General features: G+C 49.2%; 1 protein-coding gene across 2 annotated transcripts; it reads left to right on the top strand.

Moving 5' to 3' along the window:
* The first annotated feature begins 15,905 nt into the window (after positions 1–15,905).
* Positions 15,906–48,865, top strand: SUPT5H (SPT5 homolog, DSIF elongation factor subunit). Of its 2 annotated transcripts, XM_073549014.1 has the most exons (30): positions 15,906–16,060; positions 32,273–32,369; positions 34,808–34,976; positions 35,060–35,125; positions 37,402–37,416; positions 38,576–38,645; positions 38,737–38,805; positions 38,888–38,953; positions 39,152–39,182; positions 40,306–40,374; positions 40,484–40,735; positions 41,342–41,431; positions 41,582–41,652; positions 41,739–41,844; positions 41,936–42,029; positions 42,625–42,761; positions 42,929–43,084; positions 43,181–43,327; positions 43,474–43,620; positions 44,248–44,373; positions 44,450–44,534; positions 44,625–44,732; positions 44,824–44,926; positions 45,474–45,601; positions 45,822–45,927; positions 46,129–46,287; positions 46,966–47,134; positions 47,217–47,420; positions 48,021–48,116; positions 48,348–48,865. In XM_073549014.1, the coding sequence occupies exons 2-30, from the start codon at positions 32,289–32,291 to the stop codon at positions 48,486–48,488; spliced, it is 3,261 nt and encodes a 1,086-aa protein (XP_073405115.1). In that variant the 5' UTR covers positions 15,906–16,060; positions 32,273–32,288; the 3' UTR covers positions 48,489–48,865. The 2 variants fall into 2 exon arrangements, with proteins under 2 accessions (XP_073405115.1, XP_073405117.1); XM_073549016.1 differs by lacking the exon at positions 37,402–37,416.
* The last annotated feature ends 7,338 nt before the right edge of the window (positions 48,866–56,203 follow it).

Here is a 56,203-nt window from a genome sequence, read left to right as displayed (position 1 = left end):
CTTTTCTTTCTTCTGGTAAATCTGTCAGTGTCCATGTATTTGAGTCATGCATGGATTTCATTTCTGTTTCTGTTGCTTCTATCCATTTATTAGCTTCTTCTGGGAGTTTAGATATGTCTTCCCAAGAGGTAGGTTAATAAATTTTACTTGTGCTTGTCTTGTATGAGAGACGTTTTGATGGTTTACCTTTGTTTTCTCTCATTGAACGTCTTGGCTCTGTGTCTGTTTGTAGTTGTATTTCTTCATTTTTAGTATTCTGTTCTTCATCAATTTCAACTACTTTCTCATCAGATACTTCCTCAGCTATGTCACTGCTGTTTTTCTCATTTTTTTGATTCAATTGAAATCATAGTGTCTTCATTTAGCTCCTCAATGAATGTCACACTGTTACTCACTGTGACTCTGTTTTGGGATCTAGGATTCTGTATCCCTTGCAATTTTCACTATATCCAACAAATATTCCCTCCATGGATCTGTTTTGAAGTTTGGAATGTTTCTCTGTTGGAATGAATACAAAAACTTTACATCCAAAAACTTTTAAATGATTGACACTTGGTTTCATACCTTGCCACAGTTCATATGGAGTTTTCTGCAGTTTTCTGAAAAAAAGTCTGTTCTGTAGATATGTAGCTGTCATTGCTGCCTCACCCCAATATTTCTCTGGTAGTTTGGAATCTGTCAGCATACATCTCATCATTTCTGTCAGAGTTCTGTTTTTCCTTTCTGCTACTCCGTTTTGTTCAGGTGTGTATGGAACAGTTTTCTGGTGTTCTATACCATTTTGTGACCTGTAAATTCACCTCCATTATCACTTCTGATGACAATTGGCTTTCCTTTGAAATTTAATGCAGAGAATCTGCCGAGAATATTTATAAACACGGAGAACTATGAAAACTACAAAAACCAATAAAGAACAAAGTCCTCCAAAAGATACATTAAAAAATTCCTTTATTAAACCATGTCAAAAGGTAAAAAGGGAAAAAACACATACAGGTAAAAACAATGCACACATTGAGCAGAAGAACAAGTTCAGCCCACAGCAGACATAAATGGAAACAATCCTTGTATAATACAAATAGATAAATTGAGGGCTAGAACAAATCTTAGAGGGCAATAACTGGGATATTAAAATACAAGCTCCTAAAAAAGTTTTAGCCTGATTATAGAAAAGAATAATTCATCATAAGTAATTTGACAGTAGATAGAATAAAAATTTCTTTGTATACCATGGCCAGTATTTAGATGCTCAATAGCAAGTATAAACACAATTGAAAAGAGCTAGAAATAGACATATTTACCCGGAGTTCACACTGCTGCAATATAGCCCTTGACGCGACTTTCGATGTCTTCCTCAGAATGGGTGCGCATTTATGTCTGCTGTGGGCTGAACTTGTTCTTCTGCTCAATGTGTGCATAGTTTTTTCCTGTATGTGTTTCTTCCCTTTTTACCTTTTGACATGGAATTTTTTAAATGTATCTTTTGGAGGACTTTGTTCTTTATTGGTTTTTGTTCCTTTGAAATTTGTTATTCGACCTTGTTACGTAGTCTACAAGTTTATCAAAAACTTCATTTTTGTTCTTAATTAAGTATGTGACTGTGTATCTTAAGCAGTCGTCTATGAAAGTCACCATGTATCTATTTACTCCTGATGTAGTCACTTTCATGGGTCCACATACGTCGGTATGCACCAAATCAAGTGGTCTTTTGCATCTCACTTTCTTTTGGAATAGATGTTCTTGTGGCTTTAGATTTTATACAACATTCACATCTTACGGTAATTGAGCAATCTGATATCTTTAGATCTTTTGTCAATTCTTTTCTTTGTAGTTCCCTGATACTGTCAGGGTGTCTGTGTCCTAGACGTCTATGCCACACGTGAATACAGTTCTTGTGATCATGTGTACATACCTTCAGCTGTTTCCTTGGTATGTCAAGATGATGTAATTGTTCATCTGCCTTGACTTTGGTTATCACCTTGTTTCCTGCTAGAATTGCACACTCATTGTCTTTGAATTTTACAGTAAGTCCATTGGCTGTTAAACGCTTCACAGATAACAATGCGCCTTCCAATTTTGGAACATACAGGAGTAAGGGTCAGAGGAGGGTGGTGGTTCCTTCTGAGCATTGTGGGGGTGCGAGTATGACGACACAGGGGGACGCCTCTGTTGTTAGTTCTGTAAAGAGTTCACGATCTTGTGGCAAACATGTGCGTGGCAATAAACGTTCAGGTCCGGACCTGTGTGTGAATGAGTACATATGGGTGTCCACCAAAATCATCCGGTGGAAGTCTGCTGCTGGGGCCTGGAGTTCTCGGGTGATTGGGCCTTATCAGGTGTCAGCCATTCTCGGCCCGGGGACTTACTAGCTGGAGTTACCCCCAGTAACGCCCGAACACAACTCATTCCCCAGGTCGGCGCTCAGGAGATTCGTGGTGCCTTTGGAGCCTTCGTTGTCTCTTCCATCCGTCCACGTTTGCCATAAACCTGAGGGTCAGGTGACTACTGCCGAGGTGAACTCTGGTAGATCGAGGCATCCTCATCGTAGGTTGTTTTCTGGTGAGGTCCGGTATTGAGGGTCCAGAGGCCCCTCATTGAAAGGGGGTACTGTCACGATCCATTTTTGGATCTGTGGCAGATTTGGCGTTTCATATTAAAACTTTTTTCCTTTCAGGCCATTGGAGGTTAATGTCAGTTTTTCCCCACGGTGGCCACTGGTGTAATTACATTGCTACTGAGTTTGCTGATGCAGGTGGAGACCACTCCCACCATCCTTTAAAAGGTCACCTGATGCATCAGCTGACGGTTGGTGATACAGGTCCTTTTGGATACCAACCGTGCTGAAGACAGGAGGTTGCTGGTGTAGTGGTGCTTCAGCTGAATGCTGTGATCTGGTGCCGTACTCTGCTGTGCAGTGAACTGCAACAGAGAAAGCTAAGTGTTGTTTTTGTGTTTCCTATTCCCTGTGGTGTTTGTCTTACCTTACCTTGGGCTGTCTTAGTGCAGCGGTGGGACCAGTGTCTTCACTTGCCAATTCCCTACTTAAGCATAGGAGCAAGGCAAGTGAGGGTTTAGGTATTCTGCTCGGTGATGGGTTGAAAAGACCCGTATAGGGAAGGTAGTAAGAGCAGGGCACATCCTCAGGTGAGTGCCGAGGTATCCATTTCCCCGTTCCCTATCGCAGGGCTCACCATTGTTAAAGCTTCCCTGGTGTGTTTTTTGTTTTGCCATTTAGTGACCGACCGATTGGTGGGTTGTGTCACACTGGGCCAGTCACTACGTAACACTCCCTCTTCAACCGCTTATAATCTGGCTTCCGGCCACATCACTCCACTGAAGCTACCCTAAGGTCACCAATGACCTATTAACCGCCAAGGCCAAGCGACGCGACACTACTGTGTCGTCCTCCTCCTCCTGGACCTGTCCTCTGCCTTTGGCATCACAGACTTGGCCCTATCTTGGATCTCGTCATACCTAACAGACCAGACATTCAGCGTCTCCCACTCGCACACCACCTCCTCACCTCGCCCCCTATCTGTCGGAGTCCCAGAAGGTTCAGTCCTAGGGCCCCTACTCTTCTCCATTTACACCTTAGGCCTTGGATAGCTCATAGAATCTCACAGCTTTCAGTATCACCTCTATGATGATGACTCACAGATCTACATCTCTGGTCAGATATCACATCCCTACTAACCAGAATCCCACAATGTCTGTCTGCTATTTCAACCTTCTTCTACGCTAGATTTCTAAAATTTAATATGGACAAAACAGAATTCATCATCTTTCCCCCATCTCATGTGACCCCACCCCAGCAGGCCTATCCATTAAAGTAAATGGCTGCCCACTCTCTCCAGTCCCACAAGCTTGCTGCCTCAGGGTAATCCTTGACCCTGATCTCTCTTTCAAACCACATATCCAGGCCCTTTCCACTTCCTGCTGACTTCAACTCAAAAATATTTCATGGATCTGTACATTCCTCAATCAAGAATCTGCAAAAACCCTAGTCCATGACCTCATCATCTCCCGCCTTGACTATTGCAACCTCTCCTCTAACACGCTCGCACCCCTCCAATCTATTCTAAACTCTGCTGCTCGACTAATCCTCCAGTCCCCCGGCTTTTCCCAGGCCTCTCCCCTCTGTCAATCCCTGCACTGGCTCCCCGTTACCCAAAAGACTCCCGTTCAAAACCCTAACCATGGCATACAAAACCATCCACAACCTGTCCCCTTCATACATCTCTGATCTCGTCTCCTGGTACTTACCTACACGCAACCTCCGATCCTCACAAGATCTCCTTCTCTACTCCCCTCTTATCTCCTCTTCCCACAATCGTATACAAGATTTCCCCCGCTAATCACCCCTACTCTGGAACTCTATACCACAACATATCAGAATCTCTCCTACAATGGAAACCTTCAAAAAGAACCTAAAGACCTACCTCTTCTGACAAGCCTACAACCTGCAGTAACCATCGATCGACCAAGCCACTGAACAACCAGCTCTACACTCGCCTACTGTATCCTCACCCATCGCTGGTAGACTGTGAGCCCTCGCATGCAGGATCCTCTCTCCTCCTGTACCAGTCGTGTCTTGTATTGTAATGAACAAGGAGAAAAAATACAAACACACAAAATACTAATATAAAGTGTAATAATCACATTAATATAAATAAAGATATAAATATATAAAAAAGTGTGATTGAACCAATCTCCCAAGAAAAGGATGGCAGACCATCCGGTGTGTATGAAAAGATTTACTCAAGGGTGGATAAGAAAGTACCACAAGATCAGAGCAGAATGTGCAGCATGAATGATGATACAATGATGATACAATGATAAAGTAATAAAAATGATAATAACAAATGGCAAAATTTTGTGAAAAAAATGCCTTTATTAAAATATATTGGCACAACAATTAAGTGCATTAAAATTATATATATATATAATCATAAAAAAGGAAAAAATAATAATAATGAAATATAAAACCACATATGCGGTATACTTATGTATATTGGAAAACCCGTTCCATAACAAGAGAGGCTGAATTAATGATACAGGTAGAAAAGTGCATAATTATAGTGACACAAAAAAATAAATATACATTAATAAATGTGCCAAAAGTGCAGCTGTGCAAATAAGTAAAAAACGCCCTAAGGCGTGTGCTATTAAACCAAAAAAATACCTGTAAGCCAATGACCGCAATGTGGATAATATAATGACGCGCCCCGACGCGCGTTTCGGAAATAAAATCTCCTTCGTCAGGGGGATAGATACATCATAGTGTGGACGGACGATTATTTATAGAGGAATCAATTAAACCCAAAATACCACACCAGCGCATGCGCCGCTACTAAAACCCGGAAGACAAGGACTAATCCAAGTCATGTGATCGAGTACTTCCGGGTATGATCAGATGCCGTTGCCATGTAAATCAACAGCGTCATCAATAACAAATACCTGTAGCTGAATGATCGTTAGAAAATAGCAATAGTAGCTCACATATGACTAAACAACGGCTTATTTAATAGCATCCGCGGGTGGTATAATAATATAATGAGGGAGAACACAGGCAGAGAACATGGTGGCGCATGCACAGACGCAGCAACACGGAAACCGAATGGAAATATATAATTTTAATGCACTTAATTGTTGTGCCAATATATTTTAATAAAGGCATTTTTTTCACAAAATTTTGCCATTTGTTATTATCATTTTTATTACTTTATCATTGTATCATCATTGTATCATCATTCATGCTGCACATTCTGCTCTGATCTTGTGGTACTTTCTTATCCACCCTTGAGTAAATCTTTTCGTGTCTTGTATTGTTTAAGATTACTTAACTCATTTTTATTATGTATACCCCTTTTCACATGTAAAACTCCATGGAATAAATAGCTCTATGATAATAAATAATAATAATACCATGATTCATGATGCACTGTTATGTCATAGAATTATAGGTAGAGTACAAAGCCAAAGATTTCACTTACTTCTTACATTACATGAGTGATATCTCTCAAAAATTCCACAATAGTTCAGAAACCAGATAGTATAGTCCTTCATACAGTATTATGGGCCCCACATAGTGCTCCATACAGAATGAATAGCCCCATATATAGCTCCATACAGTATTATGGGCATCACACAGAGCTACATACAGAATAATGAGCCCCATATATAGCTCCAAAGAGTATTATGGGCACCACATAATGCTCTATACAGAATAATGAGAACCATATATTGCTCCATACAGAATGGACCACATATAATGCTCTATACAGTATAATGGGCCACATATATTGCTCCATACAGAACAAGCCCAATATATTGTTTCACGCAGTATAATGAGTCACATAATGTATATTGCTCCATGAAGTACAATGAGTCACATATATTGCTCCATACAGAATAAGCTCCATATATTACTCCAAACAGTATTAAGGGCACCACATAATGCTCCATAAAGAAGCCCAATATATTGCTCCATACAGTATTATGAGCACCACATGATGCTCCATAAAGAATAACAAGCCCAATATATTGCTCCATACAGTATTATGGGCACCATATAATGCTCCATACTGTGACATCGGCGGCCGTGCCCGCCGATGCCCCTTCAGCGGCGGTGCCCGCCGCAGCTCCTCCTCACCTGCGTCCTCCTGTCCACTCGCACTTCCGCTCTGCTCCCCGCGCTGCTGCGGGTAACCGCGCCGGTCTTAGGCCGCGCACGCGCGTTCTCCCTCTCTCTTCTGCTAGTAGGGGGCGTCGCTGAGGGGAGGGTCTGTAGGGCGTACTTCCGGCCTCTGGTTATATCAGGCGTCCGCTCTATTCTGAGGGCGCCTGGTGATTGTGTGACCTCTTGCACCCATCGGCCCTTACCTTCTAGTGTACCCTGCCTATCCTTTGCTGTTCTCCCTGTGTGCTCTTTGGCCTGCTCCACTTCCGTCAGTCTGTCTCTGTCCCGTGGTTCCCCTCTGAACCCCTTCCTGTGGAATCCTGGCCAGTATTTTCCGTTATCCTTGCTCTGCCTGTCTATCCATCGAGTCGTCCCTCCTGGCACCGGCTGTCGCGGTTCTGCCCCCTGCGGCCCTGCCCCTAACGATCCCTGTACAGGGGTCGGTCTTCACCAGGTACGCTCGGCCCAGGGGCTCCGGATCCACGACCCAGAGGGTCCACTCTTGGACGTATTAGCCTAGAGTTGTCACAGTATCACCAGGCCATGGATCCCGCCGGTGCCGCAGCCGCCACACAAAAGGAATTACTTTTCCTTCGTGAAAACCAGACCCGGATAATGTCCTTTGTGAAGTCTATGGACACCCGGCTATCCGCCCTGCAGACCTCTGACCCCGGGCACGCTCCCCTCCTAGTCAGTCTCCAGCAGGAGCTCGCGCAGCAGCGCGACGCTCAATCCCACATCTTAGGTTACATGGCATCCGTGGATGATCGATTGCTTGCTCTGCAATCCTCTGCTGCCGCAGCAACTTCCCCCTCTGACGTGGTCTCCACCCCGGCTCCCCGTCTGGGTAAACCCCCCAGGTACAGCGGAGACCCTAAGTTATGCCGGGGTTTTCTAAATCAATGCAGGCTACATTTTGAGCTTGCCCCCCTTCAGTATCCTACTGACCGCGCCAAGGTGGCGTTCATTGTGTCCCATCTCGAGGGTGAGGCCCTGTCCTGGGTGAACCCCCTGTGGGAGAGGGATGACCCCGTAGTGTTAAATATTCTGACCTTCTTGGAAACCTTTCGCAAGGTATTCGATGAACCGGGTCGCTTAGCATCCTCCACGGAGGCCCTTTTTAACCTCCGCCAGGGTTCCCTCACAGTGGGGCAATACGCCATCCGCTTCCGGACCCTCTCTTCAGAGTTGGGGTGGAACAATGAGGCTCTTGTGGGAGCCTTTTGGAGAGGCCTCTCCAGTAAGATCAAGGATGAGCTTGCCGGGCGAGACACCCCCACCACTCTGGAGGACCTTATTTCTCTGGCCACTCGTATTGATCTACGCTTTCAGGAGCGCGCTCGAGAGGCGGTCGGAGAGAGAAGGTCCTTTAGGCTGTACCAGGCTCCTGTCCCTCGTTTCTCTGCATCTCCTGTTAGTACCGCTCCTGAGCCAATGCAGATTGATCGTGTCAGACTGTCCGAGCAACGGCGCAGGGAGAAGATGACCAAGGGACTCTGCCTGTACTGCGGAGGTGCCAACCATTTTGTGCGTTCTTGCCCGGAGAAGCCAGAGAGGTCGGGAAATGCCTCCACCTAGGTCAGATAAGAGAGGACCCCCTAGGTGATCAAAATTCCTCTCTCCCCCTTACCCTTTCAGCTTTGATAATTACAGGTCGGGAGCGTGGATCTGTGGAGGCGTATGTGGACTCGGGTGCTGCTGGTAACTTTATCCGCCAGGAGGAGGTTGATAAACTCCGGATCCCAGTGATTGTATTAAGGAACCCTCGTGCTATTTCCTCCGTTGATGGTAAACCTTTACCCGGACTCATCACCACAGTTACCGTCGAAGTGGACCTTCAAATCGGAGCACTCCACCTCGAGAGGATAGCCTTTTATGTCCTGCCACAACTAGCCCATGCTGTTCTTCTAGGTCTTCCCTGGCTCAGACGGCACGAGCCGGTGATTGACTGGCGCTCTGGGGAAGTTCTCCGTTGGGGGCACTCCTGCCAGGAGCACTGCCTACGGGCTCTCACTCGTCCCCGTCCATGCTCGAAGCCTGCCGACCTTCCGGGCCTACCCGCACCCTATCACATGTTTGCCGATGTGTTCAGCAAAAAGGAAGCGGACTCCTTACCACCTCATCGCTCCTTTGACTGCCCTATTGACCTGGTCCCCGGAGCCAACCCTCCCAGAGGGAGAACTTATCCTCTATCCCCAGCAGAGACCACGGCTATGACGGAATACATACAGGAGAATCTGGCCAAGGGGTTCATCCGGAAATCCTCGTCTCCTGCGGGCGCAGGTTTTTTCTTCGTCCGGAAGAAAGATGGGTCCCTGCGACCCTGTATTGATTACCGGGGCCTGAACAACATCACTGTTAAAAACCGGTACCCGCTCCCGCTGATTCCTGAACTCTTCGACCGGCTGAGGGGGGCCAGAATCTTCACGAAGTTGGATCTGCGGGGAGCTTACAACTTAATCCGAATCCGAGCGGGGGACGAGTGGAAGACGGCCTTCAATACTCGGGACGGCCATTATGAATACTTGGTCATGCCGTTCGGTCTCTGCAATGCTCCGGCGGTGTTTCAGGAATTCGTAAATGAGGTGTTCCGGGACCTACTCTATTCCTGCGTGGTGGTTTACTTGGATGATATCCTCGTTTTCTCGGCCGATCTCTCCTCCCATCGGAGAAGTGTACGCATGGTCCTGCAGCGCCTTCGAGAGAATCGTCTTTACGCCAAGATTGAGAAGTGCCTCTTCGAGCAAACAGCGTTACCTTTCTTGGGATATATCATCACGGATTCCGGCCTTAAGATGGATCCGGAGAAGCTGTCCGCGGTACTCCAGTGGCCTCGTCCAGTTGGCATAAAGGCCATCCAGCGTTTCCTCGGCTTCGCTAACTATTACCGACAGTTTGTACCCCACTTTTCTACAGTCACCAAGCCCATCACGGTCCTAACCCGTAAGGGGACGAAGTCTAACGTCTGGTCTTCCGAAGCCGAGGACGCCTTTCTGGCCCTGAAACGCTCGTTTGCCTCTGCTCCGATCCTACACCACCCAGTGGCTAGTAGACCCTTCATCCTGGAAGTTGATGCCTCCTCCACTGGAGCTGGGGCGGTTCTGTCCCAACAGGCTCCATCCGGACGTTTAGTCCCCTGCGGGTTCTTCTCCAAATCCTTTTCTCCTGCGGAGTGCAACTACTCCATTGGGGACCGGGAATTGTTGGCCATTAAGATGGCGCTGGAGGAATGGCGATATCTGCTCGAAGGGGCAGTGCATCCCTTTACTATCTTTACGGACCACAAGAACTTGGCCTACCTGCAATCTGCCCAGAGACTCAATTCCAGACAAGCCAGGTGGGCCTTGTACTTTTCCCGTTTTGAGTTTAAGCTCCACTTCCGGCCCGGCAGTAAGAACATTAAAGCTGATGCGCTTTCCAGGTCTTTGCAGCCACCTGAAAAGGAGGAGGATCCATCATATATCATCGAGCCGGCTAAAGTTACTTCCGTGGCCCCTGTGAGATTTTCTACCCTTCCGCCGGGCAAGACCTTCGTTCCTTCAAACAAACGTCTGGAAGTGCTGCGCTGGGGACATTCCTCCAAGGTTGCTGGGCACGTTGGGATTAAGAAGACTCTTTTGCTTCTCTCCCGGTATTACTGGTGGCCCTCTCTCCACCAGGATGCAAAGGACTTTGTAGCCTCTTGCAGGACCTGTGCTCAGAACAAGGTTCCTAGGACTCTGCCCTCCGGTCTCCTTCATCCGTTGCCTGTGCCAGAGGCCCCTTGGCAGCAAATCGCCATGGATTTCGTGACTGATCTGCCTCGCTCTGCTGGATGTAATACCATCTTAGTCGTCGCAGACCGCTTCTCAAAGATGGCCCACTTTATTCCCTTGTTCGGACTGCCATCTGCTCCAAAGTTGGCCGAGATCTTTATCCACCAGGTTTTCAGGCTGCATGGTCTTCCTCTACGAATCATAACAGATCGAGGGGTCCAGTTTACCTCCCGATTCTGGAGGGCCCTCTGTCGGCTCCTGGGCACGTCTCTCGACTTCTCTTCAGCGTATCATCCTCAAACCAACGGCCAAGTGGAACGGATTAACCAAATTTTGACCACCTACTTACGCCACTTTTCTAACGCTCATCAGGATAATTGGGTCTCACTCCTACCTTGGGCGGAATTCGCTCATAATAATCATCCCAGCGAATCAACGTCCAAGACGCCGTTCTTTGTGGTAACTGGGCTAAATCCTGGGGTTCCGTTGCCTTTTTCCGCATCATCTGGAGTCCCTGCAGCAGATACTCTCGCCAAGGAATTTTCGCAAATTTGGAAGGAGACCAGGGAGGCGCTCGAGGTAGCCAGCGTCCGAATTAAGAAACACGCAGACAAGAGACGAAGGGATCTACCCCCGTACCATCCCGGGGACAAAGTCTGGCTTTCTACCAAACATATCCGCCTGAAAGTCCCTGCTTACAAATTAAGTCCTCGATACATCGGTCCTTTTGAAGTACTTGGGCGCATTAACGAAGTAGCCTACAAATTGAGGTTGCCGGCATCGCTCCGGGTCCCTAACGCCTTCCATATCTCGCTCCTTAAACCTGTGGTTTTGAACCGGTTCCAACCAACCTCCATGTCCCCTCCCTCGCCAATTTCTTCTAACGATGTCTTTGAAGTAAAGGACATTTTGGCTATGAAAAGGGTCAAGGGTAAAACTCTTTTTCTTATCGACTGGAAGGGTTTTGGTCCAGAGGAGAGGTCCTGGGAGCCCCGAGAGAATGTCGATGCCCCCCTTATCATGAAAAGATTTCTGACCAACCTCAGAAGGGGAGGACATGGGGGGGGGGTACTGTGACATCGGCGGCCGTGCCCGCCGATGCCCCTTCAGCGGCGGTGCCCGCCGCAGCTCCTCCTCACCCGCGTCCTCCTGTCCACTCGCACTTCCGCTCTGCTCCCCGCGCTGCTGCGGGTAACCGCGCCGGTCTTAGGCCGCGCACGCGCGTTCTCCCTCTCTCTTCTGCTAGTAGGGGGCGTCGCTGAGGGGAGGGTCTGTAGGGCGTACTTCCGGCCTCTGGTTATATCAGGCGTCCGCTCTATTCTGAGGGCGCCTGGTGATTGTGTGACCTCTTGCACCCATCGGCCCTTACCTTCTAGTGTACCCTGCCTATCCTTTGCTGTTCTCCCTGTGTGCTCTTTGGCCTGCTCCACTTCCGTCAGTCTGTCTCTGTCCCGTGGTTCCCCTCTGAACCCCTTCCTGTGGAATCCTGGCCAGTATTTTCCGTTATCCTTGCTCTGCCTGTCTATCCATCGAGTCGTCCCTCCTGGCACCGGCTGTCGCGGTTCTGCCCCCTGCGGCCCTGCCCCTAACGATCCCTGTACAGGGGTCGGTCTTCACCAGGTACGCTCGGCCCAGGGGCTCCGGATCCACGACCCAGAGGGTCCACTCTTGGACGTATTAGCCTAGAGTTGTCACACATACAGAATAAGGAGCCCCATATATTGCTCCATACAGAATAATGAGCTTCATATATTGCTCCATACAGTATATAATAGGCCCCATATATTGCTCCATACAGTATAGGGTGGGCCCCAAACAGTATGAGCCCCATATATTGCATCATACAGTGTAATGAATCCCATATAATGCTCCATACAGTGTATGGTGGGCCCCATATATTGCTCCAAACAGAATGGGCCCCATATAATGCTCCAGTATAAGATGGATCCCATACATGATGCTTCAGTGCATGAGGGGCCTCATATAATGCTCCATATAATGGGCCCCATATATGATGCTCCAATGTATGATGGGCCCCATATAATTCTCCATATATAATGGTCCCCATATACCGTATGATGTTCCAGAGTATGATGGGCCCCATATAATATGGGTCCCATATATGATGCTCCAATGTATGATGAGCCCCATATAATTCTCCATATATAATGGGCCCCATATACAGTTTGATGTTCCAGTGTATGATGGGCCCCATATATAATGGGCCCCATATACAGTATGATGTTCCAGTGTATGATGGGCCCCATATAATATGGGTCCCATATATGATGCTCCAGTGTATGATGGACCCCATATAATGATCCATATACAATGGGCCCCATATGATGGACCCCATATATTGTCCCAAGCATTAAAAAAATAAAAAAATGAAATACCTCTGCTTGCTGGCCGCTGCTCTGTTCTGAATTCCTCAGCATCTAGGTCTTCCGGCTCTCTGCTCTGCGACTGTTCAGGCAGAGGGCGCACAAGTCATGTCATTCCACTTTCTGACCTGAACGTCACGGTCGGAAGATGCCGCAGCGGAGGAACAGGGAGAGGTTAGTATTGCAAGAGCCCTGAGTAAGAGAGGGAGGCCCATTTGCGGGCGCCGGTACTGGCAAAGGCACAGCAATAGCACACTGATGTCCCCGACGGCGAACTGGGCCCCCTGCCTGCTCAGATCCCCGGCACTTGGCTGGGTGTTGATGCTGGCCCTGCTCAGACTTTAAGGGTGGACTTTGGAAAGGCAGATTTTAATGGACTCTGAAAGCGGGTAGGAAAGGTCCAATGGCTGGCTGTTCTAATGGACAAAAATGTGCAAGAAGGATGGGAGATTTTGCTAAATTAAATTCTTGCTGCACAATTGGTAACAATCCCGAACAGAAGGAAGAATTGGAAGCATTTAAAAACACAAGGATGGATGAACACAGTACTTAATCACTTGTTAAAAAGGAAAACAGAATAGTATATTAAATGGAAAGAGGGGGGCATATCTAAAGAAGAATATAATGCTTTGAATGATCCTGGAGAACAGAAGTCCCAGAAGATTGGAGGACAAATGTTGTCCCTATTGTCAAAAAAATTGAAATCAGAGTCAGTAAATTACAGGCCAGTGAGCCTTACTTCTATACCAAGGAAGATCTTTGAACAAAATTATTAAACAGCATGTACCCAAGGACTTGGATAGTAATACAGTAATTAAGCAGAGCCAGCATGGGCTTGTAGCAAACAAGTCATTCCAGACTCATCTAATGTAATTTCCTTTTATGATGGGATCACTGACTGGGTGGATCAGGGAAAAGCAGTAGATATAGTATATCTCGACTTCAACAAAGCATTTGTTAAAGTATTTCATACTATCCTTATTGCAAAAATGACCAAGTATGGGATTGACAAGGCTACGGTTATGGAGACTCATTACTGGCTGAAAGAGTAGTAATAAATGGTTGAACTTCCAATTGGAAGAGTGTTTCAAGAGGGGCACCACGAGGCTCTGTCCTGTTGTTGAACATTTTTATAAATGATCTAGATAAGGGAACTGAAGGAATACTGATCAAATTTGCAAAAGATGCAAAGCTGGAGGGATATAGCTAACACTAGAGAAGACAGAAAGGATTCAGAAGGATCTAGATAAGCTTGAATAATAGGATCTAGATAAGCGTGACTAATAGAATGGTATTTAACAAGGAGAAATGCAAAATTCTATATCTGGGCAAGAAAAATGAAAATTACATCTACAGAATGGGAGAAATAGAACTAAGCAACAGCTTGTGTGAAAAAGACTTGGGTATACTAAAATAGATCTCAGACTACACGAGTCAACAGAGTGATGCAGTAGCAAAAAAAGCAAACAGTTCTAGGATGTATTAAGAGAAGCATAGAGGCTCTTGCATTGAATGCTATATGCGGCTCTGACTCCAACCTTATACTCACCTCCGGTGGAAATGTCATTCCCTGGGGCTCCTGTGGCATTATGTCACACGATCAGCGTGGCCAATCAGCGCTGCCTTCACTCCGCCCTCAGACAAATTAATGAAAAGAAAACAAGGCACTGCTGGAAAAATAGTGGTGTACAAGTAAGATAACCAAATCCGTCAACAGTAATGTAGAAACACTGGGCACTCGCTTAGGTGTGTTCAATAAGGAAATTTATTAAGAGCAGTAAGTCCAGAAAAAAAAAAGACATTTCGGTCAACACAAGACATTCATCAGTCATCTGGATAAAGGAAAAATGTGTATGGGCAGCACGATGGCTCAGTGGATAGCACTGCAGCCTTGCAGTGCTGGGTCCTGGGTTCAAATCCCACCAAGGACAACATCTGCAAGGAGTTTGTGTGTTCTCCCCGTGTTGGTGTGGGTTTTCTCCGGTTTCCTCCCACATTCCAAAAACATAGTGATAATAGTGTCTGTAAAGTGCTGTGGAATTAATGGCACTATATAAATGAGTAAAATAAATGAATATAGCAATGCCATGTGGAGGTCTGCGGTGTCTACCGCTAAGACTAGAAGCACAACTAAACAAGTGCCATGTGTTCCTACATTTCAAACAAATTCAGGCATCTGGAGAAAGAGAGCTGCGGCTGCTGTATCACATCCTCCAGATGTCAATCGGAAAGCAAAGCCACCGCTTATTTGCCTCTGATGGTGTAACAGAATGTCACGAGCCCCAGGAGAGCGAGTAATGGTGCTGCTGAATTGGCAATGAGGGTTATTATTTTACTGGGGAGTCAGAAGAGGATGACTGAGAAGGACAACCCCTTTAAGTAATAAAAGAAACACTACATGTTAGATATCACCGTAATAATAATAATAATCTTTATTTTTATATAGCGCTAACATATTCCGCAGCGCTTTACAATTTGCACACATTTTCATCACTGTCCCCGATGGGGCGCACAATCTAAATTCCCTATCAGTATGTCTTTGGTGCCGTAATGGCACTGATGCGAAGACTCGCGTTATCATGTCATTCTTTACCATACAATAAACTGTAAGAAAACAAAACAATGGCAGAAATTTTTTTTCACCACTGGAGTGTCTGTCCCGTTCTTCAGCACTTTATATAGTAAAATGAACGGTTTTATCACAAACCACAGCTGGTCCTGCAAAACAGGCCTCATTTACAGATGCCATCTCCGTAGCCCAGAGCAACCAATAAGAACACAGCATACATCTTTCCATAGCATATTAAAGGAAGAAAGCAACCCTCTGATTTGTTAATATTGGTAACAATCATCAGTTTACTGCTTATAAGTTTTCATCAATAAGTCCTGCCGTCACGGCATCGACAAATGGTGCAAATTTATCGCAAATATAAAAATGAAGCCTGATGACACTAAAATGTAACAATCCAGCCACTTTGCACTCTCTCGAGTTTTTCCCCAGTTTATGAAACCTGGGGTGGAAACTGCTTTGTGACAGGATCAATTTATTTCTCATCTGATTGGCAATTTCAGACCACGTGGTACAGAACGCTCGCCTAGCACTGCTACGTCACATCTTGAGTGCCTCATTCACATCTTCAGTCCACTTCCGGCGCTCAGCCTCACACGTCACATCCGCGCTAGTCCGGAAGTAGAAGCTGCTGGCGAGCTCTCTTGCCGAGCGGGTCGTCTGTTGGGGCTGGGCGGTGAGTTTTGTGTACGGCGCTGTTTACACAGTAGTGTTAGTGTCTGTGCTAGTGTACCGGCCCCAGAGCGGACTGTGCTGTGTGCCTGTATCCTCACTGCCGCGTACTGCAACCTGTCTGCCTCCGAGTATGGAGAGGTGACTAGTCCTCATACTGGAGAGAAGAAGAGCCATGGTGAACTGCACTGCTCCCCCGTTGTCACCGTGCTGCCGTATAATGTACTGCTCCCCCCGTGTCACCGTGCTGCCGTATACTGTACTGCTCCCCCCGTGTCACCGTGCTGCCGTATACTGTGCTGCTCCCCCCCTGTGTCACCGTGCTGCCGTATACTGTACTGCTCCCCCCCGTGTCACCGTGCTGCCGTATACTGTGCTGCTCCCCCCCCGTGTCACCGTGCTGCCGTATACTGTACTGCTCCCCCCCGTGTCACCGTGCTGCCGTATACTGTACTGCTCCCTCCCGTGTCACCGTGCTGCCGTATACTGTACTGCTCCCTCCCGTGTCACCGTGCTGCCGTATACTGTACTGCTCGCCCCGTTGTCACCGTGCTGCCGTATACTGTACTGCTCGCCCCGTTGTCACCGTGCTGCCGTATACTGTACTGCTCCCCCCGTGTCACCGTTCTGCCGTATACTGTACTGCTCCCCAGGGCTGTGGAGTCGGTAAGCCAAACCTGCGACTCCGACTCCTCAATTTCCCTTACACCGACTCCGACTCCACGACTCCGACTCCCACACATATTGCTTATATTTAAGTGAAAAATTTATTGTAGTACAATGTGAACCTCAGACATTTAATCATTTTTATGATCCAATAATCAAGATATTTAGATAGAACAGAATATATATTGGTGTGCTACCCGGTTTTCATACTTTTTGGTACAGATACGATTTGGATAGACAGATATGGATAAATGGATAGAGCAGATTTCTAATCTGCTTTTGCTATTGAAAACATTATCTATGAGCTCAAAAACCTTTCAGGTGATGCGGTTTTTTTAAAAAGATGATCAGCTTTTGCAGCTGAAAAACGTATCCTCAAAAAACACAGGAAAAACGCTGTGTGTGAATGTAGCCTTAGATCAGGAATATAACAGCCATTTATAGGACATTTCATAACTTTCCCAAACTCCTATGAAAAAATATTCAGCACATCCTGCATTGAATTACTGTACCCAATTTATTATATATTTTAGGAGTTGGTCCATTTTATACCGACTCCAACTCCGACTCCACCAAAATGAGCTCCGACTCCGACTCCACAGCCCTGCTGCTCCCCCCCGTGTCACCGTTCTGACGTATACTGTACTGCTCCCCCCCCTGTCACCGTGCTTCCGTATACTGTACTGCTCGCCCCGTGTCACCGTGCTGCCGGATACTGTATTGCTCCCCCCTTTGTCACCGTGCTGCCGGATACTGTATTGCTCCCCCCTTTGTCACCGTGCTGCCGGATACTGTACTGCTTCCCCTTTTGTCACCGTGCTGCCGTACACTGTACAGCTCGCCCCGTGTCACCGTGCTGCCGTACACTGTACAGCTCGCCCCGTGTCACCGTGCTGCCGTACACTGTACAGCTCGCCCCGTGTCACCGTGCTGCCGTACACTGTACAGCTCGCCCCGTGTCACCGTGCTGCCGTACACTGTACAGCTCGCCCCGTGTCACCGTGCTGCCGTACACTGTACAGCTCGCCCCGTGTCACCGTGCTGCCGTACACTGTACAGCTCGCCTCGTGTCACCGTGCTGCCGTACACTGTACAGCTCGCCTCGTGTCACCGTGCTGCCGTACACTGTACAGCTCGCCTCGTGTCACCGTGCTGCCGTACACTGTACAGCTCGCCCCGTGTCACCGTGCTGCCGTACACTGTACAGCTCGCCCCGTGTCACCGTGCTGCCGTACACTGTACAGCTCGCCCCGTGTCACCGTGCTGCCGTACACTGTACAGCTCGCCCCGTGTCACCGTGCTGCCGTACACTGTACAGCTCGCCCCGTGTCACCGTGCTGCCGTACACTGTACAGCTCGCCCCGTGTCACCGTGCTGCCGTACACTGTACAGCTCGCCCCGTGTCACCGTGCTGCCGTACACTGTACAGCTCGCCCCGTGTCACCGTGCTGCTGTACACTGTACAGCTCGCCCCGTGCTGCCGTACACTGTACAGCTCGCCCCGTGCTGCCGTACACTGTACAGCTCGCCCCGTGTCGCCGTGCTGCCGTACACTGTACAGCTCGCCCCGTGTCGCCGTGCTGCCGTACACTGTACAGCTCGCCCCGTGCTGCCGTACACTGTACAGCTCGCCCCGTGTCGCCGTGCTGCCGTACACTGTACAGCTCGCCCCGTGTCGCCGTGCTGCCGTACACTGTACAGCTCGCCCCGTGTCGCCGTGCTGCCGTACACTGTACAGCTCGCCCCGTGTCGCCGTGCTGCCGTACACTGTACAGCTCGCCCCGTGTCGCCGTGCTGCCGTACACTGTACAGCTCGCCCCGTGTCGCCGTGCTGCCGTACACTGTACAGCTCGCCCCGTGTCGCCGTGCTGCCGTACACTGTACAGCTCGCCCCGTGTCGCCGTGCTGCCGTACACTGTACAGCTCGCCCCGTGTCGCCGTGCTGCCGTACACTGTACAGCTCGCCCCGTGTCGCCGTGCTGCCGTACACTGTACAGCTCGCCCCGTGTCGCCGTGCTGCCGTACACTGTACAGCTCGCCCCGTGTCGCCGTGCTGCCGTACACTGTACAGCTCGCCCCGTGTCGCCGTGCTGCCGTACACTGTACAGCTCGCCCCGTGTCGCCGTGCTGCCGTACACTGTACAGCTCGCCCCGTGTCGCCGTGCTGCCGTACACTGTACAGCTCGCCCCGTGTCGCCGTGCTGCCGTACACTGTACAGCTCGCCCCGTGTCGCCGTGCTGCCGTACACTGTACAGCTCGCCCCGTGTCGCCGTGCTGCCGTACACTGTACAGCTCGCCCCGTGTCGCCGTGCTGCCGTACACTGTACAGCTCGCCCCGTGTCGCCGTGCTGCCGTACACTGTACAGCTCGCCCCGTGTCGCCGTGCTGCCGTACACTGTACAGCTCGCCCCGTGTCGCCGTGCTGCCGTACACTGTACAGCTCGCCCCGTGTCGCCGTGCTGCCGTACACTGTACAGCTCGCCCCGTGTCGCCGTGCTGCCGTACACTGTACAGCTCGCCCCGTGTCGCCGTGCTGCCGTACACTGTACAGCTCGCCCCGTGTCGCCGTGCTGCCGTACACTGTACAGCTCGCCCCGTGTCGCCGTGCTGCCGTACACTGTACAGCTCGCCCCGTGTCGCCGTGCTGCCGTACACTGTACAGCTCGCCCCGTGTCGCCGTGCTGCCGTACACTGTACAGCTCGCCCCGTGTCGCCGTGCTGCCGTACACTGTACAGCTCGCCCCGTGTCGCCGTGCTGCCGTACACTGTACAGCTCGCCCCGTGTCGCCGTGCTGCCGTACACTGTACAGCTCGCCCCGTGTCGCCGTGCTGCCGTACACTGTACAGCTCGCCCCGTGTCGCCGTGCTGCCGTACACTGTACAGCTCGCCCCGTGTCGCCGTGCTGCCGTACACTGTACAGCTCGCCCCGTGTCGCCGTGCTGCCGTACACTGTACAGCTCGCCCCGTGTCGCCGTGCTGCCGTACACTGTACAGCTCGCCCCGTGTCGCCGTGCTGCCGTACACTGTACAGCTCGCCCCGTGTCGCCGTGCTGCCGTACACTGTACAGCTCGCCCCGTGTCGCCGTGCTGCCGTACACTGTACAGCTCGCCCCGTGTCGCCGTGCTGCCGTACACTGTACAGCTCGCCCCGTGTCGCCGTGCTGCCGTACACTGTACAGCTCGCCCCGTGTCGCCGTGCTGCCGTACACTGTACAGCTCGCCCCGTGCTGCCGTACACTGTACAGCTCGCCCCGTGCTGCCGTACACTGTACAGCTCGCCCCGTGCCGCCGTACACTGTGCAGCTCGCCCCGTGCCGCCGTACACTGTGCAGCTCGCCCCGTGCCGCCGTACACTGTGCAGCTCGCCCCGTGCCGCCGTACACTGTGCAGCTCGCCCCGTGCCGCCGTACACTGTGCAGCTCGCCCCGTGCCGCCGTACACTGTGCAGCTCGCCCCGTGTCGCCGTACACTGTGCAGCTCGCCCCGTGTCGCCGTACACTGTGCAGCTCGCCCCGTGTCGCCGTACACTGTGCAGCTCGCCCCGTGTCGCCGTACACTGTGCAGCTCGCCCCGTGTCGCCGTACACTGTGCAGCTCGCCCCGTGTCGCCGTACACTGTGCAGCTCGCCCCGTGTCGCCGTACACTGTGCAGCTCGCCCCGTGTCGCCGTACACTGTGCAGCTCGCCCCGTGTCGCCGTACACTGTGCAGCTCGCCCCGTGTCGCCGTACACTGTGCAGCTCGCCCCGTGTCGCCGTACACTGTGCAGCTCGCCCCGTGTCGCCGTACACTGTGCAGCTCGCCCCGTGTCGCCGTACACTGTGCAGCTCGCCCCGTGTCGCCGTACACTGTGCAGCTCGCCCCGTGTCGCCGTACACTGTGCAGCTCGCCCCGTGTCGCCGTACACTGTGCAGCTCGCCCCGTGTCGCCGTACACTGTGCAGCTCGCCCCGTGTCGCCGTACACTGTGCAGCTCGCCCCGTGTCGCCGTACACTGTGCAGCTCGCCCCGTGTCGCCGTACACTGTGCAGCTCGCCCCGTGTCGCCGTACACTGTGCAGCTCGCCCCGTGTCGCCGTACACTGTGCAGCTCGCCCCGTGTCGCCGTACACTGTGCAGCTCGCCCCGTGTCGCCGTACACTGTGCAGCTCGCCCCGTGTCGCCGTACACTGTGCAGCTCGCCCCGTGTCGCCGTACACTGTGCAGCTCGCCCCGTGTCGCCGTACACTGTGCAGCTCGCCCCGTGTCGCCGTACACTGTGCAGCTCGCCCCGTGTCGCCGTACACTGTGCAGCTCGCCCCGTGTCGCCGTACACTGTGCAGCTCGCCCCGTGTCGCCGTACACTGTGCAGCTCGCCCCGTGTCGCCGTACACTGTGCAGCTCGCCCCGTGTCGCCGTACACTGTGCAGCTCGCCCCGTGTCGCCGTACACTGTGCAGCTCGCCCCGTGTCGCCGTACACTGTGCAGCTCGCCCCGTGTCGCCGTACACTGTGCAGCTCGCCCCGTGTCGCCGTACACTGTGCAGCTCGCCCCGTGTCGCCGTACACTGTGCAGCTCGCCCCGTGTCGCCGTACACTGTGCAGCTCGCCCCGTGTCGCCGTACACTGTGCAGCTCGCCCCGTGTCGCCGTACACTGTGCAGCTCGCCCCGTGTCGCCGTACACTGTGCAGCTCGCCCCGTGTCGCCGTACACTGTGCAGCTCGCCCCGTGTCGCCGTACACTGTGCAGCTCGCCCCGTGTCGCCGTACACTGTGCAGCTCGCCCCGTGTCGCCGTACACTGTGCAGCTCGCCCCGTGTCGCCGTACACTGTGCAGCTCGCCCCGTGTCGCCGTACACTGTGCAGCTCGCCCCGTGTCGCCGTACACTGTGCAGCTCGCCCCGTGTCGCCGTACACTGTGCAGCTCGCCCCGTGTCGCCGTACACTGTGCAGCTCGCCCCGTGTCGCCGTACACTGTGCAGCTCGCCCCGTGTCGCCGTACACTGTGCAGCTCGCCCCGTGTCGCCGTACACTGTGCAGCTCGCCCCGTGTCGCCGTACACTGTGCAGCTCGCCCCGTGTCGCCGTACACTGTGCAGCTCGCCCCGTGTCGCCGTACACTGTGCAGCTCGCCCCGTGTCGCCGTACACTGTGCAGCTCGCCCCGTGTCGCCGTACACTGTGCAGCTCGCCCCGTGTCGCCGTACACTGTGCAGCTCGCCCCGTGTCGCCGTACACTGTGCAGCTCGCCCCGTGTCGCCGTACACTGTGCAGCTCGCCCCGTGTCGCCGTACACTGTGCAGCTCGCCCCGTGTCGCCGTACACTGTGCAGCTCGCCCCGTGTCGCCGTACACTGTGCAGCTCGCCCCGTGTCGCCGTACACTGTGCAGCTCGCCCCGTGTCGCCGTACACTGTGCAGCTCGCCCCGTGTCGCCGTACACTGTGCAGCTCGCCCCGTGTCGCCGTACACTGTGCAGCTCGCCCCGTGTCGCCGTACACTGTGCAGCTCGCCCCGTGTCGCCGTACACTGTGCAGCTCGCCCCGTGTCGCCGTACACTGTGCAGCTCGCCCCGTGTCGCCGTACACTGTGCAGCTCGCCCCGTGTCGCCGTACACTGTGCAGCTCGCCCCGTGTCGCCGTACACTGTGCAGCTCGCCCCGTGTCGCCGTGCTGCCGTACACTGTGCAGCTCGCCCCGTGTCGCCGTGCTGCCGTACACTGTGCAGCTCGCCCCGTGTCGCCGTGCTGCCGTACACTGTGCAGCTCGCCCCGTGTCGCCGTGCTGCCGTACACTGTGCAGCTCGCCCCGTGTCGCCGTGCTGCCGTACACTGTGCAGCTCGCCCCGTGTCGCCGTGCTGCCGTACACTGTGCAGCTCGCCCCGTGTCGCCGTGCTGCCGTACACTGTGCAGCTCGCCCCGTGTCGCCGTGCTGCCGTACACTGTGCAGCTCGCCCCGTGTCGCCGTGCTGCCGTACACTGTGCAGCTCGCCCCGTGTCGCCGTGCTGCCGTACACTGTGCAGCTCGCCCCGTGTCGCCGTGCTGCCGTACACTGTGCAGCTCGCCCCGTGTCGCCGTGCTGCCGTACACTGTGCAGCTCGCCCCGTGTCGCCGTGCTGCCGTACACTGTGCAGCTCGCCCCGTGTCGCCGTGCTGCCGTACACTGTGCAGCTCGCCCCGTGTCGCCGTGCTGCCGTACACTGTGCAGCTCGCCCCGTGTCGCCGTGCTGCCGTACACTGTGCAGCTCGCCCCGTGTCGCCGTGCTGCCGTACACTGTGCAGCTCGCCCCGTGTCACCGTGCTGCCGTACACTGTGCAGCTCGCCCCGTGTCACCGTGCTGCCGTACACTGTGCAGCTCGCCCCGTGCTGCCGTACACTGTGCAGCTCGCCCCGTGCCGCCGTACACTGTGCAGCTCGCCCCGTGCCGCCGTACACTGTGCAGCTCGCCCCGTGCCGCCGTACACTGTGCAGCTCGCCCCGTGCCGCCGTACACTGTGCAGCTCGCCCCGTGCCGCCGTACACTGTGCAGCTCGCCCCGTGCCGCCGTACACTGTGCAGCTCGCCCCGTGCCGCCGTACACTGTGCAGCTCGCCCCGTGCCGCCGTACACTGTGCAGCTCGCCCCGTGCCGCCGTACACTGTGCAGCTCGCCCCGTGCCGCCGTACACTGTGCAGCTCGCCCCGTGCCGCCGTACACTGTGCAGCTCGCCCCGTGCCGCCGTACACTGTGCAGCTCGCCCCGTGCCGCCGTACACTGTGCAGCTCGGCCCGTGCCGCCGTACACTGTGCAGCTCGGCCCGTGCCGCCGTACACTGTGCAGCTCGCCCCGTGCCGCCGTACACTGTGCAGCTCGCCCCGTGCCGCCGTACACTGTGCAGCTCGCCCCGTGCCGCCGTACACTGTGCAGCTCGCCCCGTGCCGCCGTACACTGTGCAGCTCGCCCCGTGCCGCCGTACACTGTGCAGCTCGCCCCGTGCCGCCGTACACTGTGCAGCTCGCCCCGTGCCGCCGTACACTGTGCAGCTCGCCCGTGTCACCGTGCTGCCGGATACTGTAGTGCCCCCCCCCCCCCCCCCCCCCCGTGTCACCGTGCTGCCGGATACTGTAGTGCCCCCCCCCCCCCGTGTCACCGTGCTGCCGGATACTGTAGTGCCCCCCCCCCCCCCCCGTGTCACCGTGCTGCCGGATACTGTGCTGCTCCCCAGTGACACCGTGCTGCCGTACACTGTAGAGCTCGCCCCGTGTCACCGTGCTGCCGTATACTGCAGGGCTGTGGAGTCGGAGTCTGTGCTCATTTTGGTGGAGTCGGAGTTGGTATAAAATGGACCGACTCCGACTCCTAAAATATATAATAAATTGGGTACACTAGTACAATGCAGAATGTGCTGAATATTTTTTCATAGCAATTTTGGAAAGTTATGAAATGTCCTATAAATGGCTGTTCTATTCATAATCTAAGGCTACATTCACACACAGCATTTTTGCTGCGTTTTTTGTGGATACGTTTTTCAGCTGCAAAAGTCGATCTGATTTTTAAAAAACCGCATCGCCTGAAAGGTTTTTGAGCTCATAGATAATGTTTTCAATATCAAAAGCAGATTAGAAATCTGCTCTATCCATTTATCCATATCTGTCTCCATATCTTATCTGTACCAAAATGAATGAAAGCTGGGTAGCACACAGACTAACACTTCCTGCCGCGCAAAGGAGGAGGAAAGAGCGTCTCAAACATCATTAACAAGATATTTTGTAAGTGACAAAGTTACTGTAACAATGATAGCAGATATGTCTAAAAGACAGCTCATACAGCTTGTTGTGAAGGACGGTGTACCATTAACATTATTTGCACGACCAGCTTTTACAGCTCTTAATGGAGAAATGGCCCGCAAACTTGGTGTTTCTCTGGAAAGAGAAAGTATTAGAAAATGAGTGATTGAAGAAGCCCTTAAACAATAGGAAGATCTTAAAAAGACTCTCAAAACTTGCTTCATGTTTCTTAAAATGGATGCCTGCACACGTCACAGAGTGAACTATTTTGCCATCAATGTTCGATATGTTTGTGACAACAAAAATTGTTACCAACACGCTGGCAGTAAAAGATACCAAAGCTCATCACAGCAGCCAGTTTCTCCAGGCCTTAGTGGAAAACGTTCTGCAAGATTACGAACTCAAAAAAGAACAGATTCTTGCTATTGTAACTGTTAATGCTTCAAACATAAGTACAATTACAGTGATGAATGAGAGTAATGAACAACAGCTAGAGGAACATTTAGGATTCAGTATGTTTGAGATGGAAGGCCACAGTGCTGTTCATGTAACTGAGGAACAAACAGATATTACAACAGAAGAACAGCAAAATTATACTGTAGAAATAGATGATCTTGTTGAAGCTGCTTCAAAACACTTTCCTATTCATCACATGCGCTGTGTTGTGCACACGCTGCAGCTGGCAATAAGAGATAGTCTGCAAGAGGGACATGCTGGAAATCTGATTGGAAAAGTGAGGAAATTGGTTATTGCCGACAGAACCCCTAAAATTGATTCCATCTTGAAGAGACGTGCTGGAAAAGGGCAAATGTTGATCAACTAAAACCGTTTCTTATAGATATGATGAACCCTCAGGTAACCCTAAATGAAGGTCAATGGACACAGGTGGCTGAATTGAAGGAATTGCTTAATCACCCATTTACTGTGACAAAAAAATTACAAGCTGAGGTTTTAACTCCTGGCATTTTCATGAGGGTGCGGAAGAGCTTGCTATTTTGCTGTTTAATTGCAGATGGCATTTCTGCTTCAATGAAACAGAGAGAGACACAGCTATTGGAAAATAACATTTTTCTGGCAGCTGTTTGTGGACCCAAGTCATCGTATATTGCTTGATGATCAACAGCTTACTAAAGGAAAAGAAGCTCTGACTGAGGTAGCAGTTAGGAAGAGTGGCCTACAGGAGGACTGCCAGGTGCAAGAGGACTTGGGTCCTGACAGTGCTACTGCTACCATATCTTTATCCTCAAAGCGTTGCCGCAAGGAAAAAGATTTCACTCCGTCTCCTATAGCAAGCAGATTGACCGTATTTCAGCAAAATGTTTCACTTGTTCTCAAAGAAATGGAAAAATTCAACCTTTCATCAAAACTGACTGTGCATGAGGCAATTCCTTTATACCCAGAAATTGTTAGAGATGTTGCCTATGTGGTTACGGCTTTGCCTCCAACCCAAGTTAGTGTAGAGAGGCTGTTCTCTAGCCTTAAAATTATAAGGTCAGATTTGAGGTCATCTATGAAGGAGGATCTGATGGAGGCAATTTTATTTCTTAGAACAAATTCATAGACTGCACAAATGTTATTTAGTATGTTTTTGTTGAAAACTGTTGTTTGCCACTTATAGTTTATTACATAGTGATATATATATATGTGTAATCGATATTACATAGTGTATTACATGTTTACAATTTATTTCAGTTTTTTGTGTTCTAAAGTTGTATTCCAATAAATATTATGTTCTATCTAAATATCTTGATTATTGTATCATAAAAATTATTTAATGTCTGATGTTCACATTGTACTAGAATACATTTTTCACTTAAATATAAGCAATATATGTGGGAGTCGGTGTAAGGGAAATTGAGGAGTCGGAGTCGCAGGTTTGACTTACCGACTCCACAGCCCTGGTATACTGTACTGCTCCCCCCGTGTCACCGTGCTGCAGTATACTGTACTGCTCCCCCCGTGTCACCGTGCTGCAGTATACTGTACTGCTCCCCCCGTGTCACCGTGCTGCCGTATACTGTACTGCTCCCCCCGTGTCACCGTGCTGCCGTATACTGTACTGCTCCCCCCGTGTCACCGTGCTGCCGTATACTGTACTGCTCCCCCCGTGTCACCGTGCTGCCGTATACTGTACTGCTCCCCCCGTGTCACCGTGCTGCCGTATACTGTACTGCTCCCCCCGTGTCACCGTGCTGCCGTATACTGTACTGCTCCCCCCGTGTCACCGTGCTGCCGTATACTGTACTGCTCCCCCCGTGTCACCGTGCTGCCGTATACTGTACTGCTCCCCCCGTGTCACCGTGCTGCCGTATACTGTACTGCTCCCCCCGTGTCACCGTGCTGCCGTATACTGTACTGCTCCCCCCGTGTCACCGTGCTGCCGTATACTGTACTGCTCCCCCCGTGTCACCGTGCTGCCGTATACTGTACTGCTCCCCCCGTGTCACCGTGCTGCCGTATACTGTACTGCTCCCCCCGTGTCACCGTGCTGCCGTATACTGTACTGCTCCCCCCGTGTCACCGTGCTGCCGTATACTGTACTGCTCCCCCCGTGTCACCGTGCTGCCGTATACTGTACTGCTCCCCCGTGTCACCGTGCTGCCGTATACTGTACTGCTCCCCCGTGTCACCGTGCTGCCGTATACTGTACTGCTCCCCCCGTGTCACCGTGCTGCCGTATACTGTACTGCTCCCCCCGTGTCACCGTGCTGCCGTATACTGTACTGCTCCCCCCGTGTCACCGTGCTGCCGTATACTGTACTGCTCCCCCCGTGTCACCGTGCTGCCGTATACTGTACTGCTCCCCCCGTGTCACCGTGCTGCCGTATACTGTACTGCTCCCCCCGTGTCACCGTGCTGCCGTATACTGTACTGCTCCCCCCGTGTCACCGTGCTGCCGTATACTGTACTGCTCCCCCCGTGTCACCGTGCTGCCGTATACTGTACTGCTCCCCCCGTGTCACCGTGCTGCCGTATACTGTACTGCTCCCCCTGTGTCACCGTGCTGCCGTATACTGTACTGCTCCCCCCGTGTCACCGTGCTGCCGTATACTGTACTGCTCCCCCCGTGTCACCGTGCTGCCGTATACTGTACTGCTCCCCCCGTGTCACCGTGCTGCCGTATACTGTACTGCTCCCCCCGTGTCACCGTGCTGCCGTATACTGTACTGCTCCCCCCGTGTCACCGTGCTGCCGTATACTGTACTGCTCCCCCCGTGTCACCGTGCTGCCGTATACTGTACTGCTCCCCCCGTGTCACCGTGCTGCCGTATACTGTACTGCTCCCCCCGTGTCACCGTGCTGCCGTATACTGTACTGCTCCCCCCGTGTCACCGTGCTGCCGTATACTGTACTGATCCCCCCGTGTCACCGTGCTGCCGTATACTGTACTGATCCCCCCCGTGTCACCGTGCTGCCGTATACTGTACTGATCCCCCCGTGTCACCGTGCTGCCGTATACTGTACTGATCCCCCCGTGTCACCGTGCTGCCGTATACTGTACTGATCCCCCCGTGTCACCGTGCTGCCGTATACTGTACTGATCCCCCCGTGTCACCGTGCTGCCGTATACTGTACTGATCCCCCCCGTGTCACCGTGCTGCCGTATACTGTACTGATCCCCCCGTGTCACCGTGCTGCCGTATACTGTACTGATCCCCCCGTGTCACCGTGCTGCCGTATACTGTACTGATCCCCCCGTGTCACCGTGCTGCCGTATACTGTACTGATCCCCCCGTGTCACCGTGCTGCCGTATACTGTACTGATCCCCCCGTGTCACCGTGCTGCCGTATACTGTACTGATCCCCCCGTGTCACCGTGCTGCCGTATACTGTACTGATCCCCCCGTGTCACCGTGCTGCCGTATACTGTACTGATCCCCCCCGTGTCACCGTGCTGCCGTATACTGTACTGATCCCCCCGTGTCACCGTGCTGCCGTATACTGTACTGCTCCCCCCCGTGTCACCGTGCTGCCGTATACTGTACTGCTCCCCCCGTGTCACCGTGCTGCCGTATACTGTACTGCTCCCCCCGTGTCACCGTGCTGCCGTATACTGTACTGCTCCCCCCGTGTCACCGTGCTGCCGTATACTGTACTGCTCCCCCCGTGTCACCGTGCTGCCGTATACTGTACTGCTCCCCCCGTGTCACCGTGCTGCCGTATACTGTACTGCTCCCCCCGTGTCACCGTGCTGCCGTATACTGTACTGCTCCCCCCGTGTCACCGTGCTGCCGTATACTGTACTGCTTCCCCCCGTGTCACCGTGCTGCCGTATACTGTACTGCTCCCCCCCGTGTCACCGTGCTGCCGTATACTGTACTGCTCCCCCCCGTGTCACCGTGCTGCCGTATACTGTACTGCTCCCCCCCGTGTCACCGTGCTGCCGTATACTGTACTGCTCCCCCCGTGTCACCGTGCTGCCGTATACTGTGCGGCTCCCCCCGTGTCGCCGTATACTGTGCGGCTCCCCCCGTGTCGCCGTATACTGTGCGGCTCCCCCGTGCCGCCGTATACTGTGCGGCTCCCCCGTGCCGCCGTGCCGTTGTGCACTTTGTTTCTCCACTGTGTCGCTGTGCCAGGGCTGTGGAGTCGGTGTCCATTTTGGTGGAGTTGAAGTTGGTATAAAATATAACAACTCATAAAATATATAATAAATTGGGTTCAGTTGTACAATGCAGGATGAGCTCTAAATGTTTTCATAAGAATCTGAGAAAGTTATGAAATCTCTTATAAATGTCTGTTCTGTTCCTGAACTAAGGATCTCCGCTTTTAGTCTATCTGTGGTTCCCAAACTCCATTCCTCGTGGACCCCAAAAGGTCTTCTTTTCAGGATTTCCATATTGTTACACATGTGAGAGAATTCCTGATCCCTTGATGATACTTCCATGACCTGCGAAATACTAAGGAAATCCTGAAAACTTGACGTGGGGGGGCCATGAGGACTGGAGTTTGGGAAACGCTGGTCTAGATGAATCTGTGCTGCACTCTTATGTACATGCTTGGTAGGGAGCAGTGCTGTGGAGTCTGAGTCGGAGGTTTAGCATAATAAATATATACACACACACACACACACACACACACACACACACACACACACACACACACACACACACACACACACACTGCTCAAAAAAATAAAGGGAACACTTAAACAGCAGAATATAACTACAAGTAAATCAAGCTTCTGTGAATTCAAACTGTCCACTTAGGAAGCAGCACTGATTGACAATCAATTTCACATGCTGTTGTGCAAATGGAATAGACAACGGATGGAAATTATTGGCAGTTATCAAGACACCCTCAATAAGGGAGTGGTTCTGCAGGTGGGGACCACAGACCACATCTCAGTACCAATGCTTTCTGGATGATGTTTTGGTTACTTTTGAATGTTGTTTGTGCTTTCACACTCATGGTAGCATGAGACGGACTCTGCAACCCACACAAGTGGCTCAGGTAGTGCAGCTCATCCAGGATGGCACATCAATGCGAGTTGTTTCAAGAAGGTTTGATGTGTCTGTCAGCGTAGTGTCCAGAGGCTGGAGGCGCTACCAGGAGACGTGAAGGGGGGGCTGTAGGATTGCAACAACCCAGCAGCCGGACCGCTACCCTCAGCCTTTGTGCAAGGAGGAACAAGAGGAGCACTGCCAGAGCCCTGCAAAATGACCTCCAGCAGGCTACAAATGTGCATGTGTCTGTACAAACGGTTAGAAACCGACTCCATGAAGATGGTCTGAGTGCCCGACGTCCACCGTTGGGGGTTGTGCTCACAGCCCAACACTGTGCAGGACGCTTGGCATTTGCCACAGAACACCAGGATTGGCAAATTTGCCACTGGCGGCCTTTGCTCTTCACAGATGAAAGCAGGTTCATGCTGAGCACATGTGACAGACGTGACAGAGTCTGGAGACCCCGTGGAGAGCAATCTGCTGCCTGCAACATCCTTCAGCATGACCCGTTTGGCAGTGGGTCAGTAATAGTGTGGGGTGGCATTTCTTTGGAGGGCCACACAGCCCTCCATGTGCTCGCCAGAGGTAGCGTGACTGCCATTAGGTACCGAGATGAGATCCTCAGCCCCCTTGTGAGACCATATGCTGGTAGGGTTGGCCCTGGGTTCCTCCTAATGCAGGACAATGCCAGACCTCATGTGGCTGGAGTGTGTCAGCAGTTCCTGCAAGATGAAGGCATTGAAGCTATGGACTGGCCCACCCGCCCAGACCTGAATCCGAATGAACACATCTGGGACATCATGTCTCACTCCATCCACCAACGTCACGTTGCACCACAGACTTTCCAGGAGTTGGCGGATGCTTTAGGGTGAGTGCACACTGAGTTTTTTGGATTTGCCTGCGGTTTCACACCTCATAATGGATGAGGTGTGAAACCGCAGCGTTTCTGCACAAAAGAATTGACATGCTGCGGATTGTAAACCGCAGCAAATCCGCGCGGAAAAATCAGCAGTATGTGCACTGCGTTTTTTTTTTTACATAGGAAAGAAAGGTACTGTACAACGCAGCAAAATCTGCTGTGGACCCGCAGAGCCAAAACCGCTGCGGATCCGCAGCAGAATCCGCAGCGTGTGCACATACCCTTAGTCCAGGTCTGGGAGGAGATCCCTCAGGAGACCATCCGCCGCCTCATCAGGAGAATACCCAGGCATTGTAGGGAGGTCATACGGGCACGTGGAGGCCACAGACACTACTGAGCATTATTTCCTTGTCTTGAGGCATTTCCACTGAAGTTGGATTAGCCTTTAATTTGATTTCCACTTTGATTTTGAGTATCATTTCACATACAGACCGCTTTGGGATATTAATTTTGACTTACTTTGATCATTTTTATTATTTATTGTTCTCAACGAATTCCACTTTGTAATGAAGATTTGCAACTGGAATATTTCATTCTGTGATATCTAGGATGTGGTATTTTAGTGTTCCCTTTATTTTTTTCAGCAGTGTATATATAAGCTTGGCCCGTGCGAAATTTTCGCACATTGGTCGACGGGGGTGCAGGCAATTTCAGAAAAAGCAAGCTGGTCAAATGTAAATGTATTTCATGAGATGATGAACACAGACAGAAATTTATATATGTAGATTGGTAATACAATAAATTGTTTTGATAAGTAGAGGCCAAAAAATGTCTTCCGGTTGAGGTGCCACCTGCAGGTCATTGTGTTTTTCTGCAGGTTTATGAAAATGAATGTTTAAACTGTATTTAGTGATAAAATCGTGAATGTGTGGTTTGTTTGGCTCTCTTCTTGCTGAAGGGAGCAAGTTTACCTTTCAAATGGTGTATCGTGTGGGGGTGGGGCAAAGTGATGAGCGAAAAAGCAGTGCATGTTTACAAATGTGTTGGTAGTGTGCTTTGGGGTACTGTGGTGCCACCTGCAGGTCATTTTTCCTTACTGCAAGCTTATGAAAATTAATGTTTAAACTGTATTTTGTGATCAAATCGTGGATGTGTGGTTTGTTTGGCTATTTTCTTGCTGAAGGGGGCAAGTTTACCTTTCAATTGGTGTATCATTTGTGTGTGTGGGTGCAGTATGAATGGGAAAACAAAGGAATCACCGAAAAACAGTGTTTAGAAATAATAGAATAGATTTTATGCTCATTACAAGCCAAAAAGCGAAACTAAGTCAATAGAGCAGCACGTCCTCACAGAATGTGTGAGCCGTCATGTACCATGCCCTTCTGCTCTGCTTTAAACCATCAGACACATTGTCTTTCCTGTAGTGTGGACTGAGTCTAGGACTGTCATGCAGCAGCATCTCATCATGTGTTTGGTTGTTTTGTTTTTTTTTTTTGTCTCCCCAGCACATAACACAATAAAATGTCAGACAGCGAGGACAGTAACTTCTCAGAGGAGGAGAGTGATAGGAGCAGCGAGGCTGAAGAGGTGGAGGACGTTGAGGTGAGATGTTCTGTCATCTGGACAATCCCTACATAGAAGGGTCCATTGACACAGTAGGCAGGTTCCTCTGCTTTGACCCCCGGTGATGTATTGTAATCTGTGGGGAAATGTGGCAATTTTTGTTGAGCAAAAAGATTCACAGGCTCTGCAGCCATGTTAGTCTGTGGTGGCGGGGCCAGGTCCCTGTGATATTGATATATTGCCCTCGGCCTACAGATTAGAAGAGAACAGGCTGTGGTCCTGCAGCTACAGACTACTACTATGGGGTCCTGCAAATTTTTTTTTCTCAATTCTACTTGCAATAAATGTTAATTTACAGCAGCACCGCCACCACATGGCAAAGCTTTGCTGGCCACACTCCTGGTCCTGCACTCCTCCAATCTTGCAATGTGCTTTTAGCATGGTAAAGCGCAGAGTTTGGGACAGCAACACCATTTTAACAGTTTTGACACTATTAAAGAGAACCTGTTAGCAGGATTTTGCTCAGTAATCTACAGGCACTATCATGTTGGCACTGTTACACTGATTAAAATGATACACAAAACCGTTTTGTGTTTCTAGTGTATTCTTTGTTTTGAAGTCTTCATTTAATGATATGCTCGCACTTCTTAGCGGGACTATAGGCAAACATACTCTGTGCTGCTCTGGTGGGGTCTCTCACGTACTCTGTGCTGCTCTGGTGGGGTCTCTCACGTACTCTGTGCTGCTCTGGTGGGGTCTCTCACGTACTCTGTGCTGCTATGGCGGGGTCTCTCTCGTACTCTGTGCTGCTGTGGCGGGGTCTCTCACGTACTCTGCTGCTGTGGCGGGGTCTCTCACGTACTCTGTGCTGCTGTGGCGGGGTCTCTTACGTACTCTGTGCTGCTGTGGCAGAGTCTTACGTACTGTGCTGCTGTGGCGGGGTCTCTCACGTACTCTGTGCTGCTGTGGCGGGGTCTCTCACGTACTCCGTGCTGCTGTGGCGGGTTCTCTAGAGGGGGCTGTGTATGTATGTATGAGTGGTTAATGTATATTAGAGAGAGAGAGATACGCACTCTCTCATCAACCACTTATACATACACAGGCCCCTCCAAGACCCAAGCAGTGCAGCAGAGAGTATGTAAACAACCCTGTCACAGCATCTTCGGGGCAATCTGTGGTTAGGACTTTTCTAGATCAGTTCACTGAGGGGTCTAGTTTCCAAAATGGTGTCACTTGTGGGGGGTTTTCACTGTTTCGGCACATCAGGGGCTCTCCAGACGCGACATGGTGTCCGCCAATTGTTCCAGGAAATTTTGTATTAAAAAAGTCAAGCGGCGCTCCTTCCCTTCCAAGCTCTGCAGTGCGCCCTAAAGTTTTTTTTTTTTCAACAAAACAAATTTTAGGGTCCATTTTTTCCTGTTACCCTTGTCAAATTTGAAAAAAAAAAAATATGATCTGAAGTAGTTTTTTGTGTGGGAAAAAAAAAATTAAATGTTCCTTTTTTTTCCACATTCCAAAAATTCCTGTGAAGTACCTGAAGGGTTAATATACTTCTTGAATGTGGTTTTGATCAGCTTGAGGGTGCAGTTTTTAGAATGGTATCACTTTTGGGTATTTTCTATCATATTGACCCCTCAAAATGACTTAAAATGTGATTTGGTCCCTAAAAAATGGTTTTATTTTTGTTGGTAAAATGAGAAATTGCTGGTCAACTTTTAACCCTTATAACTTCCTAACAAAAAAAAATTGTTTAAAAAATTGTGCTGATGTAAACTAGACATGTGGGAAATGTTATTTATTAACTATTTTGTGTGACATATTTCTATGATTTAAGGGCATGAAACTTCAAAAATGGAAATTTTCAAAATTTTTGCAAAATTTCAGTTTTTTTGACAAATAAATGCAAGTCCTATCAAATAAATTTTACCACTATCATAAAGTATAGAGTTGAGCGACTTTGGTCGGATCGGGTTTCGTGAAACCCAACTGAAATGTCATCCACTCAATGCTGACTTTTATTCCCCATTGACTTGCATTGGGGTCGGGTTTCGGACGAAACTCCGACTTTTTTTGCCCTAGTCGGACCAGATTCATCTGACCCAAATTTTTTTTCAGTTGGGTTTCACGAAACCCGATCCGACCATAGTCGCTCAACTCTAATAAAGTACAATATGTCATTAAAAAGCCTTCTCAGAATCAGTGGGATACGTTGAAGCGTTCCAACCTCATAAAGTGACAGTGGTCAGAATTTTAAAAATTGGCCTGGTCATTAACGTGCAAAGTCCCCCCAATAGCCATATGATTTTTGTGAGTAGGTGCCTGACACTGTAACATTCCCATGTAATTATTTGTGCCTTCATGCAGTTTTGCATTAAACATTACACAAAAATAAAAGTTCACGAAGTGCACAGTTCATACGTGTTTTGACATCAGTACGTAGGTATTTTGTTGTTTTTTTGGTATCTATACACCATCAGGAAGCCGATGAAAGGGTTAGTCCGGTTGCAAGCGAGAAAGGCGAAGAAGCAGAGGAAGAAGAGGTAGAAGAAGACGAGGATGAGTACGATGAAGAGGAAGAAGAGGAGGATGACGACGACCGTCCAAGAAAGAAACCAAGACATGGGGGATTTATCCTGGATGAAGCCGGTATGATTAAATATGTATGTGCAATCCTTGCAGCCTGAGATGTACTTCTAGGAGACTGACTTAGACGCCTTCTTTCTACACAGATGTTGATGATGAGTATGAAGACGAAGATCAGTGGGAAGATGGAGCAGAAGACATTCTGGAGAAAGGTACTTTCTGGGACGCTCTTCCAAGTCTCCTCTTAGCCGTGCCTACAATCGACTGCATTGTGCAAACTTGTGTATGCTGAATGTGGTGTAGAAAGACTGTGTGTGTAGTCACAACTTGGTCCAGCTGCCACATGAGTGACTGGAGTGCCTGTAAAATGCCCCTGTGGGTGATTGGGTCCTGGTGTGAGTGTCTCATGGGAATATTCACTCAGTCCTGTCATCCTTATAATGATTTACACTGGTTTGGGGCCATTTTACAGATTATATTAGAGATTTTACACACTAATGTCAGACTTAGCCCCAGTTTAAACTTAAATAAGACTTTGCGGAGTCATTAGCTTCATGCACACATTATGGCAGCTTGTACTAAAGGTGTCTCAACACCAGGTCATTCTTTGAGTCTTCAATTTGAGTACAAGTTTGGTTCCTCAAAGATCTGTAAAATCAAGTTGTCTATCCACGGGGTCTGAGCACTTGGCAGCTCATCGATCAGAAGAACAAGGGACCTTTTATCTCCCTTCCAATGGAGCTAGTGATCATGACTTGACTGCCACTCTGTTCATTTCTTGTGGTCTGCCGAGTGTTATGCTAGGCCTTTTCTGGAACAACGGTTGGTTTGGAGAGTCGCAGGATGCCATGATTCATGCCGGTGTAATGCTTGTTTGCTTTCCTTGTATCATTGACTGGTTAGTTACAGATAGACATTGTTGCCCATTGTGAGCTGCAGTATCTTGATCTGTTGATGACTGAATCCTGTTGGTGGGGGAGTGTCTGACTTTTGGGGTCATGGCTCAGTTGCTTTTTTTTTTACCTTTTATTTTCAATATGTTAGGTCTTTTATCACTCAGTTTATCTTCTAATTCCTTGCATGCCTTCTCTCAGTGTCTGGTAATGATTCTCTCTTCTTGTTGTGTGTCGTGTTGTACAATGTACTGTGTGCGCCCTTGTGATGTGTCCTCCCTGCATTGTGTTCATGCTGGAAATCGGACGCCGTGGTAAAGTCTATTTATCCCACCCAGCGGAGTGGACAGACCCCAGTTGTGGACTTTACCAGGCACCATAAGAATGCAGAGCTCCACCAAACATCTGTCTCTATAACTTCATTGCGGTTTCTCTTTCCCCTTAATTATTTTATCTGACCTTCCCTCTTCTAGTGGCAGATATGGAAGCGGTTGGCTCCAGCAATGACCGACATCCAGTGCAAAACAAGTCATTATTGAAGGATTATTCTCATGCATTGCAAAGTTCTTCTAAAAACGAGCCACTTTGCAATTTACAGTACGTTAGTGAAAATTTTCAATCTTTTTTTTTCCCACGTCCATGATTAAAGTTGTTGTCCACTTAAAACAAGAACAGAAACTCGCTTACTAGATCTTACTACTGCCTGTGTTTCCTGCCAGTTCCTTCACTTCTTTTTTTTTTTTTTTTGGCGGCAACTGAATGGCTGCAGTCTTGATTTTTTTGTTAAAGCCAGAAGAAGACTGACTTTTATAACATGAAGGCTGCAGGCAGTCACGTGACATCCTCCGCCGGAAAAGGAAGTAAAGACACCGACGGGTATCACAGGCAACGGTGGGTATCTATTATTTAAATACCCCCTCTCAGTTCACCATTTTTAGTATAATGTGTAGTGGACAGCCCTTTTAATGTAGATCTGACTAAAGCCTCACGCTGAGCCATCAGGAGAGCCACCATTTGGTTGTACTCCTGCAGACGTCCCTAGACACCCATGTAACTGAGAAGTCTGGATGACCGAGAGCCGCACTCAAAGTTACAGTTTAAGGTTTTGGTGAGGGTTCTCCTTTCCTTCGGACAAGTCTAATTCCTGTGTGTGAGATTAGTGACGTGCGCTGTCCTCTCACCCGTTGTGTGGCGTCCATTGAGCTGACCAGTGCTGATCCCTGTGTGTCCTGTATGTGACTGCGCCGTGTGAGGTTTCCGTGTAGTTGGTGGGTGTCGTGGTCAGCAGAGCTGCCTCCTTCCTCCACCCCCTTAGTACAGGGCCATACAGTGGGGTCTCGTACATTACAGCCCAGGCTACAGCATTGTTTCTGTTTGCACGTGATATCTTTTGTAATAAATGTCTTCCATTGCTTTCGCTCCCACCCCTCACATTAGGTCCCGCTTCTGACTCCCTTCCATGCTGCAGCTTTTGCCACATATTTTTAATTTTTCCCTTTCCCCTCCCCATTTTCCGGTCCTTCATCTCCGTCTCGTGGTTGATTTTGCCGCTATGTTTTGCACCATTAATGTCTTGGCTTCATCATCGATCACAGCAGAAGAAATTGAAGGTAAGCGTTCACATCATGGTCACCAACCATTTTTGATCAGCTACGCTAGGGGATGACTGTGGTGGGGTGCTATATATTACATTTTAAAGGGGTTGTCTGGTCACAAGATATCTATGAGTTATCCTTGGGGATAGGTCATCAATATCATATCGTTCTGGGACGGACATCTGTTGCTGTCACTATTCAGAGGTGCGCGGTGTCCATGACATTACGACCACCTCCCACCACTCATGTCCTATTCTAATAAACAGGACAACTGCACAATATGTCCTGACGACTCCAGATACCCTCTTTAAGGTCCAGAACTTTGTGCTAAATATACATTTTGTAGGTTAGCAAGAAGTAGACGACAGGAGGCAAAATGGCTGCAGGATCCGACCACGCAGAGTTTTTGCCTTTTACCATGGAGGCATTCAATTATTTATTTTTTTATATACTTGTGAATATTTAATGAAAACGTGGCCTAATTTGTTTTTCTTGCAAAAAGCCTTTAAAAAAACTTTTGTCTTCCTCCTTATACAAACCTGCTTGTCTATTGTAACAGACTAAAGCTTTGAGTAGTCTGATCCTGACATCACATTCCCTCCCATCTGTCCTCTGAAGAAAGTATGTGGCTGCAAAATTACACTGTGTTCTGTTACCATGGAGATATATAGTCTGCATATTAGCTGTAAACAAAAAAAAAAAAAAAAGTTTTCTGGAGCTTTTTAATTAAAACCTAATATACATAGTTGCTTCACTTTAGATTTGTTGTGACAGCGGGAAATAAAAAAAAAAAAAGAATTGGTTTAGAAAGATGGACATAGCCTTAAAGGGCGTTACCGCATTGACTACTTTTTTTTTACTTTTTTGACCTGTCAATGGGGAGAATCATGAAAGTAATTTAGGTTTACCTCAACTTTGCCGGTAATGAGGGGATCCCTAAATGTCCATCCTCAGCAGAGGAGAGACGGCGCATGCGGGTCCTGCTCTCTGGCTGAGAACGAGGATTTGTGGTGGTCCTTCATTCTTGGTAACAGTAGTGAGGTCACCTTTTTAAGATTTGTCACATTGATGATTGGTCTTAAAAGTACAAAATTAGTGTTTATTTCCTTGTAGAATGGACACTGTGTGGGTGCTTTATACGGTAATCTTACATAAAACCCTTCTGTTCCTGCAGCGTCCAACATTGACAATGTCGTCCTGGATGAGGATCGCTCCGGGGCCAGACGTCTCCAGAATCTGTGGCGGTGAGTCGCGTCATCTCTACACTTCTCCAGCAATACATGATATCTGGGGTTTTCTCATTTGAAACTGTGCAAATATCTTCTTTCTTCACAGAGACCAAAGAGAAGAGGAGCTGGGGGAATATTACATGAAGAAATATGCCAAGTCCTCCATGGGGGAGCAGTGAGTTATAACTTCATTATATTAGTGCAAAGGAATATCCCTAATCCATGTGCAAATATCTAATTCTCCCATTTTCTCCCAGTATATATGGCGGCTCGGATGAACTTTCAGATGACATCACCCAACAGCAGCTTCTTCCTGGAGTCAAGTAAGTCACATACAAGCCTCCTCTGCAGTCCTGGGGGGGTAGTTTGTTTGGTTTCCTGCATTTGTAATAATTTATATGTGTCTCCACTTTTGATGTCTCTGTCCTGGCAGGCTGGGAGTTGTAGTGTGGCCAGTTTGGGGGCCTGTAGTAGTGAAAAGATAATTGTTATTAATGTTACCTCCTTTTTTCCTTTTCCAGAGATCCCAATTTGTGGACAGTGAAATGTAAGGTGAGTCTGGTGGAAGGTTTCGCTCTCGGTGATGATAGGACAGTCGCATAGTTAGGAGTCGTCGCTTTACATCCTAGACAATGAAAGGGACCTGTACACTATAACCTGCAAATATGGGGATAATCTTCAGGTTAGGCTAGTTTCACACTAGCGTTTAAACGACGCGCGCACGGCGCCGCTAAGCCACGCCCCCTGCCGGCTCCCTGCCCGCCCCTTCCTGTTATCGCCTCTTCCGAGCGCAGAGGGCTGCATGCGTTATGCGCACCCTATCTTTAGCATAGGGTGCGCAGGCCATGCGCAACTATGAATATAGCGTGCGCTGCGCATTTTTGAATGTGCGCCGTGCGCGCAAAAATGCAACATGCTGCGTTCGGCGCGCACGGCGCACCTCCAAAAATGCCGATCGCTGTACTGAAAACCTGGCTGCCGAGATTAGCTAGTGAGTAAACAGTAAGCGGCTACTGTAAGCACACACTGGCACACTGAGTGACCGCCATCACTGCCCAGAAAGCTGTCAGTCAATGCACCTGGGCGTTACACAGATGCCACTTACTGTATACTGAGCAGTCACTGAACTTTTTATTTAGTTCTGGCACTTATAGAAGTGAGCAAATTGATTTGTAGGACACTGGTCCGGCTTTCATATCAGTAGTCCACATAATGTCTGTCTCGTCAGGGCTACTGATCAGAAGAGGCACCAGGGATGAGGGGTATCACGGCTTCTATCCTACAGTGGACTAGTCGTGTAGCCTATGCACCTGTGAATCAATTCACCTCTCTAGTCATTGGCTTTATTGCAACAGATATTTATGTTAGATGTTTATTGCACTTAGTTTAAGTCCAACTTTTAGTAGATGAAATGGACTGTATGGTCCTAATTGCTGCTCAGTATGAAGGCGTCTGCATCAGCATTCCATGTCAGTGAATGGGACTGTTGCTTTGCCCTGCAAATTGGACAGCCGAGGGTATTGTTGTGAAGAAGTCACAGCCCATTCATTGTAGTGATGGTGGTGATCGCAGAGAGATGCCATCAGTTTTTATTATTGTGGGAAGACTCTTGATTAGAGCATAAGTTATATAGGATCATTGTATGTGACTTTTTGCTGAATATTTTTCTTTGCAGATTGGAGAAGAACGTGCTACCGCCATTGCTCTGATGAGGAAATTCATTGCCTACCAGTTCACAGATGCAGTAAGTGTGACCAGTTTATCACCGTGTACTCACCTCCACATTATCTTTTTATACCTTTTCTTCTCCCTTAAAAATTTCCTTTACTAATATTTATATCACTTGTCTACAGCCACTTCAGATCAAATCTGTGGTCGCCCCGGAGCACGTGAAGGGTTACATCTACGTTGAGGCGTACAAGCAAACTCACGTCAAACAAGCCATTGAGGGAGTAGGAAACCTGCGCATGGGCTACTGGAACCAGCAGATGGTGCCCATCAAAGAAATGACCGACGTCCTAAAGGTGGTAAAAGAAGTCACAAACCTCAAGCCCAAGTCTTGGGTCCGGCTCAAGAGGGGCATCTACAAGGATGATATTGCTCAGGTAAGAACAAACATAAAACCAAACCGAAGGCGGTGTGACGAAAGGCAGACTCGTGTCTGTGAGATTTGTCGTTCACCTTCAAACACCTTTTAGCCATTTGTGGCAACGTTCCTACAACCCCTTTACACAAACCAATTAAAATATATATAATTGTCCTATGCTGTATGCTAATGCAAGCCAAGCGGTTCCATGGGCATTTCCCAGACCCCATCTATGCCCACAATCGGCACCCTCCACCTTTGATTGATGAGGATGATGTCTCCTACATTGTCCATATAGCTTGCCCAGTGCATGGGAGAGAGAATTACACCTGCACAGGAGCAAGATCTATACGAGCTTCTGGATTACACCCAGGAGGATTATTGGAACCGAGTGGTGACAAGCACAGTCTTGATTTGCCCCTCGGACCGCTCGGAGGCCAGTAGTTTACAGTGTGGGACAATTATAAAAGACGTTTTATGAGGTGTGCAGGGGAACTAGCTTTATATAGCGCGCTGGATGTTGCATAAGGCCATCATTTAAAGAACTAATTAAAGGGGTTTTCGATTTCCTAAAATTTATACCACTAGTCCGGTGCATGTAAAGCTGAATTACTCCTCTTTCTAGGTGGATTATGTGGAGCCCAGTCAGAATACAATCTCTCTCAAAATGATTCCCAGAATCGACTACGACCGGATCAAGGAACGAATGAGTTTGGTATGTGATGGTGACCATCAATTTCCGTTCTCACCGTTCATTAACTTTTCTGACCACCTTCACCCAAATGATCTCTGATGTTATCGAATTGGCTTTTCATTTCTCATTCTTAAAAACTCAACAATATATTTGTATTTCTTCAAAATATAGAAAGACTGGTTTGCCAAGAGGAAGAAGTTTCGCAGACCTCCGCAGAGGCTTTTTGATACAGAGAAGATCAGGTAAGAGCTTCCTACACAGTGTCCAATTTTATTTCTGTTCTTGTAATATTTCTCAGCGCTGACTGGTGATCCCCTCATCTGCATAGGTCTCTTGGGGGAGATGTCTCATCAGATGGAGATTTTCTCATTTTCGAGGGTAATCGTTACAGTCGCAAAGGTTTCCTCTTCAAGAGCTTCGCAATGTCCGCTGTGGTAAGTGGACGATCTGATATGTGAGGCATAAGACCATCCTTTAGAAATTTATATGGGAGGTATAACTTACATTTCTTTTTTTTTTTCATAGATCACAGAAGGAGTGAAGCCGACTCTGTCCGAATTGGAAAAGTTTGAAGATCAACCAGAAGGGGTGGACCTGGAGGTGGTGACGGAGTCTACAGGTAAGGGTGGCTTGGAGTTGTAAAATATTAAGAATTACTAGGATATAGGTCTTAAGTACACAGCACAGCTCTACATTTTCAGTCCCATATTGTTTGGTAGGAGGGACAGCGTGTGTACTCGACCCCCTAATTCTTTCAAACTCATGTTTTAGGGAAATCAATCCTATCCTGTAAACCAGTGTTCCCCAACTCCAGTCCTCGAACCACCACAGATCAAGCTTTCAGGATTTCCTTTGTATTACCCTGGTGACCATTCCATTCTCCATGCAATAATAAGGAAATTTTGGAAACATCTGTTGGTGGCTCTTAAGGACTATAGTTGTGGATCGCTGCTGTAGAACATACCGTGGTATACAGAGCTTTCCTTATAGTCTTACATAGTTTGCTTTAGGACTTTTCCACATCTATCGAATTACTCCAGAATGGATGCCCTGGTCGTTAGGTCGACAGGGTCCTACAAACCCACAGAGAAGTCATTATTACAAAGTACAAAGTCTATATATCGTGCCCTGATCTGCATATTAATTGTAATTTTCCCGTAGGCCACACTATAGTTACCTTTCTTAAGAAACCGATTTGTCCCATTTTCTTACAGGGAAGGAGCGAGAACATAGCCTGCAGCCCGGAGACAACGTGGAAGTTTGTGAGGGAGAGTTGATAAATCTGCAGGGTAAAATTCTCAGTGTGGACGGAAACAAGATTACGATCCTGCCCAAGCATGAGGACCTCAAGGTGACTTTTCCTTTAAGAGCCTATACAGTTTTCTGTACATGGCTTTCCTTTAGGGAATCTGTGCTGCGGTTGGCGAACTAGTGACTAACATTGTGATTTACATAAAGTGCTCATCCCCTGATCCTCAACTCCAAAGGGCGTTCATAACCGTACATGTCTTCTAATAGGACATGTTGGAATTCCCGGCTAATGAGTTGAGAAAATACTTCCGAATGGGGGACCATGTCAAAGTGATCGCAGGACGCTATGAGGGGGACACAGGTCTGGTTGTTAGAGTTGAAGAAAACTTCGTCATCCTCTTCTCTGATCTCACTATGCACGAGGTGACAACAGTTTTGTTGGATTTTTCTGGATTCTAGTTTCATTGAACAAATAACTTTGCTGTTAAGTTTACTAACTTTTCTCACCTCCCATAACAGTTAAAGGTCCTTCCTCGAGACTTGCAGCTTTGTTCAGAAACTGCTTCAGGAGTCGATGTTGGTGGACAGCATGAATGGGGGGAGTTGGTGCAGCTGGACCCACAGACGGTGGGAGTTATTGTCCGTTTGGAGAGGGAGACCTTTCAGGTTAGCGTCCCTAGATTGAAGCTTCTCCCTTGACTCGGTATATAGTGCAAATAATAAATCCATAGCCTCTTGTGTATTTGTGCCATTGTATGGGCACTTGTATCTCCCAGCCCTAATGTAATCTGGCCTTTTTTGTTTATTTGAAGGTCTTGAACATGCACGGTAAGGTGATCACCGTCCGACACCAAACCGTCAACAGGAAGAAGGACAATCGCTTTGCTGTTGCTCTAGACTCTGAAGAGAATAACATTCACGTCAAAGATATAGTGAAGGTCATAGATGGACCGCATTCGGTGAGGACAATTAATATTCTTGTTTTCTTACATGTGATGTGTATTTACGTCAGACAACGAATGTGGATGTATTGCGCCAGTTCATGAGCTGCTGCCAGCTGTGTTTAGCAACCAGCATCTACCTCTAACAGCAGCAGCAGGAATTCACTCCGATAGCAGCATTTAAGTGGTTAAACAGCAGCAATCAGTCTCTTTGAGTGATGTAGTGTCAGTGGGGCGCCTTTTTTCCACCAACTAGAAATCATAGGGTGCCAATGGATTTCCATGGCTGTCTAAGACCCAGTCACCATGTTTCTACCATGTTTTTTTTATAACCATGTTTGGTATCACTGTAATTATGCTGACCTGAGGAATCATACCGACAAGTTATTTTTACCTTGCGCCCAAGAAAATAAAAACAAAGCCCACAAAACAACAGCTTTTTTGTCATTTCATCCCACTTGGATTTACTAACTTTTACGGTAAAGTTAATGATGCTTAGTCAAAACTATAACCTTTCCCGTAATAAAAAAAAATGCCCTCACATGGCGGCCATGTTTATGGAAAATTAAAAAATTATATATTTTTTTTTCAAATTAGGCCAGTGTTTTACACATCCCTCATCTCTCTGCTTGATTTTTATTTCAGGGCCGCGAGGGCGAGATCCGTCATTTATTCCGCAATTTCGCCTTCCTTCACTGTAAGAAGCTGGTGGAGAATGGGGGAATGTTTGTCTGTAAAGCACGTTACCTTGTCCTGGCCGGGGGCTCCAAGGTAAGGTCCTTCAAATCTGCCGATTATTGTCTGATTTATTGTCTTGATTGGTAATTCTGCTTTTCTTCCTCCATAGCCCAGAGATGTGACCAACTTTACTATTGGAGGATTTGCTCCAATGAGCCCACGGATCAATAGCCCAGCTCACCCCAGTGGGGGAGGTAGGATGACTTAGTGCTAGTACGGTTCTGTAATTCTGCTCACATAGTATCAATAGTAATAATGTTTCACCACTTCTGACTTTATCCCAGGACAGAGAGGGAATATGGCCGGTGGAGGAGGACCAGGGAGAGGAAGAGGCCGCAGGGACAACGATCTGATTGGTCAGACTGTGCGCATTTCTCAAGGTCCCTATAAGGGTGCGTCATATCCTGCGTATATACAGCTACTAGTATGGCCTATATTATATATGTAATCATTGGATTGTCACCGCCATGTCTTTTCTTTCAGGTTACATTGGAGTTGTCAAAGATGCCACAGAATCCACGGCTCGCGTTGAACTTCATTCCACTTGTCAGACGATCTCTGTGGACAGACAGCGTCTCACCACTGTGTTAGTGATCGCCTGCCCTAATTGTTTCTTCCTTTCTAATATGGAGCCAACATTCACAGTCAGAGTATGGGTTGCAGTGTGTTTGTCTTCTGACCCGAGCTTGATAACCTCAAGGCTGTTGGGCTGGAATGAGGAGACCCGCATCAGTCTGTATTCAAACCACGAATGCCAGTCCTGTAAAACCTGCCTTAGTCTGAAGTATTCGCTCCTCAGTCTGCCATACATGTAGGATAGGTGAAGAACTAGTATTTAGCACTTAGCCTCAGCAGACTTTAAACATGCAAGCTCTTCTTTTGCAGTGCATGCATGTTTATCCAATAGGGAAGTCAGAAATTATCTCCAAGCGGAAAAAATCTTAAAATGCTGCTGTCAGGAGGCCACTATACACATCAAATCCCACAAGGACTAAACTAATGATTCTAGACAGATTTTATTTGGCATGGCAATGTAAAACCAAGTTGACTGTTACATAGGAACCAGAAATTAAGTGCTTAGTTTTCTTAGTGGAACGAATTTGTCTGATTAACCTCCGTCCTCTTCTTTACAGTGGTGCTCGTCGCCCAGGAGGAATGACATCCACTCATGCCAGGACACCTATTTATGGCTCCCAGACCCCAATGTACGCTACTGGTTCCAGGACGCCAATGTACGGTTCTCAGACGCCGGTTCATGAGGGTATGTTTGTCCCCTGACATTTTGGTACCACGTGGTTTATGCTGATAAATCGCTCCTCACTCCCTGATATCTTTAATAATAATAATAATCTTTATTTTTATATAGCGCTAACATATTCCGCAGCGCTTTTACAGTTTGCACACATTATCATCGTTGTCCCCGATGGGGCTCACAATCTAAATTCCCGATTTTAGTATGTTTTTTCTGTTCTGTTTTACAGGAAGTCGAACTCCTTACTATGGGTCTCAAACACCTGTCCATGATGGAAGCCGAACTCCAGCTCAAAGTGGGGCCTGGGATCCCAACAACCCAAATACCCCTTCAAGGTGCAATTTTGTTTTGTTTTTGTTTTAAGGAGCTAAAAACATGAAGAAATATGCCCGATCAGGTCGTGTGGACGTTAGAGGAAGGTGCTGCTCTATGAGCCAGAGCAGAAAACCACTCCAATACTTCAGACTTCATGGACTACCTTTTGCTTGCTGTAATCATTTTAGTAATATTGTTTATTCATTTATTGATTTTTGCAGGGCTGATGAAGAATATGAGTTTAGATATGATGATGAGCCATCTCCGTCTCCACAAGGCTACGGAGGGACGCCAAATCCACAAACCCCAGGGTACCCCGATGTACCATCTCCACAGGTCAATGCACCGTTCCATCCCCAGACACCGGGAACACCTGCAATGTGAGTCTTCAGTGCATTACTGCTAATCATTACATGGGATCATTCCCCTTACAGCCCACCTGTGATTACAGGCTATATAGGTAGTATACCTGAGTACTGTATTATGTAACGGCTTTTTAAAGGGGTTTGTATTAGGTTCTTGTCTTCAGGAGCGCACCATTCTCCAGCCACCCAACTTGCTGTTTGCTGAGGGACCGATGTGCTAATGGTGATTGACATATTGGACCAGAGGCATTGTCTGTGCGCTCATATGCTGCTAAAGGAGACCACTTCACCTCTGCAACTTCGGAGGAGCGCAGATGATCTGTAGCAGTTGCAAAATGCATAGCAAAACGCTTACAAGCACACACTCCTCCCTAGGAAACTGGCCACTGCTGACACACTACATAGGTGGCTGGTAACCTAGGTAACGAGTCGTGCGCAGTAGAATTAATAATCCCTCCAATATTGAGAACCGAGAGGATTTTATTTTTTTTTTGGGGGGGGGGGTAAATTGCAAACTTGTTTCTTGCAATTATACCCATTTAACAAGACTAGACGACCCCCTTAAGCTGTCACATTTATACAAGCTGGGTAAACTATGACATGAAAGATGTCGGTTCACATTTACCCTTTGGTGATTAATGCGGCAGGTAATTCTGACATAATTCTCCATCTTCCTCATGTCGTTTTTGACAGGTACAACACGGACCAGTTCTCGCCCTACACTGCTCCTTCTCCACAAGGCTCTTACCAGCCTAGCCCAAGTCCACAAAGTTACCATCAAGTGGCTCCAAGTCCTGTCGGTTATCAGAATACACACTCTCCAGCAAGTTACCATCCGACCCCGTCACCCATGGCTTACCAGGTAAGTGCCCCTCTTGCATTTAGTTAGTAGATGCTTTACTGACAAAAGAAATGTGACAATGTTTTGATTTCTTTTCATCCAGGCCAGTCCAAGCCCCAGCCCGATGGGTTACAGTCCAATGACCCCCGGGGCACCTTCTCCCGGTGGGTACAATCCCCATACACCGGGCTCATCTATAGAGCAGACCACTAGTGACTGGGTGACCACCGACATTCAAGTGAAAGTGCGAGATACCTTCCAGGACAATCAGGTCGTGGGACAAATGGGAATCATCCGCAGCGTCACTGTAAGTGTTATCCCGGGTGGCAATAATGCTCAGATATTGCGAAATTATACTCGTCCATATAATGCACGTTTCTTGTGTCGATCTGTTCTTCCGTAATTAGATTTTTTTTCTAGCCTCTAATATTATGTAATAACTCAGTAATTGGTGGGGTCTGACCTCTTGTAATCTACCTCTTCCTCAAAATTGTCTCTCTTATCAAGAACTAAGGGGTTTAGAATTTTTTAGTTTCCAGCTAATTGCCTAGATTACTGGCCACTTCTTCGGTGGTGACTGATGTCCAAGGCAAAGAGCGATGATGCAGAACATAAAGGCTCTGAAGCTGGACAGATTGATGTATTCAGCCTATGAGCTCCTGCAATGCTGCAGAGGTACAACTTACGACACGGTCCCCGACGTGCAAGGAATGTTGCACTCCTAAAGAACAAAGATGAGAAGGACCATATAACGGTTGTGCCTGGCACAGCTTTTGGTTTGTCTATATGGCACGGTCTGATACTGCAGCACATTCCCTTTTGTTCTGCCAGTTTTCTAGGTAGCCTACACATTATATAAATCTTTACTTTTAAATGTCTATTATCAGGTTGTCTTCTCTTCCTGCAGGGTGGACTGTGCTCGGTGCTGTTAAAAGACAGCGACAAAGTAATCAGTATCTCCGGAGACCACTTGGAAGCAGTCACACCCTCCAAAAATAATCGGGTAAGCAAAAATATTACCATCTGCAATCTGATATTGATGACCTATCTCACAGTTCGGTGATGAATATCATAGTCCTGGACAACCCCTCCATTATTTGAGTGCTACAATAAAGGGGCATCGACACTTATTTTCAAGCTGCAAGGACAGTCCATTTTATAGTTGGTGCATTGTTCTTCACCAGTCGCACAACTCCCAGTCATGTCTGACTCGCGTCCTTCTCGCTTTTTACAGGTAAAAGTCATTTTAGGAGAAGATCGTGAAGCGATGGGCATCCTCCTCAGTATAGACAATGAAGACGGCATCGTGCGGATGGATCTGGACGAGCAACTTAAGATCCTGAACCTCCATTTCTTGGGAAAGCTCGAGTCATGAAACCAGCCGTGATGCATCCTACACCAGGGCCTCCACTTTATTTGAACTAATAACCCTTCATACATGGAGCAGTGCTCAGATCACACGCTCGCTAGGGTATTTCTCGGAACACATCTGAAATTCAGAAATAATGCAGATTCCTTTTATTACCGTGAACTACAGTCAGGGCCCAAGTTACCGTGCCGATCCATGTTAAATCATAGCGTTTGCAGCAGTTGTCTTTCTTTCTTCTCTTTAAGCAAATTAATTTGCAGAATTGTTTTTATTTTTAATGTTTGCAGATAGTGATATTTTTTCTGGTGCAAGTTCCACTGTGTAATATTTATATGGTGCAGTCAATAAACCAGGAGAATGGCGTCCGTGTCATCATGATGCTACTGAAGGAGTGAGCTATCATTCGGTAAGCAGCAAGTCGTCATCTTGTCTGTTCAATCTGCACTGATGAGCCATAGCATTAACTCAGGATGTGTATGCGTATATGATGTTCTGCAGCGCAACTATGACCGGGCAACTCTGACCGCTGTAGCGTTTGGCTCATTCCTGGACAACCTCCTGTAAATATGTGTTTGACTGTTAAAATTTGGATCTCTTGAAGCTGCCTGTATTAATGATGAAGAAATTTCTCCTTCGTCTCATTGGGGGGACACAGAGACTGTGGGGACACAGAGACTGTGGGTGTGTGCTACTGCCGTCTGGAGGCCGACACTAAGTATACAAAAAAACAAGTTAGCTCCTCCTCCGCCGCATACACCCTCGCCCCTATAGCGGGCGGAAACCAGTTTTTTTGCTTAGTGTCTGATGGAGGCACACGCAGTCTGGGTCTCTCCAGACTTTTTTTTTTTTTTTAACATTTTCTTACTATGAAGAGGAGACAGGGGCGACGGAACCTATTGAAAGGGTCCGATCTCCCCCAAACATCAACGGGCGAGCACGCGCGAGTATCCCTCCGCGTATCCTTTCCCGCACCGAGGGACATCTCTGGGACTTTTCCCCAGACATCTATTTTTTCTTTTTTCTTTTTAAGAAGATATGACAGGGGCAACGCATCCTATTGAAAGGATCCGATTTCCCCAAACCATCAACGGGCGACCACGTGCGAGTGTCCCTCCACGTTCTCTCTCCCGTGACATGGGACATTATGCCAGACTTAGCCCTGTCCACCCCTAGGTAGCGAAACCATGGGCTTGCACAGAGGCACAAGACTAGTCTGTGTGGCCCCACGGCTACACCAACGCCAGGTGGCGGTACTGCGTGGTGGCGGACGGTCCCTCTCCTCGCCCAGCCAAGGCGGACGGAGCTAGTGTGCCTGCACCGTCCGAAGATATGGGTTACCTCAGGGTAAGCAGGGCTCCTGGGCAGCGGGAGGTTTTCCAGGCCAGGGCTGCGGCGTACTCTCCAGGGGCTGGAGCGGCTCCCCTCTCCTGCCTGCAGGCATCCTCGGCGCGGCAGGGGCAGCGGCGTGTTCCCCTTCTCCCTTGCCACGGCCCTCTGCAGTGGCCTGGCTGGGGAAGGAGCGCGCGTGGCTGAGTAGGCGCCGTTTAGAGCGCCAGTTCCGGGGCGAGGTAGGCCGCGGGGAAGAGGGCTCAAATTTAGCCCGCGGCTTCGGCCTAGGCCTAGGACGCAGGGGGAAGGCCCGCCCCCCAGCGTGACGTCAGATCCGGCGCCCGCCCCCGGATACTGGGCGGGTGCTGGATAAAATGGAGGCACCGGCGTCAGAATGGGGTAGGCCGCGGTCAGGAAGCATCGCAGCCTACCCAGGGAGAACAGCAGCTGGGAGCGAGAAGCGGCAGGAGCACGGGGAGACAGCAGGAGCTCGGGTAAGTGCGACCCCATCTTGGCCACACTAGGGCAGGTTGTCCTCCTCCTCATGCCCCTGGATGCCATATAGAGAAGAAAAAAAAAAAAAAAATAGAAAAAGGTTTTTTGTTTTTTTTTCTGGCCGTTTGTTCCGCAGTATGTCTGGAAAAGGGAAGAAACACACCTTCCTTTATACCGCATGCGTTTCCTGTGGGGCTGTGTTCACGCGAGCGCAGACTATTAAGATATGTGAGGCCTGTAGTTCCGAACGCGCCCAGGAGCCCTCCCCGCCAACGGAGCCCAGGGGGTCGGAGCCCCCGGAATGGGCGTTATCACTGTCTCGGTCTATGGCTTCACTTACGAAGGCGATCGAGACCCTTCAGGCCCCGGATAGGGGTAGAGACAACGGCTCTCCGGTTTGGGAAGGTTCATCCACCTCACATGAGCCGCCAGCCTGCAGGGGCCGTACCCTCTCTAAGGAGACGTACAGGGAAAGAACCCATATGGCGTTTCCGGGCCCCTCTGGTGCTTCGGCATCTGTGAGTGCGGCGTCTCGCTCTCCATCACCATTGTCTGAGAGCGAGCAGAGTTCGGATGAGGACAGGCAGGAAGCCTTGGATCTGGATATTCCCGGGTGTCGGGAGACAGTAGACAGTCTTATTGAGGCCGTCAATCAGACTCTTGGTATTGAGGAGGACGTCTCCCTGACCGCAGGGCATAAAATATCTTTTAAAAAGGCCAGGCGCCCACATAGGGTGTTTAGCACTCATCCAGAATTCGAGGACACGGTACAGTGGCACAGGGAAGGCCCAGACAAGCGTTTTTCAGGGCAGAAAACGCTAGAGACAAGGTACCCGTTTGCACCAGAGTTAGAATCATAGAATCATAGAATCGTAGAGTTGGAAGGGACCTCCTGGGCCATCTGGTCCAACCCCCTGCTCAAAGCAGGATTCGCTAAATCATCCCAGTCAGATGTCTGTCCAGCCTCTGTTTGAAGACTTCCATTGAAGGAGAACTCACCACTTCTCGTGGCAGCCTGTTCCACTCATTGATCACTCTAACTGTCAAAAAGTTTTTTCTAATATCTAATCTGTGTCTCTTCCCATTCAGTTTCATCCCATTGCTTCTAGTCTTTCCTTGTGCAAATGAGAATAAAGTTGATCCTTCTACAATGTGACAGCCCTTTAGATATTTGTAGACAGCTATTAAGTCTCCTCTCAGTCTTCTCTTTTGCAAACTAAACATTCCCAAATCCTGCAACCTTTCCTCATAAGACAGGGTTTGCAGACCGGTCACCATTCTGGTCGCTCTTTTCTGAACTTGCTCCAGTTTGTTGATGTCTTTTTTAAAATGTGGTGCCCAAAACTGGACACAATATTCCAGATGAGGTCTGACCAAAGAGGAGTAGAGGGAAATAATGACTTCACGTGATCTAGACTGTATGCTTCTGTTAATACATCCTAGAATTGCATTTGCCTTTTTTGCTGCTGCATCACACTGTTGACTCATATTCAGTCTGTGATCTATTAGTATACCCAAGTCTTTTTCACATGTGCTGTCACTTAGCCCTATTCCTCCCATTCTATATATGCTTTTTTCATTTTTATTGCCCAGATGTAGTACTTTGCATTTCTCCCTGTTAAAAACCATTCTGTTAGTTGCTGCCCACTTCTCCAGTTTATTTAAATCTTTTTGAATCCTCTCTCTCTCTTCTCTAGTATTAGCTATCCCTCCTAGCTTTGTGTCATCAGCAAATTTAATCAGTTTACCCTCAATTCCTTCATCTAAATCGTTGATAAAGATGTTGAACAATACAGGGCCCAGGACAGAGCCCTGTGGTACCCCACTTGAGACATTCTTCCAACTGGATGTGCAGCCATTTACGACCACTCTTTGGGTCCGATCACTAAGCCAGTTATGAATCCACCTAACAGTTGCCTTGTCCATTCCATACTTAGTCATTTTTTCAATAAGGATTGTATGAGAGACTTTGTCAAATGCTTTGCTGAAGTCAAGATATACTATATCTACAGCATTTCCTTGATCCACCCAATCAGTGATACCGTCATAGAAGGAAATTAAGTTAGTCTGACATGACTTATTAGTTAGAAACCCATGCTGACTCTGTTTAATCACTTCATTCTTATCCAGGTATTGACATACATGTTGTTTAATAATTTGTTCAAAGATCTTTCCTGGTATAGAAGTCAGACTCACCGGCCTATAGTTGCCTGGGTCCACCTTCTTCCCCTTTTTGAAGATAGGAACAACATTTGCTCTTCTCCAGTCTTCTGGCACTTCTCCTGTTCTCCAAGAATTTTCAAAGATTATGGAGAGGGGTTCAAAAATTTCTTCTGCTATCTCCTTCAGTACTCTGGGGTGTAATTCATCTGGACCTGGAGACTTGAATTCATTTAGGTTAGCTAAGTGTTTCCTCACTATCTTTCTGTTTATAGATATCCTGGATTCTTCTATTCCCTTAATAGGACAGTGAATAACAGTTGATGTTGCATTTCCTTTCTGAGAGAAAACAGATGCAAAATAGGAATTTAAAAGTTCAGCCTTCTCAACATCCTGTCTTACCATTTCATCATTTTCATCCTGTAAAAATCCTATAGCATCTTTGACTTTTCTTTTACTTTTGACATATCCCCAAAATCCTTTATTATTGCTTTTGACATCTCTTGCAAGCCTCAGTTCATTTTCAGCTTTAGATAATCTGATTTGTGCCCTGCAGGTTCTGCAGACAGCATTATATTCTTCTTTAGATATGCCTCCCTCTTTCCATTTTATAAACATTTTTTTCTTCCTTTTTAGCATGTGCTTAAGTTCTGTGTTCATCCATCCTGGTTTCCTTAAATGCTTCCTATTCTTCCCTCTTTTCGGAAAGTTCTGTAAAGAGTGGGCAGAATCTCCGATTGTGGATCCCCCAGTGTCACGCCTGGCTTCAAGATCGTTGTTGTCGGTGCCTAGTGGTTCTTCCATTAAGGACCCCACGGATCGGCTCATAGAGGGTCTAGCCCGCTCGGTGTATGAGGCATCGGGGTCAGCGCTTTTGCCTTCGTTCCCAGCAACATGGGTGGCCAAGGCCATGATGTCGTGGTCGGAGTCTTTGAACAAAGTCCTGCAGGACAGAGACTTGACAGTAGAGGTGTCTGAGATAGCAAATCAGATCTCGATGGCAGGAGACTATCTAATTAATGCATCCTTGGATGCGGCTAATTGCGCGGCGCTAGCCGCAGCAAACGCTATCGCCATTAGGAGAGCCTTGTGGCTAAGGCTATGGCGGGCCGATTCGATTTCTAAAAAGTCGTTAACATCTCTGCCTTATCAGGGTAATCGGCTTTTTGGAGAGAAGCTAGACAAGCTTATTTCAGATGCCACAGGGGGAAAGAGTAGCTTTCTCCCACAGCAGAAGAGCAGACCGCCCTTTCGTCAACCACAGGCGCGCTTTCGAGCATTTCGCGCCCCAGGATGGGCATCAGCGGCCGGTTCTACTGCCCCGGCTCGTCACAACCAAGACAGAGAGCGTCAGGTCACGTATAGAGCCAACCCGCTGGGGAGGATGCGGGGCCATCCACCCAGGTCAAGGGGAGCTAGGTCCCAAAGGCCCTCTACAAAATGACTTGAGGCATCAGGTACCCGAGGACAGCAGAGTAGGCGGTCATCTGCTCAGGTTCCGCCACGTCTGGGTCAAGGTGGCACACGACGCATGGGTGGTGGAATTGGTGTCATTCGGGTACAAAATAGAGTTTATCGGACACCCTCCAAGGAGATTTTTTCAATACCGTCTTCCCAAATTGCAATCCCGGGCAGAGGCATTGCTAGGGGCCATCAGGATTCTTCTGTACAACAGGGTCATTATCCCGGTACCAGAGGGCGAAGAGGCCCAGGGATTTTATTCCAACCTGTTCGCAGTCCCCAAGAAGGACGGAACAGTAAGACCGGTTTTGGACCTAAAGCTCCTAAACAGGTTCATCAAGGTCAGGCACTTTTGGATGGAATCCCTCCGGTCAGTGATATCGGCCATGGAGCAGGGAGAGTATTTGGCCTCAATCGATGTTCAGGATGCCTACCTGCACATCCCTATTTTTCCTCCGCATTAGAAGTTCCTTCGTTTTGCGATAAATGGCCGGCATTTCCAGTTTGTGGCTCTGCCGTTCGGGTTGGCCACGGCACCCAGGGTTTTCACGAAGGTGATGGCGGTCGTTATGGCCATTCTTCATTCTCGGGGCATAGTAGTGCTGCCATACTTGGACGACCTGTTAGTGAAAGGATCGTCTTTTCAGGCATGCGAGGAGAATGTCGGCATTACGCTGGATACCCTATCCCGCCTGGGATGGTTAGTCAATGGGAAGAAGTCATGTCTTACCCCGGCTCAGAGGATTCCATTCCTAGGGATGATTTTCGACACTTCGCAAGGGTTGGTAATTCTCCCTCAAAACAAGGCCCAGGCGCTCCGGCGGGGGGTTCGGAGTCTTCAGCGGCCAGGCCCTCACACGATTCGATTTGGGATGAGGGTGCTAGGGAGGATGGTAGCAGCAATAGGAGCAATCCTGTTTGCGCAGTTTCATCTTCGCCCCCTGCAGCATGCTCTTTTAGCAGCATGGGACAGGAGTCCTTTCTCCCTGGATCATCAGTGCAGGTTGTCCCTTCAGGTCCGGCGGGCACTACAATGGTGAACGCGCAACTCCTCTCTCCTTCAGGGGAAACCCTTTCCTCCAGATCAATGGCTGGTGGTTACAACCGACGCGAGTCTTATTGGTTGGGGAGCAGTGTTTCGTCATTACACAGCACAGGGGCAGTGGTCTCCCCAGGAGGCCCTTCTGCCAATCAACTTGTTGGAGATTCGAGCAGTGCGGTTGGCGTTGCAGCATTTTCAGCACTGGCTAGTGGGTCGCCCAGTCCGGGTCCAGTCAGACAACGCCACGGCAGTGGCGTATGTGAATCACCAGGGAGGCATGCGCAGCAGGGCAGCCATGCGCGAGATAGAACACGTACTCCGTTTGGCCGAGAGGCACCACTCAGTAATTTCAGCGGTCCATATACCAGGCGTGGAAAATTGGGCAGCAGATTTCCTGAGTCGGCAGGGGGTCGTGGCCGGAGAATGGTCCCTGCACCCCACCCCGAGGTTTTCCAGCAGATTTGCCAACGGTGGGGAACTCCGGACGTGGATCTGATGGCTTCCAGAGAGAACGCCAAGGTAGACAGGTTTGTTGCCCGGTCTCAGGACCCGCGAGCGATTGCAGCGGATGCGTTGGTTCTTCCGTTGAGCCAGTTTCGGCTCCCGTACCTGTTTCCCCCTCTGCCTCTTCTCCCGAGGGTAATCAGGAAGATCAAGAGGGAGAGGGTTCCGGCAATTCTGCTGGCCCCGTCGAGCCTGGTACGCGGATCTGGTACAGCTCCTCGCAGACGTGCCATGGCGTCTACCGGAACGGCCAGACTTGCTGTCCCAGGGGCCGATCTACCACCCGAACTTAGGGGCCCTGTGTTTGACGGCATGGCCGTTGAGTCCTGGGTCCTGACCCAGGCAGGGTTTGGGCGTGAGGTGGTAGCCACAATGATTAACGCCAGGAAGCCTGCCTCGGCGAGTATCTATCATGGTACTTGGAAGGTTTTCTTTCTCTGGTGTCGAGAGCACGGGGTTGCGCATTTGTCCTTCTCGGTTCCCAACATTCTGGCCTTTCTGCAGTCAGGCCTGGACGCAGGGTTGGCTCCGAGTTCCCTGAGGAGACAGATCTCGGCCTTGTCCTGTTCCAGCGAAAGATCGCTAGCATTATGCAGGTCAAAACTTTCATTCAGGGAGTCTCGCATGTAGTGCCCCCCTTTAGAGCTCCCTTAGATGCCTGGGACCTTAATCTGGTGCTGGGGGTCCTGCAGGAAGCTCCTTTTGAGCCATTGCAGGTCGGATTACCATA

This window comes from Dendrobates tinctorius, unplaced genomic scaffold (assembly GCF_039654945.1).
Source record: "Dendrobates tinctorius isolate UK_male_01 unplaced genomic scaffold, ASM3965494v1 ptg000158l, whole genome shotgun sequence".
Taxonomy (NCBI): domain Eukaryota; kingdom Metazoa; phylum Chordata; class Amphibia; order Anura; family Dendrobatidae; genus Dendrobates; species Dendrobates tinctorius.
Note: the sequence above shows the minus strand (reverse complement) of the source record. Positions and strands in the feature narration are given on the sequence as shown.

What these genes read in the sequence shown, in the direction of transcription:
- SUPT5H (XM_073549014.1), top strand. Translation starts at nt 32,289, where the DNA reads ATGTCAGACAGCGAGGACAGTAACTTCTCAGAGGAGGAGAGTGATAGG. An exon ending in TGTGGACAGTGAAATGTAAG is followed by an intron (nt 39,183 to 40,305) that starts GTGAGTCTGGTG and finishes TTTTCTTTGCAG; the next exon opens with ATTGGAGAAGAACGTGCTAC. An exon ending in CTGATCTCACTATGCACGAG is followed by an intron (nt 43,085 to 43,180) that starts GTGACAACAGTT and finishes CTCCCATAACAG; the next exon opens with TTAAAGGTCCTTCCTCGAGA.